Genomic DNA, 72,089 nt, shown 5'->3' with positions numbered 1-72,089 from the left:
GTTATCGACAAAGCTCATTCACATTTTCTCAATTGTCCCAGTAAAATACTTACAGTAATTTTTCCCAGTCCTAGATCCGATCCAGGATTACACACTACATTTAGTTTTCATTAGACAAAAACATTCTGACACATGCACGTGTGTGCCCGTTTCACACATCTTTGACATTATGTCATTGCTGGACAAATATTCACGAGATAGCACCTTGGAGTTCTTCTTATGCCCATCTCCTTTTCCTTCTTGGATCTATAGTAAAATAATAATAACAGAAAACAGGGAACGACACCAATTGGATGTCAGACTGAGGTGGGGGGCGGGGGAGGGGATGGGGGTATGCCTACACAATGAGTGCATTGCGCACCGTTTGGGGAGTGGTAACACTTGAAGGTGCTGACTCGGGAAGGGGGGGGTGGGGAAGAGAGGGATATATACCTACATGATGGGTGCAATGCGCACGACCTGGGGAACAGACACGCCTGGAGCTCAGACTTGGGGGGAAAGGCGGTACAGGAGCAACGTATGTAACCTGCAATTCTGTATCCCCCATAACAAGATGAAATAAAAAAAAAATATTTTAGTTAACTAATAAAAAAAAATATAATAACAGAAAACAAAGAAAACAAACAAAAGATCTTGGGAAATTTCTTTGATTATGTCTTTTTCAAATCACCTTTCAAAGATGTGCTTATGCATGAGAGATTTTAAATGAAAGGTGTAAAAGATCATGAACCTTCTCCTTTCAACTCATGGAGCATCTGTAGGTTACATATGAAATGATGATCCGTATAAATACTCTGCAAAGATGTGCGCAGGAGAACACTCAAAGCACAGGGTACTGCCAGCGAGCACCTCACCTGGCTGAGAGGAGATGGATCCATGAGCTGTGGGAAGAATCCAACCTTAACTTGCAGGCATGGAGCCAGAAAGGGAATGGCAAGACATTGAACGAGGGGAAAGGTGGAGTCTACAGCCACACTGTCTAAAAAAGCATCAAGCCAAGGGAACTAGATAATCAAAAGAAAGGCATAAGCATGTACTGACATGCAGAGTCACTACAAAGTGTGATTTGTACCCAAAAAAGAAAGAAAAGAAAAGAACATGCACATATTTATTTTAATTTTATGAATATCTGTTGTTGGATATATATAATTATTTTGTGGCGATGGAATTATGAATAATAAGGGAATTTTATACTCTTGTTTATCTTCTTAAAGTTTTACAAACAATCATTATATTTACTTTTACTATTGAAAAGTTATTTCATATATAGAGAGACAGATAATTAGATATAGACATAGTTATACATTCAAATAAGAACAAAAATCACAGCTACCAGTTGAGTGAAGGAAGTTGCTTCTGAGACAGTGGCCCTGTGACTGGTGAAAGCTCAGAAGAACAAATTAGTTCAGGCTGATTCCTGGTGAGACTCCCAGAAGGGCTGGGATCTGTGGACTCTCCAGTGAGTTTGGAGGAAACCACTGGAGATACCAAAACATGCCAAATGGGGCTCAAGTACGTGACTTCTCTAATATGATGGTTGGAAGCCTAGTGATATGTAAATTACTCTCTTCATAGTCCCTTATAACTACTTAGAATGTCCATATGTTATTTTTCATATTTTATAGTAGACTTGAGGGGTGGAGAAATGGTAAATGTGGTAATCCAAAAGTGATCATTAGTGTGATATGTGACAACATTAAAAATCTCATCTGAATCACACTACCTATATATAAAGTTCAACTACACAGGGATTCCTTTTGGGATATATTAGGGCACTCCAAACATAAATGTAGGAATTGGGTTTGGCTCTCAGAGAATTTATGGTGTTTCCATTTGCAGAGTAAAATGTAAATATTATATGTTTCATCATTGATCAAATCACCATTTTCAGAACTACAAAATCACAATGCTAAAAAATGAGCAAGTAAAGGATTTTTAAACACAATTTTTATTAATTTTTATCCCTTTTTTGGCTACAATCAGTAGGGCTGTGTTTTTAGCTACATTCCTGCCAAACGACAATGAAATTGCACGTATTTCTCTGGATAATCTCTGGGTGCTTACCAGTCATTGGAAAGTGGATGTACACATCCCAAATCATTTCTTTCTGAAAGCCAGATACTACAAGGTGTTGTTCTCTTGGTATTTTTGTTTCTGCATTTGAATTTCAAGTTCTCAGTGGCAGCACCTTAACTGAATATATTTGACAGATGATCTAGGGAAGTGATGAGCATAGCTGTGGTGCTCTAGTGATAACAATATTGTACGTATCAAGGTGAGGGTTGATGCCTGAATAAAACTCAAAAGTTTATAAGATGGAACCAGCAAGTTTGGGGTGAGATCCTTATACTCTTTATTCTCTCTCTATGTTACACCAAACCTCTTGCTGGTGTGAAGGGAAAAAAAAGCATTGTAGGCAGAAGAAAGAAAATAAAGTGAAAGAAGAGCTCTTAAATCCTACCCCCAAACTCCCCCCAGACTTTGTGATCCACGACTTCTGCAGTTGTCTTCCTATGTGGTTCTTGTCGGGCTTCTTGTTGGCTGAATGGGAAAGAGAGTCTTAATTTCAGGATCACCAAGGAGACCCTGGCAAGACTGGCACAGAGACAGGGTGGGAGCAGGTGGGTGGAAGGCCCACCCTTAGAGGATCTTAGAGGATATTCTGGCTGGAACATGGAAATTGGGGATGCTTCATTTACAAGTTTAAGATTCCAGCAATATAACATTTCCCCTTCTTTCTTATAGCTACTAGGTCTTGAATGTCTCCCATATGCAAGGCACAATTCATTATAACCTCTGAAAAATAGTATTATCCTTGAATTACGTATGAAGAGACTGATGCTCAAATTTAAGCGGCTTGCTCAAGCTTATGTAGATAGTAGACAAAAGCTATATGCTTTAAAGCCACGTCTATCTGACTTCAGTTCCATTTTCTTTTCCTTAAATATATAGCTATTTTACTGATTTACCACTGATTATCTTTCATGTTTGCTCGCTCAAATGATTTTAATATTTCTTATCAATCAAATCATGCCCATGGGTCTACCTAAATGACAAGGAAGGCAATCTCTGACATCACTGATTTTCTTTTAAAAATCCTTTCTTATTTTTGCCACAACATCCTCAAACGTTCCAACTCTCCAGCGCATCCCATCCTTAGCACCATCTTCTTAGGCAGATGGAATAGACACTCGACCTCTTCAATTTCCCTTGTTTTCCTTCCCAATCAATGCATCTGCTTTCCTGTCTTGTTCATACACATATACATTTATGCTAAGTCAGAGTGAGATTTTAGAATGTATCATAGCCTTCCCTCATGCACAAGATTTGATATAGCTGAAGGTTTCCATAGAGATAAAAACCTTAACTCCATGGGATGATTCTCATGGTGGGAATTTGAGTCCCCATAGCAGAGTGCGGGCGTATTATGAATTAGATGAGTTCATATTACATAATTGGCAGGGTTGCCACTTTCCTCACCTCCACCACTGCCATTGTCAATGGTTTCTATGAAATGCCCACATGTACAATCTCTAGCTGAATTCATTCCACACAGCAGCAATAATATTTTTCCCGTCAACTAACGTTTTAAGGAGCATATAATTGATCAATCACAGACAACTAGTTTTATTTTGCCTTAGTACCTTTATCCATAAATAAGACATTTGGACTCTATAGTCCCACAGATTCTTCCCTAGTATATAATTTTATGAAAATAATATTTCCATATTAGATACACTCTGTATATTTCTGATGAATTTCCAGTTAGCTCATCAGAATGTTTTGTAACAAGCTGTGTGATACGGCTGGAGCACTAGGAGCACTTCCCAGAAAGGATTTTTTGCTCTTTCTGCATCAGGAAATAACATTCTGCCAAGTATAAAAGGAACATGAGCCTCCAAAGGGAGCTGAGACTGTGAAGTCTCAAAGCTCAGATGGATGTGAACTTAGCCAAACATGTTGTCCCGTCTCTGCTCTGCTATGTTGCCAGCTGGTAGAGTTAGTTCAGCTTTACTCTTTAAAGTTTCCTTTTGGGCTAATAAATATTTCTAAAATATTGTATTGCTTTAGAGCTCACGCTATGGCAATGTAAATCAATTCCCACCTCTATTATATAAGTATGTGATTCTTACCCCTACAAAAACTCCATTGAGATATTACAGGCCTTATATTTGCTAATAATAGACTATGGTGGTGGTCTGGTGGAAATAACTATGGGTGGGATTTGGGAGAGAGAAATTGTCATCACTTAGGCTGCTGAATTCATAGACGAGATGGATGTTCGGTTTCTCTTCACTGGGGATGAACCGTTTTGCTCCATATTCTACGGAGCCATAGGTCAAGGTCACAGTTCTTCATCTTTCTCCCAGTGGATAACTCCCTTAAGGTAGCCTCTCTTGGGAAAGGAGATTCGGGGAAGTGAAAAAGACCAGAAGCTTACCCGTAAAAGAGACCTCAGAAGGTCGGAAGTTGTTGGGAACAAGGCTGAGTAACTGAGAAATCATGGCCTTCACCTTCTATGATAATTAAGAATTTACTGCCCCTGCATGCATACTGTGTGCCCTAATAAGCAGTAAAATAATGTGCCTGTCTGCAATAATCATTTTATAAATATTAATGCAGCTTTGAGAAATTGGGACCTGATTTTAAGTGTTACGTTTTATTTGTAAGTGCATATTTTAATTACGCCATAAACCATTGATTAGTTAAAATTTGCTGCTGTTTTGTGACTTGGGAGCCAGACAGGTTTGTAATAAGGAGCAGTGTCTGAGGTATGCTATTTTTAAGGCAGAGAAATGAGCTGGGAGACAGTCAACGGAAAGAACATCTGAATGTTTATGAGAGTGTGTATTGGCAGAATTGAACATGGTTTGTCCGTGCAGCTCAGTTGCACTAGGTCTACAGCTCTGACCTATTTTCAGAGTGGTGTTACCATCATTTTGGGGGGGGGGGGGTTTAATGTTTCCTCTGGGAAGACATTTAAAATAGTCAAGATATTGATGAAATCTGTATGTTATTATAAAGGTGTTATGGAATGAATTGAAGCCCCCTGAAAATGTAAATGTTGAAGCTCTAACCTTATGTGATTGCATTTGGACACAGAGCTTTCAGGAGGTAATTAATGTTAAACGAAGTCATAAGATTAAGGCCCTAAGCTGCAGGTTTGGTGACCTTTTAAGAAGAGGAAGAGAGATCTCTCTCTCTTTCTCTCTTTTCCATATGAGGACACAGTGAGAAGCGGGTGTCTACAACTCAAGGAGAGAGCCCTCCCCAGTCACCAACTCTGCTAGCACCTTGATCTTGGGCTTCCCAGCCTCCAGAACTGTGAGAAAATAAAAGGCTGTTGCTTAAGCCACCCAGTCTACAGTATTTTCTTGTGGCAGCCCAAGCTGACTAAAACAAAGAGGCTCATGGGAGGAGGAGTAAAAGGTAATTAGACATAAGGTGAAGCTATCTAATTGCAGCAGGGCAACACGGGCCACACAGAATAGTGTTAACTACGGGGGACTGGAACTTGGGAACAAGTTAAACCAGAGTTTGATAGATTCTGCAGATCCAGGAAGGCAGTAGAAGAAATGAATGGAAGAGAGCTGAGAAAGAATGATGTGGACCTAGTTCTAGAGACACAGGATGGATCCAAAGATGCAGGGATGGTAGAATCTCCAAGTGAAGCATTAAAGAGCAAGCTTGATGAATTGTAATCTGCAAGCCTTTTTATCTCTGCCTGGTGTTATTCTTTCCATGGGTGTGAATAACCTTACGCCACAGAAACTCAATGTATACAGAGGTTAGTGGGTCGTAGAAGACTCCCTCTGGCAGAGACGGCCACAGAGATGCTGGTGTGGTAAATAACTTAATGTCCAAAAAATTGGAGAATGGCTTAATAAATGATTGTATAGAGGTACATGGTGTTAAGAATCAGATTGCAAGAATCACATTGATATTTGTTACATGATAAAATAGGACCTAAGAAATATCCATATGATATGAGTATGTCAAGTATAATCAAAATTTTTTTAAAAGTGCACACATGCATGCAAACAAACACAGACAATGAAAACACATACACCCAATGGAAAAAAAAGTTATCTCTTGATATTGGGGTTATTCTAATTTTATGCCTTGTGATTTTTATTATATTTTTTCTAGAATACATACATTTTACTTTGAAGTCAGAATAAAAAATAGCTCTATTATTAAAAAAGGAAAATTGTATAGGTGAAAAGAATGAGTTGGTTGAAGGGTTGTCACAGAAGACATGGTCAATCTTGCTACTGCTGCTTCTTTAGATCTTTGGATACTTCTTGAGTTCCCATGTTTATATAATGTTGTGATGGAGGGTAAGGCTGAACAGAATGTGTTTTACAGCACTCCCGATCACACACACACACACACACACACACACAAAACTGGATGGTGTAACCCTCTTGTTTCATCAGTGCATAACTCCACAAGTTGCAGCACTCAAATCTTTTTTTTTCCATGTTCAAACAATGGGCAGAGTGAAAAACAAGACAATGCAACAAAAGCAACATGACCGCATGTAGTAGCCACAGCAAAACATTGCCACCTACATCCATATTTCTCATAGTGCTGGTGATCTCAGGCCAGTAATTATGATCTCCATTTCAGGAAGGTCTGATCACTTACAAGTCTTTAAGAAAAGAGGGGAGATGGTTTAAATACCTTTTGCCTAATGGCTGGTATTCTTTTTGTGAGATGTAAAATCCTTGGAGTGGGAAAGAAATAGCAGCTTACGTTAGTAACTGTTGGGAGGTTGGGCAGAGGGAAGGGTGGGGTGTATCATAATCTGAAAAAAAGTAGGCAGTAACGTGTTACAAATGAATATGCCATATCCATCAAATGTAGCAAAATCGATTTATTTAAAAAATAAATACTACTGTCTACAATTAGCAAATATATGGAAAGTGGCTTTTATCCTCTTAATTCACTCCTAGTTCTCTAACATAACCTTAGCCCATTTTGAAGGCACTTCTGCTGCGTTATTTGTGACAAGATAACAGCTCTCTGCCAACAGCTAGTACAGACATGCAGTGTTCTTGTGTAATACAAGCTGACACCGTCACCAAACTAAGTGCACCGTGTCTCAGGAGGCTTTGTAAACTCTGGAAATAATGACAGTTGTCAACTCTCACAGAGCTGAGAAATTTAGCCTTCTAAGATACGATTCGGAAAAGTTGCCGTTTTGGTGGTTTGTGATGAAGACTCATGCTGAGTAGAGTTTGGGAAACAAAATAACAGCCTCCTCCACTTTGGGGGCACAATGAGAGGCGAGAAGGGTTTCAGTGCTTCAGTCCTTACTGTCTCATGATGGCTCCAGGTTGAGAGGAAGGGAATCAAACTTCAGGAAATGCCAGGTGCCCTCGAGGAGGCAGGGGGTGCTGACTCAGGAGCAAAAGCGGTGTCGAATGAAACCCCCATTTCAGTGGTTGGAAGACTGATTCTTCTTTGCCAGTGTTTAGTTCTGGGGGTGAACTAATTTGGCTCAAGTAAAATAGGAATGGGCTCAGCCGTCAGTTAACTTGAAAAAAATCTCAATTCTGTGTTGGGGGTTGTGACAGGTTGAATTAAATAAGGAGAGTAAAGATGTTTCAATGATGGTCTATGATATTAAGAATGGTTTTACTATTTCCTTCAAATTTTTCCTACAACATATGATCGTGGCAGTTAAATAGTTTTTGTTTTAAAAACTCCAATAGATAAATAGGGTTTTATCAGAGATTGGCATTATTAAAGTCAGCTGGGTTTAGCCTCCAAGCTCCCTGGTACGATGGGAAATATCCTTAGAGAATTTTTTCTTTGCCTAAAATTTTCACATATACCTAGCGTCCCCTGGGAATCCAAAGACTCACCCCTCAACTCAGCACCTTGCGTTCTGTTCCTTTCGATGATTGGTGATTTGGGGTCGTCCTTTCTGTGCTCAGGAGCAGAATTTTAACCATGAAGCAATTCTTCAGGTTCATAGTTTCTTTCCAAAGTGCATAGGAAATTGAAAAGCAGATTCAAATCTCATAAATCTGTAATTTGTATATGTACCACCTATTAAAATGTAGAGACATATTAAAATTGTAATTTAAAATTCATGAGTATATAATGCTGATGAAAATACCTCTTTGCCATTGCCTGAAATTTAGAGTTTGTGACATACGATACTGAGGCCAAATAACCAGGTAAGTGCCTAAATGAAATGTGCTCCACGCACAACCTGGAGCAAAGGTATTTACGAGGTTCTGTCTTGGAGCTGTGATCCTGGTAAGCTAACCCATATAACCAGAACTCATTAGTGGTTCAATGGACTGCACAGTTGAGACATCAGACAAACAGTGGACGATCCAGAAGCACAGAAACCACTTTATCCTCTTCTAAGTCAGGGAAGAGAGTCAGCTGGTTGTTCACATGTTCTGAAGGACATGGGAAGATAATGGTAGTTACGCTATTGCCTCTACCTTGAGCATTCTTTTCATTCTGTAAAAAGAGCATCTGCTTGCTTGAATCAAGGTCTAGGACATCATTAGAAGAATTAGGGAACCATTTTAGAATAGTTTTACTAAAAATTAAAATTAATTTAATTCAATGTATCATGGTCACCTATTTAAGACAGAGAATGCTTTCTCTATAAATATGGTGGAAATACAAACACTGCTTTGGTCTAGAAGGTGTAAGTCTCTGTAATCATGAGTCCTGTGTTACAAGATATACCTTCCCCCGTGTATATGGTACGTACAGATACCCATAACTTCCAAACATTGATGTAGCCTAGAAAATAATTAAAACTTTGCCCACTGGAGATGTATAGTTTTATAGTCATAACATTTAATAAGTATGAGGAGGTTTGATTATGTGGAAGGGGCAAAACAAAGGTAGGTCTTCTTTTAAAGTATTTTATATTATGGCCCAATTAGAATAAAAAGAAAAGATAAGAGGAAATATGACTGCCAAATTTCAAAAAATTTACATTGAAAATGTATACATATTAAGGATACAAGTGTACAAGATTTACTTTGCTAAATCATCCTTTTCTCCCTTGAGTGGTTTCAGAATTTTTTTTTAAATTAAATACAGGGACTATATATACAGTAACACCAAGCTTTTAACAGCTGTACTTTCCCCCTTTGCTATCGTAATTATGGTCTCATTAAGATTCCAATAAAAAGTCAAGAAAAACTTTTTTTTAAAGGAAAACAGAAGTGCCCACAGTGTCTCTCTACCAACATGCTATGCTTTTAAAATATTTGCATTTGAAATTCCTCACTGCAAATATTCTCCAACCAAAGGTAAATATAACACTTAGATTACTCCCAGAAGAACATTCCTTCTGCTATTAATACCCTGAATTCAAATCTTTTTGCAAGTCTGTATAATTTTACTGTATGTACTTTATCCTGCAGTTTGGCAGGCTGTAAGTGTTAGGAAACTAGATGCATCAGAAATGAATAGAAAGTGGCATCTCTTGCCTGGGCAAATACTTTTTTTTTTTTTTTGGCTTTTCATTTCATAAAATAGTCCATTTGGAATATCAGATTCATGAGGATAGAGTATTCAGTTAGAGAAGAATAAAGATAGGCCTGCCCAAAAGAAAATGCCAGGGACATACATATATATTTCAGCTTTCAGTAGATCATTAGACTAAATTATTGAAAGCAAAAGTATGTATTCTACTTTCCCTATCTTCTTTTATGTGCTGTCTTCTCTCACTTGACACATACTGCCTTCCCTTTATGGCAATATCCAGTGTTGAGTTATATCTCGGGTTTTTTAAACCTTCTTGCTCAGGAATCGCCAGATCCTCACTCTGCCCTATACTTAGAAATCTTCCTTTCTAATTGCAGGTTATTTACTTGTTGATCCATTACCTGGACTCCTATGTTTGTCTTTTTGCAGGATTTATACATGTAATTAATCCAAGCTAAGGAATTACAAACATTATTTCAAAGTGGTTTATAATACCTCCACCAAGAATAGTGCAACATAAGGTACTTTAAGGCCTTACTATGGACAGGATAATTAAAAATTTAGAACCCCCATTCCATACTTCCTTGGTGGCTTTATGTGCTCCATAGGAAAGTAGACCCCTGAAGCCTACCCACAGCAAAAATTTGCATAAAAATAAAGAATGTAGTAATAATGAGAACACTGGTAATATTTTCCAGAGAAGTTTCCAATGCAACAATTAAGAGCAAGACCAAGATGGTTAAAGGTTTGAGAGTGAATGAAAGTGAGGAACTATGGTCAGTAACATAGATAATTATTTTTGAGAAAAGTTGGCTATAGGGAAGAAGAAAGATATGGAGAAGGGAGAGTTTTTTGCTTTAGTTTTCAATGATGGATGCTGTTTTCCTGAGTTGAATTGCCAAAGAGAAGGGGTTGGTAGAGAAGGAGAAATGGAAGATCGTAATTAAGGAAAAATAATTGAATGAGATTCCAGATGAGGAAAGAGACAAGGGTCAGAGTCCACTGGAGAAAGTATGTGTGGTTTTGTGTTTTGATTCCATGTTTACCATAGATCAGCATTTTATCTATGAATATTGCATACATTCATTATATACATACGTACATACATATGCACAACCTGTTCCTGGTGATTTGGTCAGTTTGTCTAATCTTTCTGATTAGGTTTCAATATCAGTACAATACCACTGTAATTAATGAAAGTAGGATAGGAGGAGGGCACATCTCCAGCAGAGGAAGAAAGGTATGAGGCAAGATTGGATAAGAAGATAAAATATTGGGTCAGAATGCAGATGTTAAGGAGTTTTTACCTAATAGACTTCATTTTTTTTTCCTGAGCTAAAGTGAGTTAGTTCATCCTCTAGGAGGAAGGGTTATAATAGGGATAGGGAGGTGGGATAAGAGATTTTTGACGACTAGAAATGTTTGAAATCATCACCATTGGGCATTGGGGGGAATGATTTTCCTGGAATATATTTCCATACATGGGATTACTGAGTTAAATTTAAGATATTTTATGGTTTTTTATAAGCATTGCCAATTTCTCCTTCCTGAAAAGTTTTGCCATCTGTATAGCATCCAACATCAGAATGAGATGGGATTGCCTAAGCCAGCTCTTCAGGATTTGGTCTTTGCCTTTCTCTCCAACTTCCTTTCTTACACGCTGACTCTCCCCCAAGCACCTAGGCTTTTGGGCTTCCTCCAGCCTTTGCCTTCATCCCACCACAAGGCTTTATTCTTACTCTTCCGTCTGAATAGATGCTTAAAAGTCATCTCCTTACAGAGGCATTCGTGGAAGTCCCATGTGAAACTGCCCCAACCCTCAGCCAAATCACTTTCTACTTCTTTGTTTGATTTTCTTTATAGTACTTATCCTTATACAAATTATGTTACTTACTTTTAACTTACTGTTTGCCTTGTTTCTTCCAGTTGGATATGCGTTCAAGGAAATGGGGACATGGTCAAATTAAACACCATCTTTTCAGATGCTTGAAAAATATTTGACAAAAGATAGGCACTGCATCATTTTTTGATAAGTCAATGAATGAATAGAAAATAATTAATTTTCCTGGGGTAGATATCTAGTAGTGGAATTGCTGGATCAAATGGTAGTTCTACTGTTAGTTCTTTGAGGAACTTCCATACTGTTTTCCATAGGGAATATACTAGTTTGCAGTCCCACCAACAGTGTATAAGCGTTCCTTTTCCTCTGAATCCACGTCAGCATCTGTTGTTTTTGACTTTTTAGTAATGGCCATTCTGACAGGAATAAGGTGGTATCTCATTGTGGTTTTAATCTGCCTTTCCCTGATGATTAGTGATGTTGAACATGTTTTCATATGTTTGATGGTCTTTTGTCTATCTTCTTTTGAAAAAATTCTATCCATGTCTTTTGCTCATTTTTTGATGAGGTTGTTTGTTTTTTTCTTACTGATTTGAGTTCTTTGTGATATTGGATACTAGTCCTTTGTCGGATATACAGTTTGTAAATATTTTCTCCCATTCTGTAGGTTGCCTCTTTATTCTGTTGATTATTTCCTTTGCTGTGAAGAAGGTTTTTAATTTAAGTCCTATTTAGTTTTGTTACTGCTGCATTTGCCTTTGGGGTCTTAGTCATAAATTCTTTGCCTAGGCCTACGTCCAGAAGAGTTTTTCCTACATTTTGTTCTAGAATTTTTATAGTTTCATGCTTTACACTTGGCTCCTTAATTCATCTTGAATTAATTTTTATGTATAGTAAGAGATAGGGGTCCTGCGTCATTCTGCATGTGGCTATCTGATTTTTCGATTACCATTTATTGAAATCATTTTATAAAAAAGACACCCTTAGCCAATTGTTTATTGCAGCACAATTCACCATTGCAAAGATATGAAATCAACCTAAGTGCCCATCAATTCATGAATGCATGAACAAAATATGGTATACACACACACACACACACCATGGAGTACTACTCAACCATAGAAAGGAATGAAATAATGTCTTTTGCATCAACTTGGATGAAACTGGAGTCCATTGTCCTAAGTGAAGTATCTCAAGAAGGAACAAAAATACCACATAGTCTCACTAATAAGTTGGAGATAAACAGTGGGTACACACAGGCACAAAGAGACACAAAGGACATTGGAAACTAAGAAGGGGGGGTGATGGGAGAGAGTTGAGGGATAAATCTTTCTTATTGGGTACAATGAAAGCTATCCACATGATGGGCACTCCGAAAGTCCTGACTTCAGCATCATATAGTATATCCATGTTAAAAAAAACATTTGTACCCCCTTAATATTTTGAAAGGAAAAAAAGAAAAAGAAAATAACTAATTTTTGTTTAAGTACATTCTTACCAACATTGGACAGTCTCATTTTAAATACTATATGCTAATTTTATGAAACATTTGTGTTCTCTTTTATGGGAATTCTATATATAATAAACATATTATTCATGAATAGCATTTTTTGCATATTTACTGCAGCTTTTTTTAATATGTTAGCATTAATTATGCTTGCATATGGACAAGTTTAACAAGAGTTAAATCTGTGCATATTTTCCTTTTTTATTTCTACCATTGTTTTTGATTTAGCAAGAGATTTTACTACCATAGATTTAATCAGTTTTTGCTTTAATTTTTTTCTGGTGTTTGGCATTATTATTTTTAATGGCTAATATTTAATCCTCTTTGAATTTATTTTGATATACGACACGGAACCAGCAGCAAACTAGATAGTTTCCCAAAATAACTAAACCTGTTCTCCGAAAACTTTTATTGAACTATTCTCTTCCTCCCTGATATTTTTATTGTGTGGCTTTCATTTTTTGATTTCATGTTTACCATAGATTAGCATTTTATCTATAAATATAATATACATTAATTATATACATACATATGAACAATCTGTTCCTTGCTGATTTGTTCAGTTTTTCTAATCTTTCTGATTAGGTTTAAATATTAGGACAATACTATTTTAATTATCGAAGCAGTACACATTTTTATTTAAAAACTATTGAAACCAACAGTTATGCTATTTTTATAATGACTGTCTTTATTATTCAGAAACTTAGTATGTCTCATATAATAAATATATTTTAGTTTCAAAATTATATCATGATCTATGTTAAATTATAACAGGAAACATTATTCCTGGCAACTTTATTTTCTGTACTCTTATGAATGAAAGATTTTATCCATTCTACTTCATGGTTTTGATAAGGATTTATATAAACTATCCATCCGAGTTACTGAATCCTTTAATTATTTCCAATATATTTTCAGTATAACCTTTTAGAATTTCTAAAAAAAAAACACCTTACTTAAAATAATGATAAAATTCTTGTTTTCTTCTTTATACTACATATGGCTTACATTTGTATTTCAATTCTTATTTCATTGGTTAGGATTTTCAAAATAAGGTTGAATGATATGAATTGGCTCCTTAAACTTAGCTAACTTATTACTTGACATACTTGCATGCATTATGCATGATGCTGGTTATTGGCTTGTAATAGAAGTCTTTTATTATGTAAAACAGTATCCTTCCATTTTTGTTTTTAAAAGATTTTCATCTAGAAGGTACTAAATGCAGTCAAATACCATGTCATCTTCTATTTGGGTAATTGTGGTTTTGTGGTTGTTGATATTTGACCAATTAATGGGATGTACTATATTAATAAGTTTTATAAGATTAAACAGTCCTTTCATTGCTTGGTTATGTTTTTCACTCTTGAAATGGTTATTTTGGCATCATATCTAAACGGAGTATAAACACAGATGCTGAGTGATAGGAATATATGGCAATGCTGAATCCTTTGATGGCCCAAAGCTGTATATATATTCAAAGGCAGACAAAAGCAGAGGTTAAGCAACTAGCTGGTAAATATGATCAACATTGACAAATAATCTTGGCCATTCAGCCCCAACATCCAATATTTTTTCAAGAGCATATTTTGGCCTAAATTCTTTAGCTAATTACTTTAACTTCTCTTGTGTTGATATACCCTTAGGGTTGACATTAATAAGATAGTCAAATGCTGTAAGTGAGAAACCTGGACAGGTGAATTCTTTCCTCATTCACCATGTTGTCTAATGGAAGTGAGATTTGGCATCTTTAAGAAAATAAAATCTCTAAAATCACCATATTACATAAAGCATAACCTATTAAAAATGGACCATTGATCTACCTGAAAGGGTTGTCATAGAGCATTCTGTTAATATTTATGACTGAGGTTTCAAGCAATGATATAAAGTGAATAATAACTATTATTTTCTTTCTAATTTTAAATAATTATTTTGATGAATTATATTAAATTAAGTTAAAGTAATTCGCTAAAGAATTTAGGCCAAAATTATATTAAATTAATTAAATTTAAATATGAAAACTTTTTAAAAGAAAACGAAAATCACCTATAATTACCCGACTCATGATAATTACTTTTTATATTATTTGTTTTTCTTTCCTTCTGTTGAGATCATACTGTATATAACATTTTAGTATTTTATATTTCTTACTTAATATTTTAGTAGGAATAATAATTTCCCCATGTTTTAAAAACTATTTAATTTAATATTTTATGGTAAAGATGGTCCATAATTTGTTCACCTATACCTGGCATTAGGTACTTAGATGCTTCATAATATTTTTATTAACAATAAGCTATGAAAATCACCTTCATACATAAATTTTTGTCCATATTTTGACTATTTCCATTTGATAGATTACTGGATATACTAAGACACTTTTAAGAGGATAAAGTACCTTACGTAGATTAAAGATTTAGCCTTTAGAGAAATATACATTAAGCAAATCATCTGCCTACTCTAAGGTTTCTACAGTCACTGTTTTATAACCCTATGGTGTTTTGTATTAAAGACAATGGACACTAACAAATTTTAATAATTTTGCATGCTGCTTAACTACATGCACAAATTAAATTGATAGAGAATGTATACAAGTAAAACAAAAATATATCAAATATTCAATATCACTTTAGGGCATAATTTTAAATTTTTATTAAGGAGACATTGATTAGGTTTTTATAGCACAAAACTCTTCTCCCCACTTCCTTCACCCAAACACTTTTGAAGATGATGCGCTACTGAGTTTAAAAATTTAATCTAATACTACAGGTTTAAAAGAGGATGGAATTTACTTAACGAATACAATGTATGTTAAGCCCTGACTTCACCCTTATGCAATATATTCATAGAAGCAAAATTACACTTGGACCCCATAAATTTATACAAATAAAAAAATGAAAAAAATAAAAAAGCATGGAATTGGTGGAAAGAAAAATAAACCAACTGAGCAGAATAGAGAGTGAGAAACAGACCTGTACATATGTGGACACTTGGTTTTTGACAAGGTAGCACTGCATACCATTAAGTGACACCTGGTCAATGGATAATGCACATGGAAAAGAAAAAACTACATATCACATCCCACTTTGATTACTGACAGAAGAAAACAAAAACCTATATTATAACCGTGTAGTGGACATAGATTTCTTTTATACGAAACAAAAACACTAACCATAAATGAAAATATGGATACATTGAAGGCATTAAAATTAGGAAGTTCTACTCATTAAAGAAAAGACATCATTAAGCCACAGATTGAGAGAAAGGATTTGCAACACACAAACTTACAAAGCGTTGGGTTGCATAATGTATAAATAATTTTTAAAAGTCAATAGGAAAAAGATACACAATATAAGTATAGGAAAGAGACTTGAATAGGCATTTCAAAAAAGTGGGTACCCCAATAATCAATGAACATATGAAAAGATGTTCAATCTCATTGTTCTTCAAAGAAATGCAATCACCTTGGAAAACTGTCAGTATCTGCTAAAATTGAACATGTGTATACCATATGACTCAATTCTAGTCTTAGGTTTGTATCCAGCGGATATGCTTATACATGTATGGCAAAGACATGAACAGGGATGTTGATAACAGCACTACTCATAGTGGCCCCAAATTGGAGACAATCTAAATGTCAATCAACAGGTGAATGGATAAATACTTGGTGGTATATTCAAACAGTGGAATACTATATACTCTGTAAACATTAGCAAACTACTGCTACACAAAAGCTAGGCGATCTCACAAACACAATGTTGAATGAAAGAACCCAGAGACAAGGCATACAGACTATATGATTTTATGCAGGCAATGTTCAAAAGTAGGCAAAACTAATAAATGGGTAGAAGTCAGGGAGGTTATCATATTGGGGAATGGAGGGTATAAATGGGACTCCTGGAGGGTTGGTAATGGTCTAATTTATCACTAGTTGATATGTTCATTTTGTGATAATTCATCACACAGTATAATTACAATTAGTGTACTTTTATGTATGTAAGTTTTGTTTCAATTAAAAAAAAATATTTTAAAAACCAGCAAATACCTAGAAGCCAGTGCTAGGTCTTTTGGAGAGTAGAAAAATGTGAGTAGCACATATCTTGTCCTTCAAGGAGTTTACAGAGCAGTGACAGAGATGAGAAAACAATTAATTAATGAGATTCAAGGTCTAAGCTTTTAAGTGAAAGAATAAAGCATGTAATAAAATCAAAGAAGAAAAAATTAGTTCCAAAAAGAAGCTCAGCTTAAGCTTCATAGAAAGAACAACTTTTGAGCTGAATCCAGAAAAACAAGGAAGCTTTTGATAAGCAAAGAAAGAAAAGAAGCATTCCTTTCAAAGAAACAGTAAGAACAAATAATAAAAAACATGGGAATTCAGGGCATATTTGACAATGTCAGGATGGCTATTATCCTCACAAGACAGGATCCATATTGTCAGTCCAGAGAGAGAAAACTGGAAAGTAGTTTAGGAAGACCTTCCGTCAAGTCCAGAGTGTAACTAAAGAGAATTTATCAGTGACTTTTCAAGACAACGAGAAGTGTGTCTTGTTGAGCCCTAAAGCAGAAAGCAATTTCAGAGGCCACTGGATTTTTACCCCGGCAAAAAAGAAAGTTCTTCCCAGTAGTGGTTAAGCCTTTGGATTGTAAGATCTGGTAGCGTAAGTTTTCCTAGCTGTGTGACTTTTTGTGAGTTGTTTACCTTCAGTTTCCTCCTTTGGAATATGGTAATAGTAACAGTGTGCCTCATAGGTGAGCCTTGCATGGACAAGGTGATGTTTAAACAAATTAATGGAAACACATGGAATCTTAGCTGGCACAAAGCAAGTACTTAACAAAGTTTAGCTAATGTTATATTCATAATTCAATGATTACTATTGCCATTACTGATATTCTCAAAGAAACAATCACTAAGGCCCAGTTAGGTTACCAATTTGAATCCTGGGTAGTCTTTTCCAAACATAGCTTTGCAAGCAATAAGGGAAATTTAATTGGGTTTTGAAACAAATATTAGATATTTGCAAGCAACTTGTGCCTAGGGCACTACTCATGATATGTTTTTAAAACTTAAAGTTCAGAATGAGATAGTTGAGATTTAGGAACAAGTTTCTGTTAATATCTAAGTTGCATATACAAGATGCCACATTAGACTTAGATTTAGGAAATTTTTCTCAATATCATTGAATAACTATAGTTTGAGCTAAATCTTAGGTCAGATCATTTTTCAGAACTCATCATTTACCTACCCAATGAAAAGATTTCTGGTAAAATTATAATATAAGTCACAGTAAACAGGGTATTGGAGACTTGGGGTCAGCAGAGCACAGAATATTTGGAAGCATCCTTTGTTTCTGAGATCTGTGTGATGTTATGTTGTATTACACAAAGACAAAAGTACTACTAACTACTCAAAAAGAGCTAAGTGATCATCAAAATGATTATCTACTGATATCTGTTCATATCTTCATGACTGCCTCTGCCTCACAAAAACTAGCTGTTTTTGTCCACTTGGATTGTTATAACACAATACCACAGACTGGCTGGTCTAAACAACAGACATTTCTTTATCCCAGCTCTGGAGGCTGGGAAGTCCAAGGTCAAGGTGTTGGCAATGTAGGTTTCATTCTTGGCTAGTAGCCAGCTGCCATCCTGCTGAGTGCTCAGTATATCTCTGAAATAGGTAGAAAAGCTGATTCTTGGAGGAAAAAAGAGGAATAGTGGACCTATAGAAACACTGTAGGCAAAATTTCAGAGAGGATTATCAAACACCTCTCTGACCCTCTGTTTTTTCTTCTCTTCTTAACAATGGGGACTGGCCAAGGTTGCATTGAGATTACAGTGAAACTTTGACTAATATTTTCCTTCTTTCTTTTCTTTTTGTTCATACAGCAATGTGTAACTTGTAGTAGAAAATTTAAATGTAATATAATGGCACTGAAGCAGAATGGACAGAATCTTTTTAGAGTTTCTTTAATTTAGAAATTTCTTGTAAATCAAGAAATTTGGAGGAAAATCAGCGGAATAGAATACTTAGATTCACATATCTGTTTTCTTTAGAAAATATGCAGTTGATGTAATGGTAACTGACAGACAAGAAATTATTTATTTTGTCCCCCTCCCAGTCAAGCCTCATGTTTCTTTCTAGGAAATTCTATATTAATGTGACATTTTCATTTTTATTTGCATATCAAATTATCTATGAGGAGGAAAAATATGTATCCCAGAGTCTCATGGAACTGAGAAACTTGAAGAAACTTGATTTCTGTCATTGCACTTTTCCTCAAGGGACAGTTCCTCCAAATAAAATATGTGTGGTACTTCTGTAAAGTGTGGTGTGTTTCTCTGAGGAATAGCACTTAGTTTCTGTAAAAGGAGTCTGTGTGGAAGACAAGCATTTAAAGAAAGAAAATTAAGTCATGTTACCAAGGGGAAAATGTTTAGCAGGTGAGGGATGCTTATAGGCCTTCCAAAATAATGTTTTAAAATAGCAGTCATATTGCAAACAATGAGTCTCTGGATGAGACTGGTGTCCCTGAGATAGTGCACATAGCCAAGATATCACATTCTTGATTATACATCAGAATTTCCTGGAGAAATTACGCACAACAACAAAACTCAGGAACACATTTCTTAGGTCTCACCCTCAGAGATTTCATCAGTGTTGAAGGTAGCGTGGGGATTGGGAGTTTTAGATCCCCAGGTGATACGAATGTGTAGCCAGGTCTGGAGCTGCTGCACTAATCCAAGAGACAAATGGCTGCCTCCGTGTTGGAGGATCTGAAAGGGGTAACACAGCTTTTCCAAAGTGTCTGATGCAGGGCATCGCCAGAGCCCCTGGGGCTATGGACACTTCGGTTCTCATTAGTCAGATCTGGCCACCTGCAGCTTGAGCTTAGCAATTGATGCCAGGTTACATGGGGTGAACAGGTGAGGAAGAAGAGGGAATGTGTTGCTTGTATTTCTTCCTCCCCTTGTCTTTCTCTTTTTGTCTTTTATAAAACTGATAGGTGGGGAGTCTTAGTAATGTTTCTCCCCTCTAATTCCATCAGATTTCCTTCAGGAACAATGGCTTGCTAAATGCTCTTGGCTGGAAGGATCTTAGGCACAATGGTAGGTTATGTAAAAACACTTCAGAGCCATTGGGGCAGTTATGGGTACCAGAAAGCATGAACAGTGGCTCAGAAGACAGGAGATGTCCATTCATACAGAGGGCTGACCTAAGACCTTGGCACCTGCCCCAGGTCCCGGGCTTGTGGGATTCCATTGCCTTCACAGGAAGTGCCCATATTCTCTTCTATGCTGCCTGTGACCAATTGTTGGCTTCCTTCTTATAAAACCAATGGGTAAAGCCTTCATGGAGATAAAACAACAGAGTTCTAAAAAGCAAGAGATCCGGATTAAGAACCCAAGCCTAGAAATCCCCAGGGTTAACAAAAGCTTTTTCTGACCCTCATGGGATCCCCATGTTGGGGAGAGTTGTCATGGTTTTCCAAAGAGGTCCAGTGCAAAAGCCTCCACGTGTTTAATTTTGCTTTTCAGACGGCTGAGATTTAGTGTTAAGCAAAGGACAATTGGTGTGGCCAAGTCCATGGGTAACAAAGCTGAATTGCCCTAGGAAGTCTGCAGAATGATCTGGGGGTTTAGGAGTATAAATCTGACTTTAATTGATTTATAAAGCTTTATTATCAGCCTTTATTCAGCCCAAAGGCCCACTGATTTTCTGCAGTGGAAGGTTGGCCCAAGTCAAATACTTTCCATAGGAACATAATTATGTCTTACAAATGGTTTTCAAAAATCATCCAAAGATTCCACTTGTCTTGCAAAATTTGCAAGGAATAAAATCACGTTTATTAATGCCACTGCCACCTCCTTTTCCTCAGTTGCTTTCAAATCCTGCTGTCTCCACTCCAACCCCACCATGTCACACTGCCAAAATTACACCAAAAATATTCGCCTGCAGAAATGATGTTTTAGATAGCTTGATCAACCTAAGTAACAACGACCACAATAACAAACCTCGAGAGACTATGTTTAATTCATTTAATTTGGTCTGCCTCTTCATTTTCATTAAGCCCACCTTGGTTTTTTTTTAGTAGTTGATTCTATGACATAGCTTATATGCATTGCTTATGTAAGAAAAAGCAGTTACTAAAATTGATTCTTTTAGAAAATCTCATATCAATGAAAAATTTAAAGATTAAAAAAGTTAAAATTCAAAGCAGACATGAGGCATTTGGGGTTTTGTACCTTGAGAACAGCGCAGGGGTTTTCGATTATGGATTTGCTCATGGGAAGTGGTAGGCAGCAGAGATACCCACAAGCCCTGGGCATTAAGACCGAGGCATCGTGACCGGTAGAAAGCCCGAGAAAACTGCTTAGGTTTGCGATTTAAGCAACTAAAACTAAACATGTGCTATTAGGCCATATACTTCACCTTTCTGAATGCAGTTCCTCTTTTGTGAGGCAAGGTAATAATACCTACACCACAGGATTGTTGAGTAACCTCTTTCTAACACGCTATGTGTCGCCAGCTGTTGTTAAGCATTACTATTCTCTGTGCCTTATAACAATTAACTCATTAATTGCCAAGGGACCTTATGAGATAGGTTTGTTTCTATAAACTGTATTTTGCAGATGAGGAAACTAGGGTAAAAGATTAAATAAAATTAAATGACCCAGCATTTTGTGCCAAAGCCAGGATTTAAATCTAGGTCTTCTGGTTCTAGAGACCTCAGTGCACTTAACAGTATGAGACAATGTCATTAATACACAGTCAGACTTGCACACAAGTCTGTTTGCCCCTCTTGTTTCACACACACACACATACACACACACACGCTTTGCTGATAGAAAATGTTGGCTTTAGGTATATTTGCTTTAAGCAAGATAAATAAGAAAAAAATATCCTGGCAACTTTTCTTTTATATTGCAGATTTTAAATAATAAAAGGAATCTAACTCAACTATTTAGTTTCCCGGTTTTTACTGATGGGCAGGTCCTGGCTGGCTAGAAGCTTTTGGAATGAGTGTGTTTCCATTCAAGGTATTTGGACAGCATGAAGAAGAATCTCAGAGATTTTCTGTTGGGATGATAGCGGCAGGGCAACCGCACATTCTTAACGTGTTGCAAATGAACTTTTGCCTCCTGAGTCATGAGACATACACAGAAGTCCCCACGGACTTCCTTCCCCTGCCTCCTGCTCTGCTGGGCTGCACCCTGCTTTGTTGCTGGACTGGTTCTGTGTAGACATTGCCCATCCTGGTGTTATTGCTAAGACCTTACAGACACTGATGCATCTCTGAGAATGCAGAAAATGGATCTAAAACAGTAGTTCTTAAACAAGGATGACCCCCTCCCCTCCCACAGATACTTGGCAATGTTTGAAGATACTCTTGGTTGACACAACTGTAGGTTGTACTATTAACCATCCTACAATTGACAGGGTAACCCCCCCACAACAAAAGATTATCCAACCCAAAACGTTAACAGTGTCATTGTTGAGGAACTTTGATCTAGAATACCTACAATTCCTTCTTTGAAATGCACTTCTTGGGAAAGGACCACTGAATTACCATAAGTACCTCGACAAGCATCTCTTAAAATGCATACTTGGGAAATGCAAATAAAACCCACAATGTGTTACCACTGTATACCTACCAAAGTGATGAAACAAAAAGGAAAGGAAATAGACTTAGCAAGCTATATAGTCAACCAAACTTTCATATAAGCTGGTGGGATACTAAGTTGATAAAACTATGTTGAAAAACTATTTGGTAGTCTCTAATAAAGCTGACTATATGCATATACCCCATGACCCAGCAGTTCCACTCCTAACATTTATACCCATTAGAAACATGCACATCTGTTCACCTAACATATGTGCTAGAATGTTCATAGCAATGCTATTTGAAGTTGCCAAGAACTGGAAACCACCCACATGTGCTTCAGTTGCAGAATGGGCATATAAATTGTGGTATATTCACATAATTTCACACTACAGACCAATAAGGGAAAAAATATCTACAACTCCACACAATAATAGGAGTGAATCTCACAAAAATAATGTTGAGTGAAAGAAGGCAGATACAAAAATACAGAATTTGTCATTCTATTTATGTAAAGAACAAAACAGGCAAAACTAAATTCCGCTATTAGAAGTCAGGACAGTGATCATCCTTGGTTGGGAGGTGATAACTGTAAGGATGAATGAGGAGGATTGGGGTGGGGGGCTTGGAAAGTTCTTCTTTGTCTGGATGCTGGTTACACAGGTGTGATACTTTTGATATGTTCACTTCTTTCTATATTATTCTTCAATAAAATTTTTAAAATGTGCAGCTGGTGTTCTGGAAAGTAAAACTGTATATTTCTATTAATTCTTTCCCATATGTTTTAATGTAGATTTGTCCAATGCACCTTAAAAAGCCCAAAGAAAGCAATAGAGGGTGGGAGTGGAGGCTTAGTCCCCAGCTGGCCTGGTTGAGCAACAGGCAGGCTGGGATGCAGATAGGAGAATTCCCTTGGGAAGATGCCTATGAACAAATGATTAATCATACATCAGGGGCAGAGTCAGTGCTTAAGAAAGACAGACTCATCATTGGTCAGCCCTGGATCAAGAGGACTAAGGTGGCTGGTAACTACAGCAGCTTCACCGGGGGAGGAGTGAGGAGGTTTTAGGCAGGGGGTTGATAAGAAGGCAAATGCCAAAAGTATCTTTTGTGATGACACTTGCTCATGTCACAACATTGGCCTCATTTCTTATCTGGTTCTCTCTCTCTCTTTCTCGCCAGGGAGACATAAATGCTTTGGATAAAGAGTCAATTCTTGTTTATTTTGTTTTCTTAATTCCTAGAAGGTAAATGGTAGTTGTCTTGTGTTTTGTTTTGTGCGGCTAGCTATGTAATGCTGGAAAATTCCTTTACCTTCTCTCTGCTCCAATTTTCTTATTTGTAAAAGGAGGATTGGTGTAACATTATAAATGGTAAGGCATTTTATGTATGATATTATTATACTTATTAACATTAAGTTCTCCCCTTCTCCCCGGCGGTTAGTGCTGAGAGTGCGGAGTGTGCGCTCCGGGCTCGGAACTCATTATTAAAAAATCCAAAAAAAATCTAAAAAATCTTTTGAACTCTTCCCCCCCCCCCAAATATACAAAAATTTCGCGTCTCCCCCGCCGGAGACTTTTATTATTTTTTTTTTTCCTCTTTTATAAAATAACCCGGTGAAGCAGCCGAAACCCACCAGCCCGCCCGCCCGCGGCCCCGCAGCAGCTCCAAGAAGGAACCAAGAGACCGAGGCCTTCCCGTGGCCCGGACCGACACCGCCACCCTCTGACCGACCCCGCTCTGCGGCCGTTGAGAGTTTTCGATTCCGGCTGATTTTTGTCCCTCTGCGCTTGCCCCCGCTCCCATCCCCCGGCTCCGCCCCCGGCCCAGCACTCTAGTGGCTCTTCTCTCACGGAAAGGTCGCGGCCTGCGGGCCTGCGGGCAGCCGTGCCGAGATGAACCCCAGCGCCCCCAGCTACCCCATGGCCTCGCTCTACGTGGGGGACCTACACCCCGACGTGATCGAGGCGATGCTCTACGAGAAGTTCAGCCCGGCCGGGCCCATCCTCTCCATCCGGGTCTGCAGGGACATGATCACCCGCCGCTCCTTGGGCTACGCGTACGTGAACTTCCAGCAGCCAGCGGACGCGGAGCGTGCTTTGGACACCATGAATTTTGATGTTATCAAGGGCAAGCCAGTACGCATCATGTGGTCTCAGCGTGATCCATCACTTCGCAAAAGTGGAGTAGGTAACATATTCATTAAAAATTTGGACAAATCCATTGATAATAAAGCACTGTATGATACATTTTCTGCTTTTGGTAACATCCTTTCATGTAAGGTGGTTTGTGATGAAAATGGTTCCAAGGGCTATGGATTTGTACACTTTGAGACACAGGAAAAAGCTGAAAGAGCAATTGAAAAACTGAATGGGATGCTTCTAAATGATCGCAAAGTATTTGTTGGACGATTTAAGTCTCGTAAAGAAAGAGAAGCAGAACTCGGAGCTAGGGCAAAAGAGTTCACCAATGTTTACATCAAGAATTTTGGAGAAGACATGGATGATGAGCGCCTTAAGGATCTCTTTGGCAAGTTTGGCCCTGCCTTAAGTGTGAAAGTAATGACTGATGAAAGTGGAAAATCCAAAGGATTTGGGTTTGTAAGCTTTGAAAGGCATGAAGATGCACAGAAAGCTGTGGATGAGATGAATGGAAAGGAGCTCAATGGAAAACAAATATACGTTGGTCGAGCTCAGAAAAAAGTGGAACGGCAGACGGAACTTAAGCGCAAATTTGAACAGATGAAGCAAGATAGGATCACCAGATACCAGGGTATTAACCTTTATGTGAAAAATCTTGATGATGGTATTGATGATGAACGTCTCCGGAAAGAGTTTTCTCCATTTGGTACAATCACTAGTGCAAAGGTTATGATGGAGGGTGGTCGCAGCAAAGGGTTTGGTTTTGTATGTTTCTCTTCACCAGAAGAAGCCACTAAAGCAGTTACAGAAATGAATGGTAGAATTGTGGCCACCAAGCCATTGTATGTAGCTTTAGCTCAGCGCAAAGAAGAGCGCCAGGCTCACCTTACTAACCAGTATATGCAGAGAATGGCAAGTGTACGAGCTGTGCCCAACCCCGTAATCAACCCTTATCAGCCAGCACCTCCTTCAGGTTACTTCATGGCAGCTATCCCACAGACTCAGAACCGTGCTGCATACTATCCTCCTATCCAAATTGCTCAACTAAGACCAAGTCCTCGCTGGACTGCTCAGCGTGCCAGACCTCATCCATTCCAAAATATGCCCGGTGCTATCCGCCCAGCTGCTCCTAGACCACGATTTAGTACTATGAGACCAGCTTCTTCCCAGGTTCCACGAGTCACGTCAACACAGCGTGTTGCTAACACATCAACACAGACAATGGGTCCACGTCCTGCTGCTGCTGCAGCTACTCCTGCTGTCCACACCGTTCCACAGTACAAATATGCTGCGGGAGTTCGTAATCCTCAACGACATCTTAATGCACAGCCACCAGTTACCATGCAACAGCCTGCTGTTCATGTACAAGGTCAGGAACCTTTGACTGCTTCCGTGTTGGCATCTGCCCCTCCTCAAGAGCAAAAGCAAATGTTGGGTGAACGGCTGTTTCCTCTTATTCAAGCCATGCACCCTACTCTTGCTGGCAAAATCACTGGCATGTTGTTGGAGATTGAGAATTCAGAACTTCTTCATATGCTTGAGTCTCCAGAGTCTCTCCGTTCTAAGGTTGATGAAGCTGTAGCTGTACTACAAGCCCACCAAGCTAAAGAGGCTGCACAGAAAGCAGTTAACAGTGCCACTGGTGTTCCAACTGTTTAAAACTGATCAGGGACCACGAAAAGAAACTCGTGCTTCACCGAAGAAAAATATCTAAACATCGAAAAAACTTAAATATTATGGGAAAAAAAAACATTGCAAAATATAAAATAAAGAAAAAAAGGAAAGGAAACTTTGAACCTTATGTACCGAGCAAATGCCAGGTCTAGCAAACATAATGCTAGTCCTAGATTACTTGTTGATTTAAAAATAACAAAAAACCACAAAAAAATAGTAAAATATAAAAACAAATTAATGTTTTATAGACCCTGGGAAAAAGAATTTTCAGCAAAGTACAAAAATTTAAAGCATTCCTTTCTTTAATTTTGTAATTCTTTACTGTGGAATAACTCAGAATGTCAGTTCTGTTTTAAATAACAGAATTGATAACTGAGCAAGAAAACATAATTTGGATTATAAAATTCTTGCTTTAATAAAAATTCCTTAAACAGTGAAAAAAAAAACATTAAGTTCTAATACTACTAATAACTTCAGAAACTGATTTAATGTGAAATCACGGGATTCCAAGCAAAACTTTCCAAAGTTTCCCCTTTACAGCTTTCCACTCAAAAAAAAATTTTTTTCAGTTCTTTATGCCCAATCCCCTTCGTAGACCCCTGCTATGGGAGAGCTTCATGGGGAGTTCTTAAGCGATGGGTAGTTCTAGAAGGAGGCACCTTGCCTGGAAGCCAACAGGGCACACAGTGTACAGTTTGTAACATCAGTGTTAGTACTGGCTGCTGGATAGAGGTTGTCATTTTAGCCCTAGAGAAAGGTCCTGCTGTTGAAGGTTAGTGTAGGCAAATAACATATTTTACATGTTGTACAGCATATGGAAATTTCTATTACTGCAAACATTTGGTTTGGTTCTGTGCCTGTTCAACATATTGCACATTTCTAAATTAAGTGTCTTTTAAATGGAGCACAGTTATGATTCATGTCCCCTTTTCCCTGTGGGCGGAGGGCTCAAGGTAGGTGTTGCACACTTGCTTTTCCATAGTCACATGCCTGGATCCAAATCCCAACTTCCATTTCTATGCAAAGCCCAGTGGTGAGCCGCTGAATGGGGGTAGTAGGGCTAGTGACGTTTGTTTAGTATATCAGGCTTGTCAAACGCTACCCTTTCTAGAACCCGGGGGAAGGCAGAAGACTGCAGCTCACAGTTTTTTTGCCCTCTGCCAATTCTCATTATTTAAATTTATAAGACTAACCTTCTGGTGGAAAAAAGTAGGAATGGACCATTCATGTTGCCTTTGCATTGGTGTCTTTATATAAAGTGTAGCCCTCTTGTAATAAAAAAAAATTGTTAATTTGAATATACTTTCTGATCTATTTATCATTTTTATTTTCTGATTATTAAAAAGTAATGTTTATTTAGAACATTTGAGAGTTAAAAAGCACAAATCAGAAGAAACAATATTTCCCATAAGATGATGGATATATGGGAGGTCTTGATAGTATTCTGTCTACTTTGGGGACATGCTGAAGCGTTTCCATTATAAAAATAACCTATACATTTATTATCTAGATTTGATCACTACTAATACTTTTATGTGACTCCACCAAATTTTTTCCGTATCAGTGTTTAGTTTGTTAATTTGTTAAAATACTGATGCTGGCCCATACCTTGACTCCTTGTGTCAACTGCCTGAAAAAACAAAAACTTGGCAACATTTATGTTGGACCTGCTGCCCCTTAAAAACAAGGAAATAATCTCAACTTTTCTCAGGAATAGGTGTTAGATACCAAAATTAAAATAAATAAAAAATGCTTAGAATAATAAAGTGCTGTAGTGTTATAACCAACCATAGGCATCAAGCCCAGTGCCTGGTATTCTATAATAAATGGAACATCAGTAAATGAACACAACTGAGATATGGCATGGCATCGTAAAGCCCTTGAACCACATATATTTGAAATTCCAGAGTGAATACAAATCATTATGAGTTGAGACTTAAGTTTGATTCTCTACTTGAGTAGCTTTTGAGCCTTGAGTTTACATCGTGGGTGTTAGCTCTTCGATTCTCCCACTGTTCTTTGCATGAATGGAAGGCCAACCATTTCTTGAGAGAGACCATGTCTTTATCAGGCTAAATGTCTTCCTTGATGGGCCAAGATACCATTCAGGTCACAGATCTGAAGCCTTGAAAAAGCTGACAAAGAAAACATATTAACATGGGTTGCTAATGGTAACTGCAAGAGACTCCAGAAACCAAAGTGTATATTATTCTACTAACCAGAAAGGAAACTTTGCCTCAGCAGAGCTCTTGCTCAAACACAAAGGCACTGCTGGTGATGTGGAATCACCCATTGGGTTGGTAAATATTCTCATGGTGTCTTTGGAGGTGTAGAGCAGTGAGCTTACGTAATACAACAGCAGTGACAATATATCTGCTGCCCCATTAACAAATAGGCTTGGGACTTGGAAAATTCCATCTTATCACGGGTGTCACATGGCTTACTTCTTTCACAGTCCACTCGTGCAAAAGGAATACATGTCTTCTCGGACTTCAAGGTGATTCCACTAAGGGATTTAAATGGTGTTTTGATTATTAAAGAAATGGCTGACATAGACCTAGGACAGTGTGAAAGAGAAAATTTTCATCTTTGACATCTTGCCTTCCTTCAAAGAACTCAGCTGGCCACCCCTTGCAGTTCTCTTCTGTGCTTTTTTTCCTATTCAGGCTCGCCTTCATTGGGAAAAATTTCCTTTATCACTGCCCCATCATCTAACCCTACTCTCGCAGGTTGGAGGGAGGGAGTATGGAATAGTTATGAAGTTGCCAGATATTTTCCTGCTCTGATAGACTGGGTAAAAATTCTGGTTCCATGAATTCCTAGATGATCTTGGATAAGTTACTGGAGCTCAGTTTTCCCATCTGCAAAATGAGATTAATAGTAATACCCGCATCACAGTATCATTGTAAGGAATAAATTGGTTAATACATGTGTAATATTCAGAAAAGTGTCTGGCACATAGAAAATAATCAGTGTAGTAGGTCTTCTTAAATTTTCTATTTCCTTGGGGAAGAACCCTTCTCAGTGGCTTGATATAGTTCAGAGCTGTGGATCAGACATTGGTCAGAAGTATTTTACAGCCACTTTATTACACAAACTAGGCATCTCAACCAGATTTCTGACCTCTTCAGTCCTACACTTGATACAACACCGTCCAATTACAAGATGTTAAAATTCAAAGGGGTCAAGTTAATGTTTATATTTTCATTTTTTTTCTTGTCTTAAGGTTCATTCTTATGTTGTACTCCTTATCTCAAAAAAATAATTCTGATGCTAGTATTTTGATATTTCAAAGCAAGCCATTGAGAGAAACATCTGTGGCCATTTGAAGACTTCTTGAAACATACTTTTATAGCAGCGGTCCCCAACCTTTTTGGAACCAAGGACGGGGGGCGGGGAGGTGGGAGAATCCTGCTGGGATGATCCAAGCGCACCACACTCATGCTGCAGTCAAACCTCTCTGCCAGTGACAATCTGCACTCGCAGCCACTCCCCAGCGCCAGCAACACCACCCTAGCTCCACCTGGGACAGTCATCAGGAGCAGCAACCTAGAGCTCTGACCGGCGCATGCGCACGCCACAGTGGGGCTCGCGCTCCTATGAGAATCTGATGCCTCTGATCAGAGAGGGCGCGGAGCCCACACGGTGATGCCAGTGATGGGGAGTGGCTGTAAGCACAGAGGAAGCCTCGCTGGCCCGCCTGCCACCCACCTGCCACCACGCACCTCCCACCCGGCAGCCCAGCCTCCAACAGGCAACTGCCAGCACTGGTCCGCTTCCCAGGGGGTTGAGGACCACAGTTCTATAGGAAGCAATTTCTTCTACTTTTGTGTCAGAAAAAAGCAGGACTGACACAGTGCAGAGGTAAAATTTTACTCTATTTTAGGTCTTTTGAGTTCACAATTTAGAGCTTGAACTCTCCCTTCAGCCCAAGTTCTAGATACCTAGAGAAAAGTCAGGGGTCTTGACAAAAATAAATAAATTTCAATGCTGTTCAAATGAGAAAATACCCCAGTACACACACTGTCAACATGTGTGGCTGTGAATTCAGGCAATTTCTTTCCTGAGAGGAAGCTCTTCCTGCTCTGTCTCCATGGAATGCCACCCTTTGCTTCTCTCCTTGATGGAGCTGCCTCTGGAAAGTGGAGAAAACAGAGTGTCTGATTGCCCAGTGAGAAGATTGATTACTCAGAGGATAATAGGGGAAAAATGAAAACCATTTTCCCTTATTTAAAATCTGTGCTGAAAATATCATCCAACCCTCTTTCCAGGAAAGTCCTAAGAAGATGTGGAAGATTTGGCACACTCATCCCCATAGAAAAATCTGCCAGTGAGCAGCGTATTGATCAAAGTTCTGAGGAGGAGAGGTGCTCAAATATTTACCCAGAGCACTTCACTGAAAGGTGCCTACGGGTGCACAGAGGTGGCCACCGGCAGGCACTTGGCACCAGCGACGTTTCCTCTGTTCTAAGGGACCATTCATTCCCGCCTGGTGCTGCCCCACACCCACTCTCCTCTCCCTTCCCAGCGCCCCTTAGGAAGATGTTTTATGAACTGTGTACATGAATATTTTTGTACCTACAGCAAGAATGTTGTTTTCCTAGAATCAAGGATCAGAACAGAAACTTCAGGAACTTAGGTTCTCGGCCTCAGGAATGCATGTAGCTGCTCGGACACTGTCCTGGAAACAGACTAAATATGATTCAACATCACATCTGTACCTCCGTAATATACTGAAATAAAAAAAATTTTAAAAAGAGAAACAAAAATTAAAAAAAATAAATTAAAAAAATCTCATCTGGAGATAGATAGATGCTTCTTTTTTTTAATTTTTTTTTATTTCAGCTTATTATAGGGGTATAAAAGTTTAGGTTATGTATATTGCCCGTGGCCGCCCCCCCCCCCAAGTCAGAGCTTCAAGCGATAGATGCTTCTTTATGATATACAACACCATTCTTGGTCTCTGTTCTTCTTTTTACTTCTGTTTTGTATTCTAACCTGAAAGGTATAATTTTGTGGAAATGGATAGGTCAGTGCTTCTATAGTTATACTAACAGGCACCAATGTATATGTTTTATATACTTAAATAGTTCTATTTGTAAAGAATGCTACAGTTGATGCATAGGCCAAGCTGATGAGCCCAAGAGGAAAACACCATTTGGAGCCCAGTGAAACTACCAGGAAGTCTGATTTTTTTCTAAGAATTAAAAATAATGTTTATTGAGAATTTTTGCATCTATATTCATAAGAGATATTGGTCTGTAGTTTTCTTTTTTTGTTGCATCCTTTTCAGGTTTTGGTATCAATGTTATATTGGCTTGGTAAAACGTATTGGGGAGAATTCCATCCTTCTTGATATTGGAGAATAGTTTATGTATGATGGGCACAAGTTCTTCTTTGTAGGTGTGGTAAAATTCAGGTGTGAACCCATCTGGACCAGGGCTTTTCTTTTGGGGAAGGTTTTTTATTGCTGTTTCGATTTCAGTTCTTGATATTGGTCTATTCAGGAATTCTATTTCTTCCTGGTTGAGCCTGGGAAGGCTATGTGTTTCTAAAAATTTGTCCATTTCCTCCACATTTTCCAGTTTGTGTGCATAAAGACTTTTGTAGAATTCATAGATGATATCATGTATCTCTGTGGCATCGGTTGTGATTTCTCCTTTCATGTTCCTGATGGAGGTTATTAGACATTTTTCTTTTCTGCTCTTGGTTAGTCTAGCCAGAGGTGTGTTTATTTTATAAAAAAATATTTTTATAATTGTAGGCAACTTAAGTTTTATTGTTTTGAGTATTCTAACTTGTGCAATTTTGCTTTTTCATTTATCTAAAAGTATATTTTCCTTTCTGCATGGCCATACTTTTATATAAAGTATATGACATGTTCACATATTATTTATTCTTATTTAGGTATATCCTACATCATGTACACAGAGAATATATATTTATATCTGTAGACAAATATCCTAAAGTACATGTGACATACAATATCACATAAATGTGTTTGTAGAGTCACATATTTCCTGATTGATTATAATAGAGTTGCTTTATAAATTATGTTCGTTCCTAGTTACCATTGAACATTTAAATGTGTAAAGTATATTCCTTCTGGTTACAATTAAGTGCGGTTTTTTTCTTTTAGAATCAGCAGAAATTGAAGTAGTTGCTTTAAAATTAGAAAAATGTAGATTTCATTCAATTCTCAGCAAATTTATGTGTCCATCTCTGTTGAGGTTCTTACATGTTTCATTTCAAATCTCTTAACACACAGCAAGAGCAGAAAGTCTTCTGGAATTAGAAAAATTCTTTAAAATCTGTCCCCTCTTTTATGATACTAAAATTCTGTCAAAGAAAATTTTAAATAAAAGGTTTATAACCTTTCTGATTGAACAGGGAAAAGGATGAGGAAATCTTGAGCCTTGCCCACCCCTTCCCTCCTCCTCCCACCAAGAAAGTCCAGAAGTGGCCTTTGCAGACCTCCTGAATTTTGTGGGCCATGATTTGTGATAGGTCATGGGACATACTTATACTGAAAAAAATTATTCATTGTTTATCTGAAATTCAAACTCGACTGGTATTCTGTGTTTTTATTTGCTGAATCTGGCGACCCTATTTGCAAACCACTATTTTAATGAAAAGAGCTCTCAGTTACATATACGAGGAGATTTTCCCAAAGCAGTGTTGGTGAATATCTTGGATGAGTGACCAATTCTCTGATTTCGGCTTTCCAACTAATCAAATGGGTATAATAATGAAGGCCCTATCTCACTAGCAATTCTAAGAAAGAATTAGACTTTAGCCTAAAGGTTCAAGATGTATGAAGTTATCATTGTTGTTGTTTAAATTCTGTTTCAAAAGAAGACATACAAATAGCCAACAAGCATATGAAAAAATGCTCAACATCACTAATCATGAGAGACATGCAAATTAAAACCACATTTTACATCAGTCAGAATGGCCATTATTAAAACGTCAAAAAATAACAGATGTTGGCGAGGGTGTAGAGAAAAGGGAACATTTATACACTGTTGGTGGGAATGTAAATTAGTACAACCTCTATGGAAAACAGTATGGAAATTTTTCAAAAAACTAAAAATATAACTACCATTTGATCCAGCAATCCCACTACTGGGTATCTACCCAAAGGAAGCTAAATCATTATATCAAAAAGATACCTGTACTCGTATGTTTATCACAGCACAATTCACAATAGCAAAGACATGGAGTCCACCTAAGTGTCCATCAATGGATAATTGCATAAAGAAATATGGTTTATATACACAATGGAATCCTATTCAGCCATACAAAAGAATGAAATCATGTCTTTTGCAGCAACATGGATGGGACTGGAGGCTATTATCTAAAGTGAAACAAGTCAGACACAGAAAGACAAATACATCTCACAAGTGGGAGCTAAATGTATTCACATGGATGTAGAGTGTGAATTGATAGATAATGAAGACTTGGAAGGGGGTATTGAAGGGGAGTGGATGATGAGAAATTACTTAATGGGTACAATGTACATTATTTAGGTGACAGATACACTAGAAGTCCTGACTTTGCCACTATGTAATATATCCACATAACAAAATTACACTTGGACCTTATAAATTTATACAAGTAAAATAACTTTTTAAAAAAGTGCTAACTAGTAATAGCATATCAAAAGAGTCATTTATAAAATGCTTAATAATTAAATACTTAAGACTCACTCTGTTTTCTTCAAGCTTTATTGTAGTCAATGTAAGTGACTTAATATTTTAAACAGATTGAATTTAATTTTTCTATGAATCTCGTAAGTGAAGGAGTAAATACATATACAATGAAAATAACAAGGCATATATATATATATATATATATTAATATATTTCAATATACACCATAGGCTAATGAAAGACAAAAATAGCTTAGAATCCATGACAAAGCTATGTAGAGAAATATCTTAGTTGTTTGATTTTAATGAATATTCGATTTGTGACTGATAATTCTTTTCCCTGTTAGTCCGTGTCCTGGAACATACCTTCAGCATTCCCCAAAGGAGACCATCACATGGAACACCCCATGTGTGGTACCATTGCTGATACAAAAGCAGATTCTAAGGCAAAAACTTAAAACCAACTTAGCTTTAATGTTACACTTACCTGCTGGTAAGATTAAGGTATGAAAAAGGGAATGAGGGCAAATGGAGGGTAGCGTGTACCATCCACATAAGGAACAAAGATTAAAGAACACCTGGAATAGACAAGACCCATCCCCCCAACACCCACAACCTCAGAAACAATTTACTTTCAGAGATATTGGTGGCATATTTTGTAGGAGTGAAGCCTGTAGGTCCTGCTGAACTAAGGAAGGAAAGATTTAAACCTACTGAGTTTCTAGAGTTTACTCAATAACGCAAACAAAAATAAACCGGTGTCAGTTTGTGTGGTTCAAGAACGCTCAGAATGGTGATGGGGCCAGTAATCCCTTGTCACTATTAATTAAGTATATCCTCTAACAGCCTCAACTCAAGGCTGTTAATCCTCACACCTTCCTTTGGGGCCCCTGGACAGCTGCTTTGGAGGTCTTAATGAATCTCTGACCAATTTGGGCCATGGTCAAGTAGCAAAAACAACAGCCAGATGTGTAATAAGATATTCTGTGAAGAATGCATATTATTAGACCAGCTATGCTGTTGGATAGGTGATATCACAGTTCATACAAGGCCAGTAAAACTGCAATTGCATTCTGACGCTGGTATGAAAGAAGTCAAATATTACCTAGATGTGGTGACATTACCTGGTCAGACAGTGAAGAAGTCACCACAATCAGGGCAGGAAAGAATACTGTCTTTCTATGATTTCAATTTAACTTGGATCCTTCTGTAAACATCTTTGATTTAGTGCCTGGTTTAATAATTCTATGTTGATCCATAACCTCAGGTGGGAGAGACTTCATCTCAATCAAATTGGGCTTCTTTAACCAGCTTTGCCCTTGAATTATAATAAACCACTCACGGGCTGCCATACTGCCAAGATGATGAAAGATATTCTTTAGTTTTCCTTGATCCATGCCAGCATCTATCCCGATGAAAGTCATTTTAACTAGTCCTGCATGGACCATTCACTCTTATCGCTGAGTATCGACTTCCAGGTTGTAAGTCTCCTTCAGCTGTGGTGTCTTTTCCTGTGACTTCGCTGCCCCACATGGGCAAGGAATTTATTCAATCCATAGCTGGTAGGATGGTTAATTTTATATATCAACTGGACTGGGTCACAGTACTCAGATATTTGATCAAATATCATTTTGGATGTTTCTATGAAAATGTTTTTGGATGACATTAACGTTTGATTTGGTGGACTTTGAGTAAAATGGATTGACTTTCATAATGTGAGGGAAACTCATTTAGTCAGCTGATGGCCTGAACAGAACAATGTCGCGCCGCAGTTGCCAGCAAGTACGACACGACCAGTTGGAGTTCTTCCAGCAGTAGTTTAATGAGGCACCTACAACAGTTACATGGCAAGAGACCTCGAACAGGAAATGCAAGCTGCTTTTATAGCCCCGGATAGGTGTGTCCCACAGGCGTGTCCCACAGGTATAGGTGGAGGGCCTGACTATGCATGTCCTGGGCGGATACACTAGGAGGCCTAGACCGCTCCCCACAGCTCCCCCTTTTGTTTTTGCCTCATGGTGAACGGAAGCCCCAGTCCGGATCTAGGGTCACAGTTCACCAAGGGGCGTATGGTCACCACTCTTCAGTGCAATGAGCGAGAGCTCATGAAAGTGCAAGGGCTGACCACAAAACAGGGGTCGCGCGCCCTTCCCGGTGCAATGGGGACAAGCCCTCGGGGTGCAAGGGCCACGCCATGCTGTCAAGGGGAAAAGCGGTAGTTGCCGTCCGTATGTAACATGCTTATCCACACTCCAGGAGGAGAGCCCTCATGAAGGGCAGCAAAGGCTTGAGCCATGACCACTCGATCCCTTTGTTGCTGCCAACGGACACGCATGAGCATCCAGAACACGAGGCCAAAAGCAAGACATCCCAGCAGGCCCAGGGATCCAAGACCTGCCCATTCCCGAACCCCGTGTAGAAGCGACAAAAAGGTGGGGAGGAGGCCATCAGTAAGCATAGGATCTAACCGGGTAGAATTAATATGGGTGATTTCTAGTTGTAACTGAGTGGCTAGCTTGGAGAAATTGGCAGACCAAGAGCCCTGTAACAGCCGAGAAAGCTCTTTAGAGAGATTGGCCGCCTGGGAAAGGTTAGAATATGGGATCGAAGTAATACACAATCCCGGCAGTCGTCGCTCGCAACCAAGCTGGGCGAGCTGTACCAAACTGTCCACCTGTTCTTGAACCAAGTCCACACGTTGATTTAGGAGCATAATCCCTCCCGCCAGGTGTGAGTTGATAGAGCTTTGTGTGTCCAAGGCAGTTGCTACCGTTGCTGACAGGTTATTTAGGACCTGTGCCGTTTGTACGGCGCCCGCTGCCGCGATCGAAGCGGCGGTAAGGGCCGCAGCGGAGGCCGCTGCAATAGCAAAGACAAGAGCTGTCACGCCAAAGTCCCTACGATGTCGAAAGAGAACCAACGAATCCGGTGCGTCAACCGGCCAGGGGACGTACCGGGGCATGCGTGCAACCACGGCCATCCTGTGTTCTGAGGCATTCCAGCAACGTGTATACGTGCAGTTTACGGTTGAGCAGTTAAGGGTGGCCGTATGGTTTTCCAGGCGGGCCACAATCCAGATGAATGGAGGCCAGAGACAAACAGGCGTGGGACCGAAGGTCACGTTGGAAAACTGAGCGCCTGACGCAGCGGTCTCAAATGTTCACAGTTTTGTGTAACGCAGGCCACATCCCTGTCACAAAAGTCCCATTAGCAAAGGTCCCGTTGCGGGGATGCGGCCGGTCCACCCAAGCACCCGTCTGGTTGGCAAGAAGTATACAGGACAGGTTGCCGTTAGTCGGGATAATGGTAGTAAAGCACAAGGACCCAGCAAGGATATAGGATTCATTGCCGGGAACCGCTCCAGACTCGTTGGACCACGGGAGGTAGGGAAGTCCTAGGGAAGCATTGGTAATAAAGAACCGGGGGAATATCTGCGAATCATGAGACACCGGCAGGGGTCTCGGGAATACAGGCAGGATGGCCCAACGACGTTTCGCCCTGGACAGCACTCGCAGGGCGAGGAGGGTCATGGTCAGGGAAAGCAGAATCCGCCACAACAGCATCGTCGTCAGGAGCCGGCGAGGAAGCAGCAGGATGACTGAGGCGTCGCGTGAGGCGTGTCGGAACCCAGATAGGGTCCGGGGCGTCCTGTGGAAAAACACAAACAGCTCCCCTGGATCTGCTGAGAATCAGATCCGGTCCTTTCCATTGATTACAAAGCACATCTTTCCACATCACCCGCTCGGAAAGGGGGGGGCCAGGATCCACATGGCGATCTGCCGCCGAGCGACCACGGTCATCCAGCAGCAAAAAATTTAAAGTATATAGAGTAAGAGATAGGGCAGATTTGGGAGACCTGCCACCGCCCAAAGCCCCAGCCTCCCCCTTTTGTTTTTGTAAGTAGACTTTGATTGTGCCATGGGCGCGTTCTACAATGCCCTGGGCCTGGGGGTTATAGGGCAAGCCAGTGCGATGGGTAACGCCGAGACGGCGGCAAAATTGTTGAAAGGCCCGGGAAGTATAGGCCGGGTCGTTATCAGTCTTAAGGACCTCAGGCTTGCCCCAGGCAGCCCATGCTTCTAGACAGTGCGTGACGACATGACAGGCGCGCTCTCCAGCTAAAGGAGTGGCGTGGATAACCCCAGAACAGGTGTCTACGGACACATGAACATAAGACAACTTACCAAACATGGGAATGTGAGTGACGTCCATCTGCCACACCTGGAGAGGCCGAAGGCCCCGCGGGTTGACGCCCACGGAAGGTTGTGAGCGGAAAGGTGCACAGTCCACACACTGGAGGACCACTTCCCGCGCAGAGGCGCGGGGGAGACCAAATTTAAGGTGTAAAGTACAAGCTGGGACATGGTACAACGAATGGAAGTTGCGGGCACTTTCCAAAGGAGAAGCAAGCCAACATAATTTCGTGGCCCGATCCGCCAGGGCATTGCCGGCAGCCATAGGTCCAGGCAAGAGCGAGTGGGCCCGAATATGAGTGATAAAGAACCTCGCACTGCGCGAGTGGATGGCTGACCGGACAGCACAGAATAAAGAGAATACCGTGCTCCGTGGGTTCAAGGCGTGAGACACCTCCAACAACCGAACAGCCTGAACGACATAGACAGAATCAGAGACAATGTTGAGTGGTCCTGGGAAAGTACGGAGGACCAACTCAACGATGGCACATTCCACATGCTGAGGGGAAGAGTAAGGAAAAGAAGCAGTGAAGGCCTGGCCATTGACAACATAACTACCCGTACTATTAGAGGACCCATCAGTATAAACTGTAGTAGCATTGGGAAGAGGGTCAGAAGACGTGACACGGGGGAAGATAATCTGATGTCGCAGAGCAAACTGAAGAAGAGGGTGCTTGGGGAAATGATTGTCTATAACACCAGAAAAAGAGCATCGAAGGACTGCCCAACTGTCTACCGAGGCACAGAGAATCTGTACTTGAGCTCTAGTATAGGGGCAATGGAGAACAGAAGGATGGGCCCCAAAATGAGTTAAGGAGAGTTTAAGCGCAGACAACGCGAGATCAGCAACCGCGGTAGGATAGTGCTCAATGGCCCGTCGCGGAGAGGTATGCGCGTGAATCCAGAGCAGAGGGCCCTCCTGCCAAAGAACTGCAGTAGGTGTCTCCAAAGAGGGCAAAAGGCAAAGAGAAAAAGGCTGATCAGGCTGGATCCGAACCAACTGGGCGTGCTGTATCGCCTCCTCGACCAGCCGAAGGGCCTGTCGTGCGTACCTCCCCCGCCATCAACTGGTGGGGGAGGGGCGGAGGCATACGGAGGCGGGCGATAACGCTCCGCCTCATACGCCGTCACCACCTCCTCCAAGTCCGCCTTATCGGCCGGAGAAAGCTCCGCCTCCCTCTCGCGAGACGAGGAAGAAGAGCGGGACAAAGAAGAGGGAGAAGAAGAAGAAGAAGACAGACGGAGGGCGGCCATTTTACAAGCCACGTCCTCCCTAGATAACGGGCCGGGCAACGGGCGTCCCCATCGCCTTCCTGAGCGCCCTCCCTTGCGGGCGGCTCCCCGCTTTTCTTCCGACCGGGTTCTCGAACGCCCCGGCCGGTCCGGACCACCCTTATCCCTTTCTGACATACTATCTTGATAGTCACTCAGAGCTTGCTGCCCCTGCTGCACTTGAATACTACAAGGAGAGTCCTCTAGGCAGGTGCGCACCAATGCCCAAATAGGAAGGACGCACTCTCGAAGGAGCCCAGTAGCATGGGCACAGCGAAGGTCCTTCTCTAATTTATCCCAGCTCGGAACGGTGAAAGAGCCCGAGTGGAGAAACCATGGTGCCACACGATCTACTTCCTGCATAAAATGCCGTAAGACACGCTCGGGGATTTTCAACTCTCGTGCAGCCAAAAGCTCCTGTAGAGCACGGAGCAGCTGGGCGCTCGGGGAATTTCCCATAGTGAAGCACGATCAAAGGTGGGGGTCCAACTCTACCTCTACTACTGCGGTTCTGAACTCACCTCTAATGAGGTCGTCTCCGCCTGGTGCGAGAGTTCCCGGGTTTCGGCACCACTTGTCGCGCCGCAGTTGCCAGCAAGTACGACACGACCAGTTGGAGTTCTTCCAACAGTAGTTTAATGAGGCACCTACAACAGTTACATGGCGAGAGACCTCGAACAGGAAATGCAAGCTGCTTTTATAGCCCCGGATAGGTGTGTCCCACAGGCGTGTCCCACAGGGATAGGTGGAGGGCCTGACTATGCATGTCCTGGGCGGATACACTAGGAGGCCTAGACCGCTCCCCACAGAACAAAATACTGACTTCCCCTGAGCAAGAGGGGAATTCTGCCAGCAGATGGCCTTAGGACTTGAGTGAAACCTAAGCTCTTCCCTGGGTCTCCAACCTGCTGGCCCTCCCTGCAGATTTTGGATTTGCTAGGCTCCATAATCACATGAGCCAATCCCTTAAAATAAATCTCTTTCTGCATGTATACACATCCTATCTGCTGCTTCTCTGGAGAATCCTAATACACCTGGCTAAGAGAAACTCCATGGGCTGAAACCCTCTGCTTCTTCCACTCTTGGACTCAGAGGCTCCTGCACCAAGTCAGGCGGTCTAAGGCCACATCTGCCAATGCATTTACAGTTAGTGCAGATAAGGAAAAATTGTCACTGTCATCAATGCTGGTGGGGTATGGATTGATGAGCCACATTGAAGAATAACTTGAAACTATTTGTGGTTAAACCTAAAAATGTCTAAGCTCATTACGTATTTAAGTCCTAAGGAGAGAGCTGCAGAGAAAAATTAAAGAGAGAGAACTCATTGAAAACATGTTCAATAATCAAAGCAGCATTTCTGTAGTACTGTTTTGGTGTCCAGGTAACACACTTACATACAATGCAATAAAACGCATCCTCTCATTTTTACATAGAGCAAAGTATGGCTGCACAGAGCATTGGACTATGCCAGCCCCTCAAGAGCTGCAGAAGACTACTCAGAGAAAAAGCCACACCAAAAACCAGGACAGGCAGCAATGTGTGACGGAGGGAGGGTGCCCAAAGATGGGCCAGCATCAGTTCCTTCACCCATAGCAGAGGGCTCAACAAGAGACAGAGGATCAGGAACAGTAATAGGAAAGGGTGGAGGTGATGGATGTAGCATGATCTTTGAAGCTGGAACTCCTAGAAATTACTAAGAGAATGCCACAAAGAACAATGCAGAGAATGAGGGTAGAAATCAGTAAAATATGGATTTGTGATGATATTAATAATATGACCCATTTTATAAGCCCAAGCCTGCTGTTTCCTTGGGAAGCATGGATCACCATAATATTCAGAAAATAAAAACATTGAAAAGTAAGTGGGCCTCCCTCCCTATACCATGATGCTTCTGCTGAACAGCCAGACCCTAACTGAGATGTTTCTTTTGGACTAAAACTCTTGTGCTCTGGGGAAACACCTCGATGTTTTAGGAAAAAGTAAAGGACTAGAAAGTATATTTAGCAGGACATTTTAATTCTTTAAGGAGGGAAATGATGCTTCTAATTTCGGTGAGCACCCAAACTCAAAAGAATCCAAATTCTATTATCTACTTTTCTGACTAACCAAAAAGGAAGCTGTGAACCACAAACACATAACTCTTTTTCTTTATTTTAGCATTGCTGACATGCTCTTTCTCCCTGCCTAGCATTCAGTGGACAGAAAGGAAAGCTTGGGCTCACACAAGAAGCACAATGACTCCCTGTAGCACTAACACATGTGCTGATATGTTCCTAGGCAATGAAAAATGAAAAGCAAAGATATTTATTCCCATTCCACAAATGGGAAATGTGTGCTGAAATAAAAAAAGAAGGAAATTCCTTTAGGGTCTCAGAGTGAACCAAATGAACCAAGCCCTCCTCTTGACTCTAGTTCCTATTAGATTACACGGCATCCTTTTCCCTTACGAAATTCTCCATGAGTGCCCGTGAGTCCTCTGGAGATTTGACTTTTCAGTTCCTCCCACAAAAGGGGTGGTGGAGCATGATTTTACATTCCTTCATCTTGGGTTCAGTCCTATACCTTGCACTGGCCAGTAGAAGGAAGTGAACATGACAGGGCAACTCATCCCAGTCCAGCCTTAAGGTTCCCCGCCTGTTTCCATTCATTCCCTTCCTATTCTGCCACAACAAGGGGAAGAATTGCCTTGGGTACCACCTGGTTCCACTGCAGAAGACTCCCTGTAGCTGAGCACAGTTTGCACGAAAATAGTCCACAGCTGTGTGAGACATCATCAATTAGTCTTATTTTAAACCACTGGGGTGGTCATTTGTTTCATGGCAATAGCAAACCAATACGTTCTTAAATGGATTATTATTTATTTAGGCAAAATGAACAATGTATGTAATCTCAGAGAATATGCTGTCTTTGAATATTATTAAAATAGATTGTGTAGTCAATAAGAAAATGTATATATAAATTTTATATTCTGTAACGGGAGGAAAGTTTCAAAGCTATTCTCTGGGTTTCAGCCTTCATCTTTTAAAAAAAAATTAACAGCTTTATTGTGATATAATTTAAATACAACTAATTCATCTGTTTTATGTGTACAATTCAATAAATTTTTGTATATTTACAGAGTTGTATAGCCATCACCACAATCTAATTTTAGAACATATTCATCACCCTAAAAAGAAATCTTATGCCCATTTATAGACACTCTCTATCCCTAACTCTAGCCCTAGGCAACTACAAATCTACTTTCTTTCTCTATCCATTTCCTGCTTCAGACATTTCCTATAAATAGGATCATACAATATGTGTTCTTTTGTGTCTAGTCTACATCTTTTTAAGGGGTGAAAAATGAAATTGCCATAATATACAAAGATTTAATTTTTTGAAATTTAACAAAAGCCATTTAGGATTATGCATAAGAGTTGTTATTTTCAAAAGAAGGTGAACTCATTGTTATTAGAAAACTTTAGCTTGATGAGGGTTCTGTTGCCTTATTTGCAACCTACTGAACCACCTATAATACAAACAAGATTAAACACCAGTATATACAAACACACATCATTTGGGTTAAATTGAGTCACAATTTGTATGTTTGCCAAACACATAGCAAATAACCTTTATATGGAGGGTCATTCTATGGGTTCTGTGTGAGAAAGGAAACATAATCTTTAGTAGAAAAAATAAGCTAAGCAATACAAAAAATAGTGTTTGTACAAAAACACCTTGGTAGTTCCTTCCAAACTCACTATGAATTCAGTTTTTGCATCTCATACAGCTTCTGTCTTGAGAAAAGGCATGGTACTTGCTGTCATGAATAGACTGGGAAAACCTGTGGGGAAAAAATGTAGACAAGGACTCAGCCAATGAATTCATGAATTCATGAATTCAGTGAATTAAATGAATTCATCTTAACTTAAAAGATAGCATTAATATCATTTGGAACAATCAGCCATCCCTGGTTTTATGTAATGTGAATCTGACTTGAACATTAAGCACTCAAACAACACAAGGCAAGCTTACAGATAAGTATGATTGCCCCAAGATATGTGACCAACTTTCTAGAGGACCCCCAAATGTCTTCACAAATATAATTTGTAGTTCCTGAAGCTTACAAAGTAGAACATATTTTATAAATCAACATGAACATTTAAATCTTTCTGCAAATATGCCTCAGTTATATAAAACAGTTCACTGATGTCAGGAGAAAGAGTCAAGTGTAACAACAGAAGAATTCCTCATACCATGATAACTTGCATAAATTCCTATGGAAATAGAAGCCTGTATGAAATTAAATAGCAAAAAAATAACTTGTAAAGTTCAGCTAGCATATTCAAACTCCTCTCATTAAATAGCCCTGTTTAATTGTAGCTAGGAGTGGCTCCAGATGGTGTCAAGTATCAAAGGTCCTGGTCGATGTGACCCCTGTGATGACAGACCAAGAGCTTTGCCTTCATTGCTGTGCATTAGTTAAATACGCTGATGAAAGACGCACCTGGGGCTCTTTGGTCCCATCTGCCCCAATGTTTCATCTCTGAGTTCCCTGATTCAACCTCAGGAAGTCCATCCCTGACCAGTTTGAATACCCAAATACTATATTAATTAAAGTACGTGTACTGGCATGTTAACATAATAATTTGATATGTAAAGGAACCATGGGCAGAAATTATACATTTATACTTACAATAGAGTAGTGAGGAAAATAAATTTTTTCTTGCTACAACACATATGGTTCCACTTTCATGGTTCTGTCGGTCTCCCAGGTTAATGACGTCCCGCCATATGCCCAAGAGCAAAGAGTGATGGAACTGACATGGAACTCCACAAACGGACTGAAACAAGCTGCATCGTGTGTCCTCGGCCATAAAATGCCATTCAAGTGACCCCATAAGCTGACATCTGCCCACATGTTGCACACATTTGGGGCCAACTTGCCTATTTGTTCCTTTCTGATCTAAATGTAAATATTATACATGAAAACATTTACAAGTACAGTCTTCTTTCTTTTTTAGAGGCTAGGGGAAAGGCCAGGTTGGCTGGGTACCAGTTACAGCCTTACTTTTAAGGTTGGCTTTCTGATTCTTTCAATGTGTCTTGATAAATTATATGCTTTGCTTCAAACCAATTAAGTCCCCGTAATTGACATGAAAACTAGTATGCAATTTCTTTTTCCTCAAAGTACAAAACAACCCTTTGAAAAACATAATGTAATCCTTGCAAGTCAATAGGCCATTCAATCAGTAATTTTGGATTCTGGTTGATCTCTGCTTTTATTTTATTAAGTCTCTCTGTCCTGATAGCCATTGTTATAACACAAGGCACCTGGGATATGATGGAGGGAAGTGCAGAGCTGTGCAGTTTCTTGAAATTGGTTACAAAAAAATAATAAGTCTGTTGAGGTGATGTCATTGGTGTACACTTTTATCCTTATTCATCGGTAGCTATTTCCTCATTGATAAAGAGTAAGAGAGTTATACTAAAAACCAGAAGTTCAGATACTGATGCTCATTGTGATCTTTTTCTTTGTTTGTTTACAAGAGAAATCCTTCAATTGATGTTCACAAATTTTATTTGCCTTTCTTAGTATCTTTACATGTTCACCTTGTTGGCACCATATGTTCAAAGGAAATGTAGTGGTGAGTGACACAAAGTAAAGATACTGAACAAAACCTGAGATTTTCAAGAAATGTGTGAGTTTCCCTATCCCTCCAACTGCCTCATGAAACCACTGTGGGTTTTACTGGTGGAACTATGTTATGACAAATCCACTCCTTACTCTTTCTCTGGGGAAAAAACACAATTTCAGAGGAAGATGGCTGATAATGTGTGGTTGTAATGCTGTGTTCTGAGCATCCTACTGGGCGAATTGATTTGGAAGCCGCATTCTGTGGCTAATTCAAGTGTAGACTCTGATTGTTCCCATATAAACCAGTTTCAATATCACAGAAGTGATCAAACAATTCAGCTGAAATTGTCTTACTGTTGTGTGCATCTGTTAGAGCTAAACATTGGCTAACAAGTGATGAAAGCAACATAAAACAACAGCTGATGGGCCTTTTCCCCATATGTGGTTATAGAACTCTATGGATAATTTTTTTTTAAGTTTTTGTAGAGACAGGGTCTCTGTATGTTGCTCAGGTTGGTTTCAAAGTCCTGACCTCAAGTGATCCTTCCACCTTGGCATCCCAAAGTGCTGTGATTATAGTCTCGAGACACTGTGCCTGGCAAGATACTGTATTTTTTTTTAAATATATAGTTCATTCTTAAGAAACAAAGGTGATATAGCACCTCTTGTATTTTCCTGGATAGAGCTGGAAAAATTTTATCAAACATCTAATATTTGCCAGGCATTATACTAGTATTTCAATTCATCTTCAAATGAACCTTCTAGGATAGATACTATTATTACCTGAATTTTACAGAGGAAGAAACCAATAAAAAGAGACCTGGGATTGAATCCAAGTCATGGGTACCAGAATCCATGCTCTTAGCTTCTTTCCATAACTCAAACTAGGATATGGGAAAATAGGGAAAAATGGAGGTTAGAAAATGAGAAGCGTCATGATAATGAAGGGCAGTATAAGTCATTTTCCATCTTAAGAGTTTATCCTCGGAGGGGTGGATGAATGGCTTTACTTAGAAAACAGTTGTTTACTAAAGGGTCATGGTGGCTGCATTTTAGAAATAGACTGGAGAAGAAGGAAGCCCAAGAGACCAGTTAGGTTGTTGATGCTATACCCTGGGTGAGAGATGATTTTAACCTGACTAAAAAAATATCAGGGGGGATTGAGAAAATCTGAGAATATTCAGTAGATGTTTAGACCGCAAAATGGCCAGAATTTTGTGAGAAGACATCAAGGTAATGCCTGGGTCTGGGCTTGCATGAGTAGATAGAAAAGTACTACTGTCCAATGAGACGATCTTTAATGATAAAAATGCTATAGGTCAGTGTTGCCAAACATGCTGGCTACTGGTCACGTGTGACTATTGAGCATTTGAAATGTGGCCAATGAGACTGAGAAATGGAATTTTTAATTCTATTTATTTTAATTAATTTAAATATAAGTAGGTACATGTGGCTAGTGATTACCATATCGGACAGCTTAAGACCAGAAATCCTGATGAAGACAAAGGATTTAGATATATGTCTTAGACCTCTGCTAATCAATATGTAGTAATCCAATCATAAGCCAGCATTCCTAGTTTTAGGGTGAAAATGTGATCCAGTTTGCATCAAGGACAATGCAGACCTTTTCTGGAGATTTCTTGAGAAGGGCTTGCTCTCTCCTCCTGCGCCAGTAGTGTGGCATGCAGTGTGAATCCCAGAGAAAGGTGTTATTCGCCACCCTGAAGATGCCACCACGGAAGGCAGGGAGCAGATATGGAAAGAAACTGAGTCCAAGAAGATGGTGTCAAGTCACTGGATCAATCCAGCCTAAAGTCTGTCCTACTTATGGGCTTTCTTTCTTTTTTTTTTTTTTTTTTTTTTTCATCTTATTATAGGGGATACACAATTTCAGGTTACATACATTGCCCATGTACCGCCTGTCCCCCCAAGTCAAAGCTCCAGGCGTGTCTGTTCCCCAGACAGTGTGCGTTGCACCCATCATGTAGGTATATAGCCATCCCCTCCCCACCCCCCTCCCCGAGTCAGCACCTTCAAGCGTGACCATTCCCCAAACAGTGCCCAATGCACTCATTATGTAGGCATACGCCCATCCCCTCCCCCCACCCCCCACCTCAGTCTGATATCCGATTGGTATCGTTCCCAGATGTGTATTTAGGTGATGATCAAGGAAACCAATTTTCTGGTGAGTACATGTGATGCTTGTTTTTCCATTCTTGCGATACTTCACTTAATATAATGGGTTCCAACTCTTTCCAGGAGAGCCATAGAGATGTATCTTCGTTATTTCTTATAGCTGAGTAATATTCCATGTTATACATATACCACAGTTTACTAATCCAATCATGTATTGATGGGCATTTGGGTTGTTTCCACATCTTTGCAATTGTGAATTGTGCTGCTATAAACATTCGGGTACATGTGTCTTTGTTATAGAATGACCTTTTTTCCTTTGGGTATATGCCCAATAATGGAATTGCTGGATCAAATGGCAGGTCTACTTGAATCTGTTTAAGATATCTCCATAATGCTTTCCACAGGGGTTGCACTAGTTTGCAGTCCCACCAGCAGTGTATGAGTGTTCCTGTCTCTCCACATCCACGCCAACATGTGTTGTTTTGGGATTTTTTGATAAAGGCCATTCTCACTGGGGTTAAGTGATATCTCATTGTGGTTTTGATTTGCATTTCCCTGATGATTAGGGATGTTGAGCATTTTTTCATATGTTTGTTAGGCATTTTTATATCTTCTTTTGAGAAGTTTCTATTCATGTCATTTGCCCACTTTTTGATAGGGTTGTTTGATTTTTTCTTGCTGATTTTCCTGAGTTCTAAATAGATTCTTGTTATCAGTCATTTATCTGATATGTAGTATGCGAAATTTTTTTCCCATTCTGTGGGTGGTCTGTTTATTCTCATGACTGTTTCTTTGGCTGTGCAGAAGCTTTTTAATTTAATCAGGTCCCATTCATTTATTTTTGTTGTTGCTGTGATTGCCTTAGGGGTCTTCCTCATAAATTCTTTGCCTAGGCCAATGTCTGTAAGAGTCTTTCCTACATTTTCTTCTAGAATTCTAATCGTTTCACACCTAAGGTTTAAGTCTGTTATCCACCGTTATTTGATTTTTGTGAGAGGTGAAAACTGTGGGTCCTGTTTCAGTCTTCTACATGTGGCTAACCAATTTTCCCAGCACCATTTATTGAATAGGGATTCTTGTCCCCAGAGTATGTTCTTGCCTGCTTTGTCAAAAATTAGGTGTCTATATAAGGATGGTTTTATATTTGGATTTTCTGTTGTGTTCCACTGGTCTGTGTCCCTGCACTTGTGCCAATACCAAGCAGTTTTAAGAACCACAGCCTTGTAGTATAGTTTGAAGTCTGGCAAATTAATACTTCCAATTTTGTTTTTATTGCTTAAAATTGCTTTTGCTATACAGGGTCTTCTCTGATTCCATACAAAGTGTATAATTATTTTCTCTACGTCTGTGAAAAATGATGTTGGTAGTTTAATAGGGATTACATTGAATCTGTAGATCACTTTGGGTAGTATAGACATTTTAACAATGTTGATTCTTCTGATCCACGAGCATGGTATAGTTTTCCACCAATTTGCAAGTAGACAGCGGAGCGCGGGTCGGCTACACCCGCCCCACCATCGAGTGGGGCGGGGGCAGCTTCCTAGGAAAGCGGCTTGTTCTCCCCACTGACCTCCACACCCACTTATTTAGAGACCTTCCTCAAGCCGGTGCAGAATCACCAAGGGAGACGTGGGGCTTTGCAGACAGGAGGCATTTTCGGGAAAACAGCTTAGACCCTGGGGGATCTCAGCTGAGACCGCGCTTAGCGAGGAGGGATGGAACTGTACCTTATGGGCTTTCTTATTCGATAAACAACACATTTCCTTACTGTTCGAACCAGCTTATGTCACCTTTTGTTACCTGCAATACAGAGGCTTGACTGATACAGAGATCTTTCCGAATTTACAATTTCAGAGAGGAACAAATTTCTAGAGTTGTGCTTTTGGAGTAGAATAGAGTCAAAGGTGACCAGAGATTTTAAAAAAAGAAAAAAGTCAGCACTTGAGAGGCAAGCATGTTAAAGGTGCTGTCCTAGCCATCCATGCGGCGGGCAGGATGTGGGGTTTCCCAGAAGCCATGAGTTAGGTGACAAATATTGGGAAAAGGAAGGTATTGACTGAGATTTCGGTGACCATAGTCATGAAATGATGGTGGGTATTGCTGGCATCCTGCTTTCCTCTCTTCCTCCTTCCTTCCTTCCTTCCTTCTTTCCTTAATGTATGTTTTCAAAGTGATTTAAGATAGCTTTAAAAGTATACGCAGTGAAGCAATATAAAAGAAATTGAAAGAGTCATACTGAAAATGGAGAATGAAAAGAATATGAAGCCTGGAAGATACGATGGAGCCGGGGTAAAGCCATTCATACTAATACACCCAGTATACGTGCCAGAGCTGAGCCGCAAACTGGGCTCTTAATTTTCTATTCACTCGCTGTCTCAGTCTCTGTATTTTCTCTCTCTGTTTGAAGCTTTCTCAAGGCCAGGTAGCTATAACAGCTGAACTCCTCTTTAATTACTAGTTTATATTATGTGCCCAAGGTCACAGAACTAGTGATAGAGGCTGATTTTGGAGAGACGGCTTCAAATTTCCATCCCTGCAGGCTTCCCCTGGACCACATTGCATCTTGAACACAGAGAAATTTCGTGCTAGACATCCTTTTTCCTGGACTACAGGGTCACAGGAAAACCAAAGTGTTACTGGGGTATTTTTGTTCGTGACTCTGGACCCTGGTGACTGAGGATGGAAGAGTCTGACAGACAGACCAGGCCCCTGATGGACCATGTCTGGACAGCCTGACCCAGGAGAGGAAGCATTCCTACCCAGCTGCGGATCTCCAGGGAGGCCCTGTGCTAGGGCAGCAAATGTTCTCCACGTCAGGATTAAGGTGGTTTGGCAGAGGCATGAAGGGGGAAATGGAACTCACCAGCCTCTGCCAGACCTGGCCAGTGTGTGCCTGTAGTAGTTGAAAGATAAACATCTGGCCACATCCTGTCAATGAGCAATGTCTTTGCCCACTGCCTCAATTCACCTCCCTACCTATGCCCAGCCTGTCTCAAACTCTGAAATTCCTGTGAAGTCAATTCCCGTTTTATCCAAGAATTCAATATTTACATGAGAAAACACCTCCATGCAGGCTGCTTGATACATCAGGAATCAAAGCCCCCATTTTCCTCCTTATCTGCTTATGGATGTGTTGTGTTCTTCCATACAAGGAAGGGCTGCAGGGGGCAGGATGCGGAGCTTCAGCGGAGATTCTGAGTTCCTGATTATGTCCAAGACTGTTTTGAGGTCAGTAAAGAACAAACACGAGTACTGCACTTTTTTCCCTTGGTCACACGAGTCCTCTCTAGGGACTCTTGGATGGAGGAAAGAGAGGGATGCAGAGCAGTGGCACCTCCCCCATTTCTTCTGGCAGTGTTCTAAACATCGGTGGGACTCCAGTCTGTTCAGCACACGTGGATACAAGTGTGCTCGTATCATACAACTTCATGTGGCGCTTTGAAGAGCAGTCATGGGTCCCTTCAGAAACTCATGCATGAATTACTAAAAGGACCGTGGTCTTGGAGTGATGAATTTCAGTTCCATATGGCTATTTTGGACAGCTTGGGCAGTACCAACTAGAAGAGTCTAAAAATAGATTGTTGAAAAGGGCACTAGTCTCCTAAGTGTCCAGAGCCTTAGTCTATGTCCCAGCTTCACGATTTATCAGTTATGTGACTTTGGGCCACTCTGCATCAGTTTCCATGGTGTGAGGAGCAAATGAGAAATATATCAGGTTTTCTGTATAACCTAGAAAGAATAAGACCTGGATAACAGGCAACAAGATCTGAGCAGTGTGACATACAGAGTTCACCTACGGCATACGTGTCTTACCTGTGTAGTACCTCTTCTTCCTCAGAGCCAATACCAAGTGCTGGTCTCCCGTTTCCTTCTAGCTGGGTAAACTTCCAGTGCAATTTACCAAGCTCCAGATCCTCCTTGCCAGCTTCTACCATCGTTATTGCATGGGTCCTGAATCTGTTACCAGATAATTGCTCTAAAAAGGGAACTTTTGGAGATCATAATCAGAAACGCTTTGTTAGTGATGAGATAATGAATTCGATTCAACAGTAATGATTGATTATTTGTAAAGGTCATACATAAGTGCTAGGTGCAGCAATAGTAAATTCTCTCATCCTGTCCCTCCCGACATGCACACCAATATACACACTGAAATACAGTAGATCTTCTTAAACTAGGCATGGCAGCAGATACTTTTTTATTTTTCCTTTAAATCACTGCACATAGGTATGGGCCTGGTTTGCATACACAAAGCTGCTCTTCCCCACCACATAGGGCCATATTTTTCCCGTACGTTGTTCTAGGATTTCCTACAAAAAACCATAATTCATCCTCACCCTCTTTCTAAACATGGGGGGAAGGATGTTACTTGATGAATTTTTAAAATAAAGTGATAAATAATAATATTAAATAGGAATTGCAATGCTTTACACCCATATCTTGCACATACAACCCTTTATATCCATTATTCTACACATCACCATGGAAATGTGGCAGGATACAGTGGCCGGCCGGATGGACTGTCACTGGGTGCAGAGAAGCCAGCCTGACCTGAGGGGCAGAGAAAGGAACAGACTCCATTCACTCCCGTTGGAGCTGAGGATCTGGGAACCCCGCAAGCCAAGGTTCCTCCATCCCCAAGGTGAAAACTGCCTCCATAGGGAGTGATTTATGCGATCCGCAAGGCAGGGATGGAAAGTGACCAGAGGAACTCTGGGATTTCACGTCTAGACAGGGCGGTGTCCGAGGAAGCCAGTGCTCTCTTCCAATTAATCGGGGGATGCTTTGGCAAATTTTCTTTCCTTTTTCATCCTGTGAGGAAATGAGGAGTTTGTTTTTGCCTGTGACAAAATCCATAACCTTTAGGATATTGTTGAATGAGTAGGCATCGTCTATTTTTAGATCCTACCTCATATCCTGCCGCTCAGTTCTTATTTCCATCCCACTGGTGAGGATCTAAAGAGCCCTGATGAAAGGAAAAGGGTTAAAACAGGCACACATTTGAGTATTCTTAAAAATGCAATGTTGCTTGAGAGCTAACCGACCCTCCTAACCTGTGCCCTTGGGCGTCCTGTAGCCTTCAGCTCTTTGCCTGGGACAGAGACCTAAGGACAAAGAAGACATGGCTTTATCAATTGTCATCGTGGGCTATGCCTTGTGCCCTGCACAGGCATTTCCTCCCATTAGTCACTGTAGGAACTTTATTAAATCCTTATTGAATCTTTAACAGCCCTTGCTGAAGATTCCAAGTTTTGAGAGCAGAACATTACGACCATTTTTTTCTCATGCAATAGTGAGGGGGAAAAATATCTTGTGCAGTAAAAGTGGAGAAATCTGAGGAGCCCCATTTAAGTGTTTTCCTCTTTTCCTCTGGAGTCCCCATCTCTTCCTCCATGGGCAGTGGTAATGCCATGATGAGGGGGCCAAAAATATTTTAAAACATTTTAAAGTTACCACCGAAAAGAGAAAACGGTTCATTTACATTCATCTTTCTCCACTTAATGGCATTACCAGAGATGCCTTGTCCCCCTTGGGCTATAAATTGAGACATCACTCAACAGTTGTCCTGGCAAATTTCCCCCAAAAAGGCCACTTATGAAGTGACTAATCACACTGGAGCCTAATTTACTGAACATTTAAAGCCATTGGGGTAGGGGGATTAGAAGACTGTGAACCTGGGATGTGATCCATTATGTCCCCAGACTGAGAACTCATCCCTGCATCCTCTCCAAGGAGATGGGGCCATTTTTCCTCTTCCATCAAACTGCAGAAATCGCTGCCTGGTTGGGCAAAGCCACCATGTTACTAGCTTTAGGCTAAAACATACAAAAGCCCTGGTCTTTCTGGTCTGGAATGGACATTAACTTTTCCCTGGGCAGATTTAGAAAGAGCACTGAGGTATATTCGAGGTCAGAGAGGAAATGAAGATTATAAGTGTAATGTAATATTCATTTTCCCCAAATTTGGATAACACAGTGACTTAAATCAGGGAGTCCTTAGTTCTAAACCCTGCACGGAGCCTCCTCATATTTCAGAGCTCGCCTCCCCCCTATGTATTTTCTACTCCTGGAAAGGAGCTTGGTTATAGGGAAAGCTATTAATATTCATGTTCCTCTGAAAGTTTATGTCATAAAGCAATGGTCCTGACCCTCGTTGGAAGAGGGGAGAAGATGATGCCTTTCTGGAGAGGTGTGGACATCACCTCCATCTTCTCATGTATCTAGTAGTAATATAGAGCTGGCAGTATACTCCATCTACCTCCACGTGCCAACTTGTTCCTTTTCCTAGTGCTGTTTTTGGTCATATGGCAGATATGCAGTGATCCAAATATAATTTTAGAGAGCTAGGTGTGCTTATGCAATAGTTGTGCATATAGAAGCTTTTTGTCTATTGCAAAACTCTTGGGAATATCAATCTAGGATGGGGGGATAGCCACTAACCACTCCAGATTTAAAATAATATAAAATAAAAGACACTTAGCTAAAGAAAGCATCACCTAATAGTCATGGTTTTCACTTGATAAATGCTGACAATACTGATTTAGATGGAGCTTAGTGGAGCATTAGTAAAACAATTAATACCACAGGATGACTTGGCGAATCTATGGCACCGTCTCTTTGGTAATGGGCTGCTCTTTAATTTCTTGCCTCTGGATATTCAGTGTGAGTTGAGGAAGAGTGCAGCATGCTCTGTGAGTGAATGCCAGCTACGGAGAATGGAGAAACGAAGGGGGGGGGGCGAGGGGGAGGAAACAGCTAATGAGCCAGAGCATCTATGAGTGTAAAGTCACGTACTTGAGTGTTCTGCTGCCAAGAAGAATTAAAAAATACAGATGCTTTTATGCAGAAGTGGCCACATTACGCAAGACAACATAACAAAGCTCCTGTGCTGGTATTGAAAGGTTCTTTGAATGTGAAGTTCCTACAAAAGGACTAATTCCAAACAAACAAAATTCTTAACTGTTTCTGAAGAATTCAGTTGGTGGTCTGAGTACCATGGCCTCTGCTTGCCTCCCTCAACTGAAATCCTCCATCTAGTTTTTCTAAAGGCAGTTTTTAAAGACCAAGAAAACTCGTCACACAGTGTTCATGCTTATATAGAATTTAAAAAGAGGTCTATAATAATGACAAAGGTTAAAAGTTCATATTATATCCCTGAACATGGGATAGAGTCAGATAAATGCATATATGAATGAAGGGTTGTATTTACGGCAGGTAGTGGGGAGAAAGGAGTGTTTTTACTCTATCTTAAATATTTTTATTTTAGTCAGAAACAAAACAGTTTTAAAAGATATGATGATGAATAAATTCCTATAAAGGTTAGAGTCTAGAAAAGAGGCACAGATGTCCACAAAAATGCTAGACGAGACAGTATTTCTACTGTGACAGCACAGAAAGGGGAGAGCTTAGGATTGTCATTTGTTGATATTTTACTTTAAATCATAACCATAAATTCAACCCAAGATTGATTCATCAAATGTTGATAAATAAAATGGTTATTGGTTGACTATACTGAAGATACTTCTGATAGTCCTGTGATGACTGATCACTAGGCTGTTCAGAGCATGAACTCCCGTTGCCCTGGTTTAAATCTGGGCTCTGCCACTTATTCTGTGTGGCCAAGAACAATTTATTTTAGATGTTTTTTCCTTGGTTTCCTCATCTGTAAAATGGGAATGATAACAATACCGATCCCACAGGGCTGTTCTGAGAATTAAGTCGGTGTGTACAGGCAAAGTGCTTGGGACAAGAAAGTGTTCAATGGATGAGTTATCATTGCCAACATTATCATCTCAACCTAAGTATAAGAAATAATTTTTTGCTTTGGATATACAAAAGAACAGCAGCCAGAAACAAACCCAATTAAACTTTGTTGAGATTCTAAATTAATTCTGAGTATTGCCAAGTCTGAGTAAAGTTTAGAGGATATAGACTGATGAACTATGAATCTTCTGTATAGTGGTAACAAATACAGACTGAGTAATGTGTGAGTCCCAGGGAGCCAAGGAAATGTCAGTGTGAGATTTGCTCTTGTCTAAAGGATAGACCAGCAGCTAGATTATGAAAAAGACCCCTTCTCTCCCTCCCATCCTTCTTCCTACTCATCTCTTTGTTCAGCTTCTTGTCTCTTCTTTTTTTCTCCTTATCCTCTCAGTAAAGGATTTGAGGACATGATTTCAAGAGACTGTAGTGAACTAACAGACAAGCAAACAAAAAATTGCCATGCGGCATGAGAAAAACTGTGTATGATACATTCTTCTAGGATGTCTGTGATCATAGAAGTAGAGCAGGATTTGTATTAGAGGTGACATTTGGGCTAAGTCTCAAAAGATGAGGAAGAATTGAGCCTTCAATGAAAATAGTGCAGAAAAGAAATTTTGAAGAGATAACCACCACTGCAGAATATGTTGATATCTATTCAAACATCAAGCTCTGTTCAAGTATGATAATGTGACTTCATCTTATCACTCTTGACAAGGAGATAAAGACTTCTATCACTCTAGATAACTAGGATTGAAGTGATCGTAGCATGTCATTCTGAAATCTTATTTCAAAGAGAAATGATGTGAGAGAATATTCCATGAAAATGTCAAGGCAAACAGGAATGCAACATATTCCTCTGTTTCATCTACCATCAATTCTTAACTTCATCTTTATATTTTATCTACATAAAGGCTCTTATTTTTTTAAAGAGTAATGGTCTCGATTGGAGATTTATAAGCTGGAAAGAGTTAGGTCCTCTCCAAAGCAGACATGAGGAGTTGAAGTATTGAGGGCGGATTGAGTTTAAGTGCTTTTAGTGTTTATTTGAGTAAAACAGGTCCACTTTTCGTGCGTTTACCTAATGGCATTTCAGAGAAAGAGTAGAAAGTTTATAGCAGAGAGAAATCTTACTTATTGAGGGATTTGTGTGACAGGCAGTCACTGAATCAGACAAAATAAATTAACAAAAATTTAATTAGCTTGTATCGTTCTTGTCAAAACTGACAACTAAAACACGGAGAAAAGATCATGTTTTCTCCAGAGAATGTTTTAAATTTTTTTTCTTGTCTGAAAAGAAACTTTGACTTATACAACTATTTATAGAATTTACACGAACTGCTGTTTCCTACATTTCAGGAAGGTTCAAGAATTAAGTCACAAATGATCGGGGACTTTCTCTCTACTCCCCCATCCCAGGTCTACGGAGCTGCTTGCAGACTTCTCTGCATTTTAGCTGCTATGTTTTAGCTGCAGGGTTTGCTGTCTGACCCAGTCTCTCTTTCATGCAGTTTCTGAGTAAGAACAGAAGGACTTTCACCTACACAAACTCTATCTATCAATTCAATAGTTATCACAACTTTCGCTTTCTTGCTGGTGCAATGAGCCCACCAGAGTGTTGGCAAGATAACTCGAAAACAAGTCCTTACAATCTACTCATCACTTGATTTGGGACTTGTCAATCCTTAGGGCCACTCAGGGAAATTGTTGCCTCCCCTGCCCCCTCCCTTATCACACTACTGCTACAATATGAGCAGACCCTGGGGCTGCCTAGAGAAGGCAGAACTGTAAAAGTCTATAGAAGCTGAGACCATCACCAACTGCCCTGGGAAAGTCCTCTTCAGAGGCCACACCTCTCTTCCAGGACGAGTTTCAGAAACAAAATATCTACCTCTGCAGGAGCTGTAGCAGCAACACCCCCACTGCCATCGCCACCACCAAGAGCAGCCCAACGCGCCTTACCTCCATCCCCCATACTCTTACAGGGAAGAAGTTACATGTGGGCCCAAAACACTACCGCTTCTGCTCTCCTAGATCTCCTGCCTCTACTTCTCTTCTAGTCCTCACCTAAAGCACTCTCTTTCCCCTCTCTCTCTTTTGGGTCCCTTGCTTCCAACAGAGGACCTGATAGAGCTGGGTAAATGGAAATAGACCTGCTTACAGTGTGGACAGTTATCTCTTTGCCTAGAATGAAGAGGATGTCCTAGGTTCTGTAGCTGGAATTTTAAAAATGCACTTTCCTATAGGAAAATTATACATGATAGTTCTGTATACTTCCAATCTTATCAGATCAACGAACATTTGTTACTGATCTGGAAGTCATTCTTTGAAACAGTGAATGGAGATGTTGAAAAGCTTGTTCCCATAGAAACAAACCCAGGTACGGTAAGACATGTAGAATATTACTCCAAACTCTTAAGGACAGGATACAGGTAACATAGCTGTTTGGCTTTTAAGGAAGGGCACAATAATAATTAGCATTTGCAAAGTGCAAAGTGCCTGCACAGTATCAGACATTTGCTAAGTATTTTACATACGGCAATCTTTGGGGCTTATTTCTATTATTTTTTTATTCCATAGATGAGGAAACAAGAGATAAAAGGGATTAAATAACTTGCCCAACAAACCAGTTAGAAAATGGTAGAATATGGGTACTTCTAGCTTCTATCCTACCTTCCTTCTATTTCCTTTTTGAGTTGATCACATATGATTTCATTTTCATACAGAGTTGAGACATTTAGGAAGAACATTATTGCCTGGATTACCCCATGCTCTACAGGAAACAGAAATACATTCTTTATAATCACTCCATAATCAATGATTCTCTACTAGGAGGTAAGTGTGTCCTCCACTCAGGAGACATTTTGCAATGTCTGGAGAAATTTCTGGTTGTCACAAATGCAGTAGGGGCAACTGACATCTCTAGTGGAAAAGGCATTTATGCTGTTAAACATTTTGCAATGCATGGAGTGGCCCATACAATGAAGAATTATCAGGTGCAAAAGTCAATAGTCATGAGATTTTGAAACCCTGGTATAGGTGAAAGTAATATATGGTATTTAAGACATATTACCTAGAGAAAACATTCGGGTTTTAAATGAATTATTTATCATACTAAATCCATCATGAATATAAAATTTATTTTATTTTTTTATTGTATATACAGTTTGGCTCTAATATATCCATTAATTAGCTTTGCCCTCTGAGAGATACCATTAACTCTTCAAGGAAGGGCCTCCGCATTCTACTTGCTTGTGACTACCATGAGTCTGGCAGAGTCTCAGATCCATAATCAGTGCTGGTTGGAAACAAAACTTATTTCTAATCAGAGGTAAAGCAGCCATGGTTTGGACAATGTCAAGGGAATTTTGGAAACTATGCCTTTTGGCAAATACCGCTGAGCAAAAAAGCATCCCATTTATTTAGTTAATGGTAGTCTGTGCAGTGGGAAGGGGATGACGTTTTTACAGAAAGTCCTAGAAATACCAAGACTATTATATTTATCTTAAACAAATGATCGGTTTCATAGACAAGAGTAATAATCTTCAGCCCAACAATGCACCTAGAATATATTGTTTCTCTAAAAAAAATGGACATACATTTTCTCCCACTCCTACTTTCTCTTCTCTTGCTTTTTTTTTTTTTTTTTTTTTCCTCTTCCCTTTATGGAGAAATATTGCACGAACATTTACTTAGCAGTGAGGACTTCATGGCAAAACTTTCAAAGTGGTGCTGGGCAGAGAGTCAAAACCTACATTTGGTAGTGAGGTTTTAAGTGCCCACAATGAACAGCAGTCTGTATAGCTTCTCCCCCTCCCTCACTGGGTGGTTTTAATGACATTTCTAGAAACAAAAGGATGACTATGGAGATTAGCTGGAAGAACCTGTCTGGGAGAATTTTGTTTTCAGATTTTATTAGAATTTCCATTATTTTTGGTCAGTCAGCATTTCCATTATTTAGAGACATCCCCACTTGGGTGATGATTATATGGAAAACAGCAGCAAATGCCAAACTCAAAACCCTGGGTATATTTCTGGACAGTAATGGCTGCTTCTGGGATTTTTTATTCCACTTTAATCTTCATTTTCATCCTGGGATGGCCCTTGTATTTTTGTTTTTCTTTTTCAATGGCTTGATTTCCTTGCTGACCTGCATGTGTTTTATCTACTGTGTGGATTAGCCAAAAAGGGTGTTGAATCCTACATTGCTTTTGTTTATTGAAAAAAAAATCTGATTCATCATTTAAAAATGACATGCTCTTGAAATGCAAATTAATTTTGAAATAGGCCTATGTAGCCGACCCCCAGACAAAACTCTGAAGTGAGTAAAGTTTCATTTGCTACTCATTTCTTACGATTGTCATGAATGCCACGTCACTCCAGAGGTCTTTGTGGCCAGTATGATCTTGAGCTACAAGAATCATCGAGCCAAACTTCTCAATTAGCAGGTGAGGAAACAGAGGTCTAGACTTATAAAACATACCAGAAGATTAGCAGTAGGACTGAGATTAAATTCCCAGTTCCCTGATTCATCTCAGAGCTACTAAAGTAGAAGGGTGACGACCATCTCTTAGGGATACATTTGAAAATATTCATTCATTAGATAAGAAGTCCTCCCAAGTCTAAGAAATTGTGATTCTAAGGAATGACTTCTGGCCTCTTTTCCCCTCTTCATATTTCACACTGCTTGATTGGTTGTCTCTTGGCTATTGTCATGCCAAAAATACAGCAGCCCATAGGGATCTAATTTTTATCACATAAGCCTGAAAACATCTAATTTATTCACCTACTGGAAACTGCATTTGTGTTCTGTACCAGGCACTAGAGATAAAGAAATGAACAAAATAGACAGGGGGCCTGGACTTCATGGAGCTTAGATTTTTAGCTCATTTTAAAAAGATGACTCCTTAAAGCCATCAAACCAGAGCACACATGACTGCCATAGAGGTAGTCTACCATTATAGAAATGGTAGAATTTTAGGCATAGACAGAAAATAAAGATTTTTAGGGTAGGTACATTAGCTTCCTAGGACAGCTAAACAAGATCCACACACTGGGTGGCTTCACCACCAGCCCTGGGGCTCCAGGAACTATCTTGTCAACCCCAGAAGCAGGAGAGAGGAAACACAAAACCACGTGGGTCACCTAACCCATTGCTAAATGTGTTCCTGGGCCTGGGAAATTTACGTTCCAGAAGGCATGTAAAATATCAAATATAATACATACATCATATATACCTATGCATCCATAGAGCTGTGTATACATATAACTGCAAACCATTATATGAGTTCTATCACTAAATGGAAAAGGCTTGGTTTTTGTTATAGCACTTACAATAAACAATCTGTAGCAGTTTAACTTTTTATCTCTTGGGGAACTTGCCAAAAAGAGGATAAATAGATATTCATCTGCAGCAGTTTACCTTTCTGAAGGCAAAGCTGAATTAGTAGCTGGATCAGCTATTCTTTTAAAAGGAGGGAGTAACAAGGTAGTTTAACTGTATGTCTGCAATGTTCTCTCTTTTGGAAAGATTGAAAAAAAAAATAGGAAAAGAATAAGAGGTGACCGAGCTGTGGGAGGTACACAAACATATGTTCTGTCATTCACTACATTTTTCTGTGTGCTTGAAATATTTAGCAATTTAAAAAATAACAAGAAAAATAAAACCAATCTGGGAGCCAAGGAATTAGGGACCTGTGGTTGTCATGTATTCTTCTTAGGAATTTAGGCTGAAAAGTGAAGACAAAAGAGGTGTGAGTAGAAGGGGTTCAGGATCAGTCAAGATTTTCCATTTTTCCCCTCCAGCTTTATTGAGATGCAATTCAGAAATAAAAATTGAGCATATTTACCGTGTACAACAGTGGTATTTTGATACATGTATACATTGTAAGTGATCACCACAAGCCAGCTAATTAACCTATCCATCACCACATATAGTTTGTGTGTGTGTGTACATTTAAGATCTACTCCCAACAAATTTCGAACATACAATACAGTATTGTTAACTATATTCACCATGCTGTACGTTAGATCCCCAGAACTTATTTATCTTATAACTCAAAGTTTGTACTCTTTGACCAACATCTTTCCCCTGCACCCCAAGCCCAGCAACAATCATGCTATTCTACTCTATCTGTATAGGTAAGAACGGAATAGGAAAGTGACAATGATTTGTACTGAGCACAGACATATCCCAAAATGGCTTTTGCTATTTTTACCTCTAAAAAATCTTCACAGTAGCATACGTACATGAGAATGTTTGTGAATGTGTATGTCCATCCTAAATTGAGTGGTTCTGCACATAATAGCTGACTCCTGGCTGGTTAAGGTTTGGCTATAAAATAAGGCAACATGACTAGGGAGTATTGGTATATTTTAAAGAACAGTTTTTGAGGCTTTTTCTTTTTATTTTGTTTTTTTAAGATCTTATGATGGTATAAAAGCAAAATGATACCATGACAACTCCAACCTCATTACTCAGCATTTGGGTAAAAGGTTAGAAAAGCTTCTGTTCAAGTAATAGCAGAGAGTGGACTGGAACTTAAGGAGAGGGAGGTTGAGTACACATTGCCATCAGCACATCAATCCACATTGCACTAGTTTTCAAGGTCAAGTTCAGGAATCCTGTTCAAAAGCTGATAGCCACCACATATGTTAGAGGAAATGTGGTCTCAACCTAGCTGGGTTAAGTCAGTTTTTTATACCTTTAACCTGACATATTTAGTCAAAAACTAAATATAAAGACTGTATAAATACTGCAAATATCTTAAGGAAGACAGAGAGAGAGAGAGAGAGAGAAGTTTCCAGGTGGCTTTTTAATTTCAAGTGATAGAAAAATGTTACTGACTGTGTGGTACAAAGACAGCTGACAGCCAGCAAGGAAACCACAGAGAATGGTTGAGAATGTCAGAAATGGGTTTGTTTCCTTCTCTCGAGTTGAAAGGGGCCAAAGATACAAGAAAGCTGACCATGCCTAACATCTTATCTGATACATAAATGTCTTTTCCTCTTTATTTCTCCATTTAAAATGTAATATTCTTGGTTTAAGCCCCTACATTGTCAAGGAGGAGATGGAAGGAATGTGTTAAAAAAATGAATGTGTGCGTGTGGGTCACTGAGAAATGGACATACATCCCTTTAATGCCTCAAATTTGATTGTAAGAAAATAGATATTTTCTACTTTGTTTCAGAATTTCTGCTACTATGAAGAATATATTTTATTTTATTGATTTATATTTATTTATATCAATATTTAATATAAAGCAAACAAAACAATATGGGCTTCAGACTTTTTGAAGACTCTGCAGATAGCCCACAATTAATAGGCTACATTGTGTCACTCAAACTAGCTGTCTTATCATATATTTGAGGTACAAAATAAAGAAGGAAGGTGAAGAGAGGGAAAAAAGTGTGAGTATAATACACCCACATCCTACACAATGTGGAAGCCACACATCACACTGTGAAACTTAGTGGAATTCTAATCTCTCTGATAAGTTCTTTATAAATTCTTAAATGAACCAAGGTCTCTTTAATAACAAAAGTATCTCAAAATGCCCCTAATACCGTGTATCTGAATGTGTTTCTCAGCTGCTTAGAGTACTTGGTGCAACATAGTTGCCATTTGAATCCCAGACTTCTCAAGGCTACTTCTGCAGGAACATAAAGTACACACAATTCAGAAGTAAAGGACCTCAAGAGACTAGAAAATTTGCAGGCAGATGTTGCTTTCAATTGTCTAATGTATTTTTAAATAACTGACAAGAATAGTCTATTATATTTACCCAGATATTTACCATTTTTGCTGTATTTCCTTTATTGCTAATGTTCCAAATTTCTCCTCTGAGTTTTCTAGCCACTTTTTTGTAGCTTCTACTCCCAAAGAGTGTAAATGCTGGATATGATTTGTCCACATGTTATAAGAATAAGGATCCAAGCTAATATGGTTTATTTCACCTGATAAAAATACTGTCTTCTAGGCCAGGCACGGTGGCTCACACCTATAATCCTAGCACTCTGGGAGACCAAGGTGGGAGGATTGCACGAGCTCAGGAGTTTGAGACCAGCCTGAGCAAGAGCGAAACCCTGTCTCTTTTAAAAATAGAAAAAAATTAGCGGGTCCCTCCAACACTAAAGGGGAGAGGAGTTTAAAAGGGGGCAAGTATCAGGGGGTGGAGACTATTGGGAGCCATCTTAGAAGACTGCCCATCATGTGGAGTTTTCTAAACATAAGGCGGCATTCAAATACTTTATGTCATAGGGATCCCCGAGATGTGTCACGGTGGCAAAGGGAGGCCAGTCTTTGAGCCTGTCCAGAGCATACACTGTCAATCTCCCCAAACGCTCACATCTTCAGCTGTGATAAGAGAAACAAAGATCTCAAAATGTGTGATTCACTGTCCAAGTTCCTCAGCCCCCACCCACCACATTCCTCTGTCATTCTTCAAGACATGACAGTCAAATATAACCCAACATCTGTGGTTGAAGCCAGAGCCAAAAACCATATTTAAATGATTGTACCCATGCTGGGCAAGCACTTCAGCAGCAGTGTAAAATAAGAGATGAGCGAAGATCAAGGAGTTGAAAATCTGGATAAATACACAGTAACTCCTAACTAATTAATAAAGCCAAGTGGTATGTGTTGGCTAAAGGAAAAGCGTTAGGGTGATGAGGAGGAAACAAACCAGATGGGGTCTAGGTGTATCTGCTCCAGGCCCATGTATGTTGCCAAAGCACTATTTCAAAAGGTGCCAACATCAGAGAATTCCTCAGGGGAAATTCTTGTGCTGGGAAGAAGGCTGTCTTATTGTTTGTGAAAAAAACGCCTTCATATTTCAGGTCACAACACAGCAGTTCTGATGAAACTGGTTTGCAGAATGTAAGCTTTGTCAACCCACTTCCTTCTTGGAATTACAGAGTCTCAAAGTTACAAGGAAATCTAAATATCATGTGGCTCAACCTCTAACCCAATGCAAGGTCCTTTTCTACCATGTTAATTAAAGGTCATCTACAACTCTTCAGGCCTATGGTGATACAGCAGTGGCAGTCTTGAGGCCATCCTTTTACTATTAGACCTGCCTAGTGGGTGCCATGTTCATTCCACATTGAATTAAAATCTGCCTGCATGTCAGTTCTCTTACGTGGTTCTAGCTTGGCTCTTGGAGGCAACACATAACCAGACTACCCCCTGTTCAGTATCATGGACTACCAGATACAAAAATATAACATGGTAATATTTTCAGTCAGTGAAATGAATTTTCTTCAATGATTCTTCTCTCCATATGATGTTCCTTTTTACAAGTTCTAATTTGTTAAGATTTGTCTTAAAATCTGAGCACCTCATTTGGAGACATTACTCCTAGATCTGAAAACCAGCAAAGAACTCTTCTTATGAACTATAAACAACAACAGATGTTAGAATTTGGGGCAGTAAATGTTATATTGTTTGAGTATTTAGATTTATGAATAATGAAATACTCCCTAGACCTTTTTAAAAAAAATCTTTTCAAACAAGGCTATGAATTGGAAAATAAAGCGAGAGAATGAATTTATGTCTGTTAATTTCTATGATGTGCTGGGCTCTCTCCTGGTATTTCATATCTGTTATCTCACTGTATGCTTCCTCAAATCCTAGTAAATAATGATTTTTTTATGCTACAAATGAGAAAACTGAGGCTCAGAGAATTTAAGTAGCTTGCTCAAGTTTACACAGCTACCAAACGTTAGACCTTGTACTTAACGTCTGTGGAATCCAAACCACGTGCTTTTCCCACAATAAACAGAGCCAGGCAACCTTCACACTCATAATTTAGAGTCTTAAGGGATTTTGGAAATGATCTATTCAAAGCCTAGTTATACTATAGATAAAGGGATTTACATTACCTCTCAAGGTCTAACTTGTCTGGTTTGACCTAACTTAATGACGGGGCAAGAGCTAGAAGCCAGGTTCCACTCATCATATTATACTTGTGTAATTGATTAAAAGAAAAATCTACTTGGGATTTATCTCTAGGTAGCTTCCTCTTTTAGGTTTTGATTCACCATTCTAAGTTGGTAGACTTCTATTAAGTATCTCTGGGTCAGTTATGGAGTTAAATGTCCCTTCCAGATTTGTGTCATTAGTAAATTAAATAATTGTGCTGCTATGACAAACATATGCATACATGTATATATGTATACACATGCATTCACATATCTATATGCATGTATGTGTATGCATGCATGTATAGATGTATGTAGGTTTATATATGTATATGTATTAATATATGTACATATACACATATACATAATACATTTATTCATTTATTTAATCCAAATCAATTGGATGTTGAAAAGCCAGAACCAGGAGCAGAAATCTGTGACAAATTATCAGGGAATTCCTTACAAAGTGATAGGAAGTTCTTAATCAGTACTCTTAAGACATAACTTTCAACCAGGTTTAGCTGCATGTACCGTCAACCAGCTCTTGCAGCCCTGTCTGTAAGATTATCTTAGAAAACAATGGCTCAGACCTTGCCAGTCAGTACAGATTATGTAACCTTTGTTTCTTCAGACCACACCACCCTAGGGATATGAATTGGACTGAATTTACATAAAAGTCATGTATGTCCTCCTACATACTGTGAGACCTGTAGTCCCCTGCAGAGCCCTATCCAAATCTCCAGTAAATTCTCTTTAATTCTTTCCAGGAATCCTTAGGGTTGATCTCATTGGCTTTTAAGCATGAATGATCGTAGGTACTTCAGGTTAGGTCACCGTGTTCCTCCCCCAGTGACCCAGTCCCCTCTAAGGTGTGTGCTGTGCGGGCATCTGAGACTTGCTAATGCTGTCACGGCCCACTCCATCAACATGGCCCCCCACTCATGGACACTTTTGCACTTTTTCCTAAAGTGGGTTCAAGGTTAAAGAGCCACCTCGGCGAAATGACCAACCAATAGTGCTCCTGCATCTGGTGAGTCAGCTTCTGCAGTAGACAGTGTAACCACTGCAGAGACCACCACGCAGCTCAAGGCGCTGCTCATGTACCAGCAGCAGAAACACACTCACATTCACCTGTAGTGTCTGAGTCTCCCAGTACACAACCAAAACACTGTGCTTGGTCCTCAAGGAGGAAGACGTCACTCTCACCCCTGCATGTTACTCCATACAGAGGTTTCAGTGTAGCATGGCGTTACGTTTCTTGCATTTCTCAGAGACTTTTTGAAAAAAACTCTTTCAAATTACCTCCCAGTCTCCATCTTTAAGCACCCAGAGTTGCATATATAATGGCCGTAACCAGTTAATAAATAACATTGGGAGTTAAAAAATTGGCATTCCCGGCCAGGCGAGGTGGCTCACACCTGTAATCCTAGCACTGTGGGAGGCTGAGGTGGGAGGACAACTTGAGGTCAGGAGTTTGAGACCAGTCTGAGCAAGAGTGAGACCTGGTCTCTACTAAAAAATAGAAAAAAAAATTAGCCGGGCAATTAAAAGTAGAAAAAAATTAGCTGGGTGTGGTGGTGAGCACCTGTAGTTCCAGCTACTTGGGAGGCTGAGGCAGGAGGATTACTTGAGCCCAGGAGTTTGAGGTTGCAGTGAGTTATAATGACACCACTGCACTCAAGCAAGGGCGACAGAATAAGACTCTTGTCTCAAAAAAAAAAAAAAAAAAAAGGCATTCCCCTTCATAAGTCCTCAGTTGTGGATTAGAATCTTCCATCATGAAAAGGTCTTTCACAGAGGACGCCCATCAGCAGCCCTCCTGGGCATACACAGGCCTGACAAGTCCAAGTCACGGTGATGGCTGCAGCTCAGGCTGAGACCAAGAGCCTGCTGGATTTACTTTAAAGGTGGTGACGGAGTATTCTAAAACTTGACCCTGATATTTCTGAAACCTTAATTCATGGGAAAAAAATAAACAATGCTATTTCTTTTTTTTCTTTCATCCCTTACTTTTTCTCTTGGGGGCTTAAAGGATAGACACTGAAATTTGAATGAAGCTCACCGTTCAGTGTGGGGGATCTTTGGAGAGGTTTTCTAATCGCTCAGATTAGTATATACTCAAGTATCTACTCACCAAATCATTGAAGTGATAAAGACATAGATGCTTCCTATTGTGATGTTAATTATCTTGTTTCATAATGGAAAAGGGAACTTTCCTTGGAACAATTTGCATATAAACAGCTTTGAGGGACCCTTATCAATTCTTTGAAAGGCCCCTGGACACACTTCAGGTGGCAGAGGACTGAGGCTCAGATTTTTGTTATGTATTTATTAAAGGCAAATATAACCCTGGCAAGCAGAGACTTTGGTGAAAATCGAGTTATAAAAAAATTTTTCCATTGTTTACTGGTTTCAAGATACTATCAAAATAGCAAATCAGTTTAGTCTGCCGTGGCAATGACTGAGTTTGACTCTTTCCCAACATTTCTCTCACCGGCTGATTCATCTCTACCCATATTTCATGCATTTAATAATTGATGTCACATCTACCTCTGAAGAAGAGTAAAAGGTGTACAATTAAAAATATGTGTACAATGGAATCATAAAATTAAAGAGTCAGTTGCTGAAAAGCAATGGGAAATCTAGCCATCCCCCAAATTAAGGAATTATTGCTTCTGAGCTTAAATTTTATTACCTTGTCAGATTAAGCAAAAAAGGGAAGTGTTACATAGTATAGCAGGTACTAATTATATATCATGTAACTCCCTAGGAGCGAGACACTGCATTGTAGCACTAGACCAGTGAAGAACTTGTTGTAGGAATCACCACACGATATTGAAAAACAAGGTAGGCAGAAATATACATACAAACATATATATTAACACAAGTTATAAGAGGGCATTTTTATAAGATCTAAAGTAACACAGAATGGCAAGTAGGTTTTTTTTTTTTTTAATTTTCTGATTTTTAAACAGAGGCTTATGGAATCTAGAATATAGAAAGTAGACACAGTTCTTATGTTACGTTTCCGAGGTTTCTGAACCCCACCCCAGCTACACTCAGTCAGTGCTCTGGGGGCAGAAGATTTGGGAGTGAGGACACAGCCCTTGAGCAGGTAGGCAGCAGGCACCACAGGCTTGGCTTATCACTCTCAGGTATAGTGTCAACGTAAATTTTGAACAGATGTGGACAGATAATGATCAAAGACTGAAGTCAGGTGACTAAGGGCATATTTAACAATTGTTATAAACTGACTTTCCTTCCTGCATGTCCCTTCAGTAGGTAGGTACCCAATTTATATTGACTAATACATATACTTACTGTCTTACTAGGAAGACTGAGAATAATATAAACGTAAGAGGTGCTGAAGCAATTTTGCCTTCCTGCAACCACTACCAGCACAAAATAAATAAATAAACCTTAAAAAAAATGCCTTTAGTGTATATTCAAGTCTTAGATGTCCTTTCCACCCTTTCTTTATTTGAAGACACAGCTTTCAAGTCTCCAGGAATGGCAATAAATGTTAGATGTGTGGGCTGTTAGCTGGCCTTATGCTCCTTGGATCTTCAAGTTGTTTCATGGCTATTCCTTGAGCCGGTTTTAGCTTATGGATGTTGGGACTTTAGTGCCTTTCCCAAGCTTCCACATTCATCATTCTGAGTGCAAACCAGGTGTCAGCAAGATCAGACAATGCTTGTGGCTTCAGCTAAGGTTAAAGAGAGGCAAAGATTTACATTAGGGATGCTGCCAAAGAATGAATCAATAGTCAAATTTAACCCAAGTTCTAGCTTGTTGATACAGTGTGCAGGGTTTAGCTGTGTGTTATTCCCCGACTGTTGTACAGGGTAAGCTGTATCGAGTGCCGGTCGTGCTGTACTGCAGTCCAGTTCCAAAACGTATTCAGTTCAGAAGACAGGTTTTGTTCTACAACAACTCAAAAAGGATTTGCAACTGTCTTTGCAACTCTGGATAACCCAGAGTACAAGTAAAAGGGGTACTGCTGAAGTGCCTTCCCAGAAAATTTAAGGAACAACTTTCTACCACCCCTTTAGCAGTTTCACCATCAAATATTTAAGCTCAGATACCAATTCTAAAATAAAAACCAATATTATCTTGCCTTTGGATGATTTATCTATGAATCGCCCTACTATCTCGGAAGAGTAAACTTTGATAAGCAGAACCATTCCACATGAATATTCATCGTTGAGGCCCACAGTGGGAAAAGAATCATGTCTCCGATTCAGTTTAACTGAATGTGCCAAGCATCAATGCAGAATTCACTGGAGCTGGATTTCCATCTAGAAAGAAACCTAGAAGGAACTTATTTTGTAGAGATATTTAAAATTAGGGAAACCCTTTGTATATCAGACTTGCATTCTAAGCTTGGGTATAATAATTAAATTGTTTTAAAAAATCACTCATTCATCAAGTATTAATACTATTTAGTGACAGTCTCCTCTGACAGACACAATGTTGGGGACTAGGGATGCTGTAGGCAAACAAAATAAATGCAGCCCTGTCCCTCCTACAGATTTATATCTAGTAAATTAAAAAAATATAAGAAACAAGGCCATTATAATGCAATGTTATAATAAAATGTTATAATAAGAGGATTTTAAAGTGCTAAATTAAGATCACATAAGATGGGGCATTCAGGTCAGGCTTGAGAATTATGGAAGAATTAGGCTGAACCCTAGCATTGTGAGTTTAGGTAAAGGACAGGTTGAGGAAGAGGAAGGGAAGATGGAAAGGGCCAAGAACAGGAAAAGAACATTTACAGATGCTGGAAGGCATGAGGAAGCATGGGATCAGTGAATCCAAAGGAGTTGCAGGAATCAACACCTGGTTAGGGTTGGAGGTGAGGGTGAAGATGAAGGCAAAAGGATATTCAATGATGATGCCAAGTTTCCAGCCTGGATAAAACGTGAAAGTTTGATGCTAAAGACAACAGGTTTGATTTTAAACAAATTGAATTTGAGAGCTGTATCTGACATCCAGGTGGGGATGTCCAGTAATGTCTTGGCTATATATACCTTACTCTAGAGAAAAAAAATTAGAACTAATATCTAGATTTGGGATTCATGAGATGATATTTGAAGTGTGTGGTTTGATGATACTTTGGAGAGCAAGAAAGAAAGAATTCACAGTGACACAACGTGAAAAGAAAATCAGAGAAAGTAAAGAAGCTATAAGGATTGGCTGCTTGTGAGAACTTTTAGATTTCTGAGCAGAAACAACTCCTTCTGATACGGTTAAAGTTATTCAAAATTATCCATGGTGGCACAAAGTACTTCTCTTTCATTGCCTTTCATTTACGTTTGCACCTTTCCCTCTCTTTCTCTCCCCTCTTCCCTCTCTTGCTGTCTCATTTTGATCTCCTTTCCACTTTTTCCCTAACTTCTAGTAAAACTAAAACTGAAGTGTGAGTAGAGATTGACAATAAAGAACAACTGTGCAGTGTGTCATGTTATATGGCAATGAGTAATCTAAAAACAATAGGGTCCAAAAATGAGCCTTCTTGCCATCTCTGATTTCATAAATTTGTGGCTATTACTTAATATCTGTTCTCTATTGAGAAAAAAAATCCATCATAGATAGGTGGACCAATTAATCAGATTATATAGAACTATCTATTTCAACCTTTTTCCAAAGCAAATGTATTGATGAGGTTTTATTGCCAGATATGTCTGTATCCTGGATATTTTCTCTTTGTGCCTACAGATTCTCTCCACTTTTTTCCTGTTCCTACCTGTGTCTGAGGAGGTTCACTTTTATGAACTCATCCTCTAAACTCCCTTGTCCCTTCCTTCTAGCTGGATTTGACCAATTGGAGGCACTAGCAAGAGAGGGGGGAGTAGGAAGAAAGGGAGACAGTTAGTTCTTCAGCCCCCCCTTGTGCTGGCCACAAGTTTGCAGTGGCTGTGCTTCCCAACCTTAGGACATAGCTCCTATTGCATCATTCTCATCCATAACCTCAGGTCTCGTCAGGTACAATATGTGTACAATCTTTGCTCCCTCAGACTTAGCAATGGCAGTGGCTCCTTGATCTTACTAGCTATGAGGTACTTATTATCTCTTCTTGGTTTTCATGAATCCTTTTAAAATAGTGTCATGATTAAACTCTTCTCAGTTACCCCATTTAAATGTTCTATTTGCTTCTCATACACTTTTGGGCAACATCTGTTCCAGACTGTAGATTCTTTAAGGGTAAGAATCAGACCTTATATATCTTACCTTTATTTCCCTAGTGCATTAACAGGGGTCCATAGAAGGTATTTTAAGAGGTTTGCTGGAAGAATGAATATATGAATTAATGCTACTTTCAGGATGAGTTGAGCAGAAATAACATAGAGGAAGAAGCAAAACAACTTATTAAATAGACCTTGAAAATGTGTGACCGGATTCCATTCTACTTGACACTATAGACAGAAGAATCCAAACTGGTGGCTATTTCTCTTCTTAAAGAAAATTAAAATAAGATGCCATAGATTGCAACAGCACCATATCCAAAATAAGACTTTCTGTCTTGAAATACACATAGAAAAGTTAGGTGGAAAGGGTGGCGACTCAGGAGGCTCCGTTCAAAGGAATGTAAACCACAGACTCCTTCCTTGAGAAGTTAACTCCCCAGTTTGAGATTAGCTCCTGTGGTTTGGCCGGTTACATGGTAGATGTTTAGCAAGCAATAACAGACATTTCCCTTTCTTCCCCAGGCAATACAGTGCCCAAACCAAAAAAGCATTGTTCTATCTAGAAAACAAAATAAAACACAACAAAATGGCACAAGCCCACAATGGAGCGTGTTGATGCAGTATTTTCCAGTGAGAATCTTAAGGATTAAGCAGGGGTATGGCCAGATTGTTGTTTCCTTTTCATGACCTTCTTGCTGTACACAAAGGTAAAATGTCAACACACAATGAGCTGGTTTACTAAAGGCGCTGCACACGTTGGAAGAGATTTCTGTGGAGCACAGGAGATGGAAGGGAGAGCTGTACTGAGGTGCCAACAGAACTAACCTTTTCCATTTGTGTTGTGAGAAAAGCCATGGAGAGGGCCAAGTTCACTTCTGGGTTACCAAGTCTAAAAGCAAGTGTTGGTGATCAGTGAGGAAAGAACTTCAGGGAATAGAGGGTACACGTGTGAAGTATTCGTATGTTGGTTCACTGTCCTTTTATAATAATGCTCCCATGGTTGCCGTGCTTGCTCCTGCTACCATTGCTGCCCAGGTCGCTGCCAGGGTCACCATCACCATCAACAATGTTTCCATGACCACCGTGGCAATGAAGGGTAATAGCAATGGT

At 39.7% G+C, this 72,089-nt stretch overlaps 1 protein-coding gene across 2 annotated transcripts; it reads left to right on the top strand.

Moving 5' to 3' along the window:
- The first annotated feature begins 24,279 nt into the window (after positions 1–24,279).
- LOC138391731 (polyadenylate-binding protein 1-like) lies at positions 24,280–26,516 on the top strand. 2 transcript variants are annotated; one of them, XM_069481665.1, is made up of 2 exons: positions 24,280–25,651; positions 25,913–26,516. In XM_069481665.1, the coding sequence occupies exons 1-2, from the start codon at positions 24,319–24,321 to the stop codon at positions 26,221–26,223; spliced, it is 1,644 nt and encodes a 547-aa protein (XP_069337766.1). In that variant the 5' UTR covers positions 24,280–24,318; the 3' UTR covers positions 26,224–26,516. The 2 variants fall into 2 exon arrangements, with proteins under 2 accessions (XP_069337766.1, XP_069337765.1); XM_069481664.1 differs by having other exon boundaries at positions 24,280–26,516.
- The last annotated feature ends 45,573 nt before the right edge of the window (positions 26,517–72,089 follow it).

This window comes from Eulemur rufifrons, chromosome 9, assembly GCF_041146395.1.
Source record: "Eulemur rufifrons isolate Redbay chromosome 9, OSU_ERuf_1, whole genome shotgun sequence".
Lineage (NCBI taxonomy): Eukaryota > Metazoa > Chordata > Mammalia > Primates > Lemuridae > Eulemur > Eulemur rufifrons.
Note: the sequence above shows the minus strand (reverse complement) of the source record. Positions and strands in the feature narration are given on the sequence as shown.

Bases quoted from the DNA above. Each gene is read 5' to 3' on its own strand.
- LOC138391731 (XM_069481664.1), top strand. From the start codon at position 24,319: ATGAACCCCAGCGCCCCCAGCTACCCCATGGCCTCGCTCTACGTGGGG.